The sequence below is a fragment of the Eubalaena glacialis genome, chromosome 13 (genome assembly GCF_028564815.1).
Source record: "Eubalaena glacialis isolate mEubGla1 chromosome 13, mEubGla1.1.hap2.+ XY, whole genome shotgun sequence".
NCBI lineage: Eukaryota > Metazoa > Chordata > Mammalia > Artiodactyla > Balaenidae > Eubalaena > Eubalaena glacialis.
This window is the reverse complement of record NC_083728.1, coordinates 70,815,210-70,876,157: the sequence shown is the minus strand read 5'-3', so window position 1 is coordinate 70,876,157 and position 60,948 is coordinate 70,815,210. Positions and strand designations below refer to the sequence as shown.

General features: G+C 45.8%; 1 protein-coding gene across 1 annotated transcript; it reads left to right on the top strand.

Moving 5' to 3' along the window:
• Positions 1 to 217: 217 nt before the first annotated feature.
• On the top strand, positions 218 to 22,770 carry CLEC19A (C-type lectin domain containing 19A). The gene is made up of 5 exons (XM_061209783.1): positions 218 to 305; positions 11,879 to 12,044; positions 17,849 to 17,942; positions 21,278 to 21,410; positions 22,691 to 22,770. The coding sequence occupies exons 1-5, from the start codon at positions 218 to 220 to the stop codon at positions 22,768 to 22,770; spliced, it is 561 nt and encodes a 186-aa protein (XP_061065766.1).
• The last annotated feature ends 38,178 nt before the right edge of the window (positions 22,771 to 60,948 follow it).

The following is a 60,948-nucleotide window of genomic DNA, read 5'->3' as shown; positions in this document are numbered from 1 at the left end:
CCGAAGGGGGCCGGCCAGGGGCAGCTTTCAGGCTGTCACTCTGAGCTGCCCGCGGCCGTGCAGGGAGGAAACAGGAGTCAGGGGAGGGGCGGGGGAGGAGACTGGGGTCTACCCAGTCCTCCTGAGCTCTGGGCAGGAGAGCCGTCCGGACCCGAGCTCCCACGGCAGGGCCTCTCTCCTCTGCTCAGGCCGTGAGGTGGCTTTCTCGGGGCCCAGGATGCAGAGGTGGGGACTGTGGGCCGCGGCCGTCCTGACCCTCCTCTCCGCACAGGCCTTTCCGCAAACGGACATCAATATCAGCCCAGGTGAGCACGGGGCCAGGGCCGGGAACAGGTGGAGAGGAGGACACCCCGCAAATGCTTGAGCTGTCAGTGAGGCCTCGCCGCCTGGGCTGCAGGCCTGCCTGACCCAAGGAATGTTGGGGGGGCCAAGCTGAGCCTCCTGACAGCCCCTCCAGCTCCTCTCCCTCCAGCTCATGGGCACTGTGCTAGGGCCAGACGCAAAGAGACCTGCTGATAAATCCCAGCTTTGCATCTTAAAAGCTGTATGACCTGGCACAAGTTTCTTAACCTCTCTGAGCCTCAGTTTCCTTCAGAAAACGGTGGTCACAATGGCACCCTCTGGGGCTACTGTGCAAGGGAGATGAGATAATCTGGGGAAAGTGCCTGGCACCACAGGAAGATCTGAAGATGGTATTTTTGTTAGGGATTTGGCATCTGGGCTCCCCACTCCCACCTTGGCTGTGACAGCTGTTCCCAGGGAGCTGGGCATGCAGGAGGACATAGTTGTCCCTCTAGTGACCTCCCTGGCGGCCTGGCCCAGTGACACCCAGCTCTGCGGATATTCTGTGTCCCCAGGGATTGGGGTCCATCAGCCTCGGGCATGTGGCCTCCCAGTGTCCCACTTGGAGGACGCGGGGCTTCAAATGAGCTCAATTTCTTCACCCTTGCAACAGGGAGGCTAGGGTGCTGACTCTGGGGTAGGAAGAGTCGTGAGTCCTTCAGTCCCTTCAAGGTGGAAGATCTTGCCTGTCACCTCTACCAGGAGGGTTCTTTCCAAACATGGTTTAAAAACTATAATAATAATAATACCAATAACAACAATTGATACTTTTGTAGCCCTCACTATATGCCAGGCACTGTTTTAAGCACTTTTTACATATGGATTTATTTAATCCTCACAATAACTCTACGGCAGAGATACTATTTCTATCCCCATTAAAATAAAACTAACACTGTAATAAAACATCCGTAAGATCCCCATAAAGCCATGTTATTGGGCAGTTACAGTGTTGAGGGGAATTTAAATAGTGGGGTGATAAGATTGCAAGATAAAATACCTGATGTCCAGGTAAATTTGAATTTCAGATAAACAATAAACCATTTTTTACTGTAAGTGTCTCAAATATTGCATGGGACATACCTTATGCTAAAAATTATTTCTTGTTTATCTGAAATTCAAATTTAACTGGGAATTCTTTTTTTTTTTAATCTGGTAACCCTAGTGATGGGAGATAACGGGTGGTCAGTTCACTTGGGCAAGCATCAGGGGCTCTGGTCTGCCATAAACTCTCTGAGTGTCTGTATTAGTCAGCTCGGGCTGCCATAACAAAATACTGCAGACTGGGTGGCTTCAACAACAGGAAGAGTACTGGAGGCTACAAGTCCAAGATCAAGATGCCACCTGATCTGTTACCTGGTGAGGGCCCTCTTCCCGGCTTGCAAGTAGCCACATGGTGGAGAGAGAGAGTGCTCTGGTCTCTCTTCCTCTTCTTATAAGGGCACTAATCCCATCATGGGGGCCCCATGACTCCACCTAACCCTAATCACCTCCCAAAGACCCCATGAAAACACCATCACATTGGGTGTTGGGGCTTCAACATGGGAATCTGGGGAGCACACAAACATTCAGTCCATAACAGTGCCTTTGCCTGCTTGCTCTTGTGCCTCAATATCCTCATCCGTGCAATGGGTGAGCAGGAGAGAAGTTGGACAAAATATCCTTGAAAGATATTTGTGTGTTCCAAGATCTTGCCTTTCTGCCCAGCATAAGAGGAAAGTCCTGAGGCTGAGTTTGAGAGTGGGAGCGATGGGGAGTCCTCTCTCTCTCACTAGCTTGTGACCATGGGACCTTTCTCTGAGCTTCAAGTTTCCTCCTGTGGAAAGTGAGGATGATAGTGGTGTCCATCAAACGTTTTGGGGAATCTTCAATGAGATCATGCAAGTGAAGCACTTAGCACATAGAAAGCACTTGAAAAATGGCTTATTACCTTACTACTTCTGCCACTGTGGTTGTTGCTGTTATGATAGAATTGACCAGGAGACACAGTTTTCTGCTGTGACAAAATGCCTTCAAAAAGGAACTTCCAGACATCTAGCCCCATGCCTCAGTCCCACTCTACAGATGAGGAGACTGAGATCCCTTCCATCCCAGCAACTTTGGAGACCTCAGAGTTGGAGTTGGAAGGAAGGGTCCCAGAAATCCACTTGGCCCAATCCTTCCACAATACAGCTGTGGAAACTGAGGCCTACAGAGGCCAAATAATCTGGCCAAGGTCATCATCCATCCAGTCCAGCAGAAAGCCCAGTTCAAGCCTGAGTGGATAAATCTGCTAGAGGAAAGTGATTTCAATGCAGAAGAGAGCGTGTGAGTTAAGTGTGTGTGCGTGTGTCAAGTGGGTGTGTGTGTGCATGTGAGTGTGCGTGTTGATGTGTGACTAGGGAAGCCTTATCTGGGGTCTTGGTGAGCCCTTGCAGACCGTGAAGGTGGGCGCACAACCATAGCCCTCCTTACTGAAAGTGGGCCTGGTTCTTCCTCTCCTGCATCCCGAGCCTTTAGGTACAAAACAGAACAGGGTCATTCCATCCTTCATCCCACTGCTCTGGACCTTTCATGAACATGCAAATATACGCAAATAGTGCAACCCAGCCATACCCTTAGATCTGCTTTGGAAACAAACCTTTAGACACTTCTGAGAGACTAGGAAGGATTTAGCCAGACTAGATCCTTTGCCTAAAACCCTTCTCTGAACCTGGCTTTGATCACTTTGTTTACGTGGATTAACAAATATTAAGTGCTTAAAAGAGGGCCTGGCACCTGGTAAAAGCTACATAAATATTTGCTGTTATCTTCAACCATAACCATAAAAAAGTTTCCTTTTCCTGGCTCCTGAGCCCAAGAACTTTCCACAGCAAAGGAAATTCTAGCAAAGCGTTTTGATGCTCAGGGCCTGCTTCTGCAGGGCTTCAGGGGTGGGAAGGGAGAATCAGTCAAGTTCCGTAGCCTCTTCCTCTCCCCTCCAAGAAACTGGCATTGTGCACTCAGCACCAGGATTATTCCAGGGCCCAGGCTGCTTCTGTTGTAATAGCTCATGTTTACTAGAACACCTACTATAAGCCAGGCACTGGCTTCCCTGTGAAGTAGGCACTATCATCATGCCCATTTTACAGATGAGGAAACTGAGGCACAAAGAGGTGAGTTTCTAACTGGAGTCATCTAACTCCAGAGTCTAAGCTCTGAGGCTGGAGCACAGAGGCTTGGGCAACTGGGTGTCCCTACTTCCTAGAGTACACCCTTCCCCACCCTCCAGTCTGTATCATAGAGTCAGATCCTAGAGTACCCCCACCTGGACACTCTAACCCATTCCCTACCCCTCCTCTATGGTCACAGAGCCCTCTGCATACTTCTAGAATGTCCCTTAGTATATGAGGACTCATTGCCATGTGTGCTATGCGTTCCTCCCTCCAGACTGTGAGCAACTTGAGGGCACAGACCTCAAGCCAAATAAGCACCCAGGAAACATTGAATTATTACTTAATTATGTTGGTCTTAGTTAGCTCAGGCTGCTATCACAAAATACCATAGACTGGGAGGCTTAAACCACAGGAATTTATTTCTCACAGTTCTAAAGCCTGGGAACTCCGAAATTAAGGTGTTGACCAATTCAGTTCCTGGTGAGAGCTCTTTTCCTGGCTTGCAAATGGCCACAGAAAGGAGAGCTCTGGTCTCTCCTCTTCTCCTAATGGCACTAACCCCATCATGGGGGTCCACCCTTATGACATCATGTAGCCCTAATTTCCTGAAGGCCCCAGCTCCAAATACCATCACACTGGAGGGTAGGGCTTCAACATATGAACTGGAGGGGGACACACAAACATTCAGTCCATAATGCTGTTAAATTGGGTGTTTAATATATTTGTCTTGCCAAATGAGAAAACCAAGACCAGAAAAAGATGTTTTCTGGAGGCACTGTAGTGCTTAGGAATTTTCAAGTCCATCAGACTTTAATCTCATCCTGACACTGCCACTTGCTAGCTGTGGGAGCGAGTGACTTAACATCTTTGAGCCTCAGTTTCTGCACCTATAAAATGGGGATGATACAGATACCCCTCCCAGTTTGGTCTCGACGGTTATATTAACCACGCAATGAATGGCCACTGTTATGAGCAATATAAAATATCACCCAGTGCTGTCTCCTTTGTATCATGTGACCACAAGAGCAGCCTGGAAGGACGGAAAGCAAAGCTGAGGCATGAGAGGCCTGGGACCAGCAGTTCTGCACCCCAGAGCCAGGGCTCACTGGGAAGGGCCCACTGAGGGTGGGATGTGTGGACCAGGGAGACAGCAGGCAACGAAGGTGACTGAGCCCTCCCAGTGGCCACCTTCCCAGATACTGGGAGACACTTCCGACCCCCTGGGACATCTGGGGCCCAGTAGTGACGGGGGGTGGGGAGGCCGCCAATGTGGCCCCCAGAGCCTCCCCCTCCACTCCCAGCTGGCTCTCAAGGCTGATCTGGGCAGGAGGCAGCAGGGTAGTGTGTTTGTGGGCGGCTGGACTGGGGCCAGGGGAGCGAGCAGCCAGATCGTGTGGGAAGGTGACAATTTATTCTTTTAAAAAGAGAGAGATTAAAAAAACAAGTCCTGAACTCCGATGGCATGTCCTCTTTCCTTAACAAGCTCAGAGCGTCCAAAGGCTTTGACTCCCACCCCAGCTGGGAGACCCTGGGGGCCTTTGGTGCTGCTAATTGAAGTAAAATACCATGTAGTTTGGCCTCGGTTTCCAGAGCAACAAGCTTCTTTGTGCATCCCTCCCCCGCTTCCACCCCTCCCCTCCGTCACCTCCAGCCTCATCCCTCTCTCAAATTCCCAGCCAGGCTGAACCTTCTGCAATTCTCCAAACGCTCTCTTCTCTCTTATACCTCTGGGCCTTTGCACATGCTGTGCCCGCCACTTGAAACACTCTTCCTCTGACTCTTCCTCATCCTTCAGGTCTCAGTGGGGGTCTCACATCACCCGCTCCAGGAAGCCTCCTGGATCTCCAAATCTGGGTTACGTGCCACTTTTAGGTGCTCCTGTGGCAACACCTTTATTTTCCCCATCCGGAAGGGGACTCACTCTTGTGTCCTGTCATAATCACCAGTGGACACCCTGAAGGCAGGGTTGGGGTGGCCACCAGTTCAACTAGGGAGAGAAAAGGGGCAAACAAATGACCAGTTTCCAAAATAATTTGAGTGCTGCTCCCTCAAGTTTTTGCCTGCATGACACAAATCCATATTAATTGCATATTAATGACATTTTATTTCTGTGCTTATTTTTCTTAATGTCAGCCTCCAGAGAGTGTAAGATCCATGAGGTCAGAGGTCACCTCTGTGTAGTGTGCCACAGTATCTCCAGCACATAGCCAACTACCTGAGACCAAGTAGGTGCTCAAATAAGACTTGTTGAATGAATAAGGGGATGAATAAAGAACCAGACCATCAAGATTGAGACGAAAGGAAATGGGCTTAAATGCAGCAGGAATCTCTAAATTAGGTCTGGAGCCACACAGCCTGGCTTCAAACCCCAGCTCTGCCACTTAGGAGCTGTGTGACCTCAGGCAAGTTACTCAACCTTTCTGTGCTTTGGTTTCTTCATCTATAAAGGGGGATGATCGTGGTACCTACCTTGTAGGATGTATGAAGACTAAATGGATATGTACAAAGCACCTGACACAACGCCTGGCTCAGATGGAAGCTCAGTAGGGTTGGCCCTGGTTATAATGTCACCATCACTACCTGAGTGTCAAGCTATAAAGCTATAGAGATCTCTTTACCAGAGAGACGCAAATTAGCAAAGGCTACTCTGGGTTCCAGGTTGATGAAAGTCCTTTAAGGGACTTCCCTGGTGGTCCAGCGATTAAGACTCCACACTCCCAATGCAGGGGGCCCGGGTTAACTCTCTGGTTAGGGAACCTAGATCCTGTGTGCTGCAACTAAGAGCCTGCATGCCGCAACTAAGACCTAGCACAGACAAATAAATAAATAAATTTTTTTTTTAAAAAGGAAAGAAAAAAAGAAAGTCCTCTAAGATCCTTCTAATCCTTGTTTCTAAAATCCCAGAGGTAAAGGAGGTAGGGGGTTGCCAGGCAGGGTGGAGTTCATTATCATCCCAGTGCAAGCGAGTGGCTCCTTTTTGCCTCCCAGGTCCTCCCAATTAAAGGCCTTTGCCTGCCCGGGTGGAAAGGGGAGTAATTGAGCAGTGACCTGTCACAGCCCCATTTTCTGGTATGTTTCACCCCAGGCATCCATAACCACCACTTGCTCAGTGGAGACAATCAAAGGGACCAGGAGTGGGGAGAAGGGCGGGGAGGTGGGGGCTGAGATTCTCCGTTGCTAACGAGCTCCCTGGTGACGCTGATACAGCTCCTCACAGCAGTCACTGCGCTAAGTAATCCGGAAAACCAGGCTCAGTCAACTGCCTTCGGTGCTGAGTTAGAAAAGTCCAGGCACGCCATCCTAGAGTCAAGATACACCAGGTTGGAGGCATCAGGGCACATGGGCGGTGCCCACACCCTTCTCACCACTGTCCCCCAAAAGGGGCAGTGGACCCAAAGAAGCAGCACTTGATTCCCTAGCATGCATTTAGTCATTCAAAACTAGTTATTGCACACCTACTATGTGCCAGGCACTGGGGAGAGGGATGATCACAGCAGACCTTGTGCAGGGGGAGGCCAGACTGAACAAGAATTCACGGGGATGTGTGAAAGGGGGGGTGAGGGGCTCTAGGAGCTCTTAGAGAGGCTCCTACCTCGTCTTCCCTAAAGAAGCCACCATGTGGCTGAGACTCAAAGAAGAAACTCGAATTGGCCGAAGACAGGCCGAGGGAAGTATCTGCAAAGATCTGGACACGCTTTGAGAAATGGCAGGAGCTGAAGCAAATCTGGAGCATGTTGTGAGCGACAGGGGACAAGCTGCAGGGGCAGGTGGGAGCCCTGTTCCCCAGGGTGATGGGCACTCCTGGAGGGCTTCGGTGAGATGAGATCAGGGTGTTGGAAGGATGCCTCTGGATTTGGAAGGTGAGATAAGGCAGGAAGAACAGCCAGGCGGCAGTTGAGGAGGTCTCTGTGAGAGACGACAGGGGGAGGAAGAATGTGGAAGGAGAGACAGAGACAGAAGTGGGGGAGGGAGAGGGAGGGAGGGAGGAAGACCGGAAGGAAAGAAGAAAAGAAAGAAGGGAGGAGGGAAGAAAAGAAAGAAAGGAATTGGAGAGGTGCTGGGAGATGGAATAAACAAGACTTAAAAATTGACTGGATGTGCGTAGAGGGAAAGAGAGGAGGTAAAGATGATTTGGGGCAAATATCCAACAATGCTAGACAATTCTGGTCAGTTCCAGCCAATTCTTGTCAGTTTTGTCTAATCAAAACCGTGTGTGTATGGGACTTCCCGGGCGGTCCAGTGGTTAAGACTCCACGCTTCCACTGCAGGGGGCACGGGTTTGATCCCTGGTCTGGAACTAAGAGCCTGCATGCTGTGTGTGTGTGTGTGTGTGTGTGTGTGTGTGTGTGTGTGTGTGTACACATCTGTGTGCATTTTTCTGGGGAAAGAAAGGAACAGTAGCTTTAATCAAGACAGCTATACTATAATATTTGATATCAAATAAATCACAAAGGTAGAGCAAATGTAATGGGGTATCCTAGGTTGGATCTTGGGAACAGAAAAAGAAAAAACTGGTGAAATCTGAATAAAGCCTGTAGTTTACTGAAGCGTATGTACCCATATTAATTTCTTAGTTATGACAAATGTACTGTGGGAATGTAAGATGTTAACATCAGGGGAAACTGGATGAAGGTTATTCAGGGACTCCGTATAATATTTTTGCAACTTTTCTGTAAATCTAAATTTATTCGAAAATAAAAAGTTTAATTTTTTTTAAGTGAAGGAAAAGAAAAAGAGATAGAGGACAACGAGGGTGGAAACTTCCAGATCAGACCTTACGGTAAATTAGAGAACAGAAAACGTCTCCACTGTAGACATCCAGAAATACAGATAAACTTTACAAACATCCTTTGAAAATTAAGCTGGGCTTCCAAGAAAGTGAGGAGGGTGACCAGGGGCGGGAAACAAAGTTAGAGATGGAAACCAAAGCAGTGGGCACAGGCGCGGCAGAGCACTGGGTGCGGTATCAGCCTCCCTAATACAGAAGCTCGGGCTTCACATCCACACCGGGGAGGGAGTGATGAGATTCGGACCCTTTCACAGAGAGGAGACCCGTGAAGAGTCCCACCTTACAGGAAAGGATACGCCGAGTGGGGAGGGGGCAATCCTCCCTCTGTCAGAGAGATGACGAAGAAGTTTGTCAGCTACATCCCAAACTCAGGGATGAAATGCAAGACTTCCCCTCTGCAGCATCCTTTGGTGAAGTCTGTACCATTAAATTTAAACACAGTGTTCTAGCAATGCCCCGGGGCTTTTAAGCCATGGGTTTATAATAGTTATATATTTTAACTCCAAAATTAGAAAAATAACACAAAGTCTACTTCTAATCGGTTGTGTGGCTTAATTTTTGTTAAAGAAACTACAGGTAGGCTGAGAAATGTGGACGTTTGCTGTGATGTTTTGTGTTGCTGCCCTGTGGGGTTATTTTACATTTTGGAGTTCTGCCTTCTATCTAGGGAGAGGATTCTATTGACATTTGGGGTCAGAAAACCCTTTGCTGTGGGGATGTCCTGGTCATTGTAGGATGTTTAGCAGCATTTCTGGCTTCTACCCATTGGATGCTAATAGCACCAGCACTTCTATTTTTGACAACCAAGAATGTCTCCAGGCATTGTTTAATTTCCCCTGAGAATCAGAATCACCCCTGGTTGAGAACCAGTGCTCCAGGGTGATCGACTAAGGGGGGCCTGGGATGTGGTACTTTCAGATTTAGAACTGAGACAGTCCTGGGCAAACTGGGGTGGTTACATCCCCTGCTTCCATCTCTAATATGAATAGTTAGGGTGCAAAATCATTATAGGATGGGTGAGAGTGGGGAAAGTGGTTTAGCACCAGCAAATATCATACTCTTGGGCTAACTATTCCAGCCAACACCTGGACAGACGTGGCCACGTTCTCACCAATGAGTGTCCTTGGTTACAAGTGATGGGTGGAAAGCAGATGGAAATGATTTGTTGCTTCTCATCCATGCAAAGGGGGAACTGCTCCAAAAGCAGACCCCTGGGAATGATTCAGCTGAATCTCTCTGTGTGGAAGGAATGGGCAAAAGTCCCCACAGGGAGCTCAGCAACGCCCAGCATCACAAGGGGTCCTTCAGCCCTCTCAGCATCGAGGCAATGTCCTCCTAGACCAATGCTCTCACCTGAGAAAGGAGGAGACCGAAGTCCGGGGAGGGGCAGGGAAGGGCCGAGGCACTGAGCCCCCTAACTCCATAAGCAAGAGTTCTCTCCCTTTGCCAGGTAAGGGAGGGTTAAGAGAGCAAATTCTGAATCAGCTGGCTCCAGTTTGGATACTGGCACACACTGAAAGACAGTTGGCCGGGACTGGTGGGGAGAGGTGGGACAAACCAGGACTGACCAGCGCAGCTGCCTAGGGTGGGGGAAGGGCTGGTTCTGATCAAACAGGGAAGCCCAATGGCTTTCATCAGGTACAGGTAGCCCAGATGGAAGCTGCCTGCTTAGCATAGCTCTATTTTTTTTTTTTAAAGCTTTATTTATTTATTTAAAATGAATTCTATCTATTTATTTATTTGGCTGCGTCGGGTCTTAGTTGCGGTATGCGGGATCTTCATTGCGGCATGCGGGATCTTTCGTTGTGGCACGCGGGCTTAGTTGCCCCGCGGCATGTGGGATCTTAGTTCCCCGACCAGGGATCGAACCCTCATCCCCTGCATTGCAAGGCGGATTCTCAACCACTGGACCACCAGGGAAGTCCCAGCATAGCTCTATTGACTAAAGCAACTGTCCCTTTCCTTCCCCAGAAAAATTCATATAGATGCGTATGTGTGCACATACATGCATACAAACTTTTGATTTTGCATTTAATTTCAAGGGATTCACTGGACCCCTGAAGCCCATTAACCTCAGTGATGAAACCCTGAGCTAATCGTTAATAATCATACTATTATGGAGCATCCATACATGCCAAGCACTCAGCGACTTTATTTGACCCAATTAGTTGGCCTAGCAACCTGATGAAGTAGGGGCTAACACATGATTAACCATCCTCAGCCCTATTGGTTTCCCATGATGAAGTATCATGTGGATTTTAAAATCAAAGACTTTGGTGTCAGGAGGCCTGGGTTCAAATCCCTACTCTGCCTACTACCAGCAGGATGATCTTGGGCAAGTCACTTAACCTGTCTAAGTCTCAGTTTCCCTCTACGTGCCTGACACATCATAAATGCTCAGTAAAGGTGGTCCACTACTTCCTTATTCATGAGCCCAGCCAGCTGTTACAGTGGTTTTGAAGGCAAGATTTCACACCCCTGGGCATTACAAAAAGGACCCCAAAGATCTTCCAGTCGGACAGCTGAGAAGGGAAGGAATGTGTCAGCATCACATGGCATGTCAGGCGCAGAGCTGGAGCTGGGACCCGGGCTTCTGCACCCCAGTCTAACAATTTCACCACTGCCTGGTGCCTGCTCTCACAGAGGAGCCACCCAACTGAGTTCCAGGCAGGTTCTCAGCATGCATTTCTCCCCCCGTCAGTCAGCTTCAGTCGTGGTTTCCAAAAAAAGTATATGCTAAGAGGCCTCCAGAGGGGCTGAGACTTTGGAGAACTTTAGTGTCTCAAACATGGGGTTTTTGTTTGTCCCTTTTCAGAATTAAGAACACATCCTGAACCCCAGTAGTTCCACGGGCTAAAGATATAAATAGTCTTGACTACAGTAGGGAAATATACACCTTGGCCAGAGAGCCCAGAAGTGCAGATTGAAATAAGATACCATTTTTTTGCTTATAAAATTTGCAAAGATTGCCATTAAAGTGGTAACACTCAGCGCAGGCAAGGGCGCTGTGAGATGGGCGCTCTCAGACATCACCGTAGGAGCATAAATTGCTTTCAGGAGGCAATTTAGCAAATTGTATCAAAGCCTTAAAAATCTATCCCCAGAAAATCATCAGAAATGCTGCAAAAGCTTTATGCACAAGGCTTTTCATCTCAGAATTATTTCTAATTGTTTTTTAAAAAGAGAAAACAACCTAATTATCCCAAAATTGGGGAATGATCGAATAAACTCTAGGGGGGGGGGGCACTCGGGAATATTAAAGAGCTATTTGAAACAATGTTTACAAAAATTTATAATGACATGAGGGGAAATGCTTATACTCTTAATTTTTAGAAATCAGAATACTGACAGGGGTGTATGGTCAATATAATCACAATTGCATTTTTAAAAAAATCTTTGCATTCAACATGACAAGAAGAAAAACACTCTAATGTAGTAACGTTTTCCAAGGATTCTATAATGAGCACATATTACTTTTATTATTTTGTAAACTTTAGGTATGCGTTAATCATAAGGCGACACTTTTTACTTTCATGCTTATAAAGATGTCATAAGCTGTAGCATCAACGTTTGCATGGCCAATCTTCTTCCCAATCCGTATTCTCTCTGCCCCCAGCCATGCCAGAGCTGCCCCAGGCTTCCCTGTGCCCACTGTTCTGGATGGAGTTCAAAGGCCACTGCTATAGATTTTTCCCTCTCAATAAGACCTGGGCTGAGGCTGACTTCTACTGCTCTGAGTTCTCCATCGGCAGGAAGTCCGCCAAACTGGCCTCCATCCACAGGTGAGTGGACTCCTCTGTCCTCTGTAGCCCAACCAAGCACCCCCTTTGGAAAGGGGTGTGGAGAATGGTGTGTCCCACTGGCGTTTCTCTTTGGTAATTGCAGCTTTTATTCAGCCCAATTTCTCGTTGAAACTGGCCTTGGCAGTAGAGGACAAAGCATTTAGCAAGGGTAGCAAACAGCAGGCTGGAAGGTCCATTTTTATAAGTGCCGATCTTGTGCTGTGCCCTGTTCTGTATCACAGGGGGTTTGACCCTATGATATAACTCACATAATACGTATGTAAAGCATAACATAAGACGTAATAACTGACATTTATTTGCTAAGAGTTTATAAGCATCAAGTTCCCGCAAACCATATTAGGTAAGTATGCTCATTTCACAGATACGGAACCTGAGGCTCCAAGAAGGTAACTTGCTATAAAGTGGTGGAGCTGGGATTTGAACCTGAGCAGTTGGGTTCCATAGCCCACCCACCAAGGCCTCCTTCAATGTTCCTCCATGCCTCCTAAGCCCCAGCCATGCTCACCATCTTGAAGTTCTCCAAAGTGGTCCAGCCCATTTACGCCTGCATACTTTGCACATTCTTCCCTCCACTGGGAATTCCCGTCCCTATCTTCTCCTCCAGGGAGACACTTCCTTAACCTTCCAGACTCAGCTCTGCCATCTTTCCACCGAAGTCACCCCTGACTCGATGGCACCTGACTGCACTCACCACCCACCTCTCCAGCAGCACTTTCTTCATCACTTTAGTGACTTCTTTTCACATCTGTCTTCCTTGCTGATTTGTGGGTTCTTTGAAGCCAGGTGTGATGTGTTCCATTGCCACTAAACTACAAATTTATAATCTTACCTCATTTTTCAAGAATCTCAGAGATTTGAAGTTAGAATGACGGTTGGTTCTTTATGCCTTAGAGTCACTGAGTTTTGTTAAGAGTGGGGAAGGGGTCCTCAGTCTTAGTTTCCAAAGAAGTCTTGAATCCTTGCATCAACTCATCCAGCAGATTTATTGAGCACCCACTGCATCCTTGGTGGTGCTGAAGAATATAGTGAGGTAGTCAGGGTCTGACCAGGAAAACAGGAACCACTACAAACATTTAACACAGAGAGAATTTCATACATACACAAGTGATGGACTCTGAGAACTTAAAGAAGCAGTAGTGTATCTAGAGACTCACTCCAGCAGGAAGCCAACTCCACCCCTAACTGGAGGGCGGGCCAGTCCTATGGGAGCTAGAGCCACAGAAGGCAGGCAGCCCCTGCCAGCACCTCCCCAGGCAGAGAGGGAAAGAAATACCCTGGCTTCTCTCTCCCTCCCATCCTTCCCATCAGTGCCTCCCATTACATGGAGGGCAGCTGACATGGAAGCCTGGGAAAGGCGATCTTCGGGGGTCAAATCCCCTGTGATACAGAGCACAGCAAGTGACTGGCACTTATAAAGATGGGTAAAATAAGTTCTCAAAAATAACCAACCTATAGAGGAAAATGAAATACATGCAATAAAGAGTAAATGTAAAAGTGATTCCAAATGAAGATTTCCCTTTGGCCAGTCCACAGGAAGGACGGCTCAGCCTGCCTCACGGTGCATGTAATCTATCCCTTGGTTTAATAGGCATTAGAAAGGATTCCAGGCAAATTCAGGGGTTTTCCAACAGCCCCTGACCCAGATCCTGTTCTTTTCTGCCTGAACTTACCTCCTTCCTCTCTTCTCAAGTCCTGACATCCCTCTTTTTCTCTCTTATACTAACGTTTCCCAAATGTTATACCAGCATTTCCTCTCTTATACAGGTAGTTTTCCACTTTGGTATATAATACTTTCCCAAAAACATGTAGAAAAGTTGAATTTGCACAACGCATTCATCTGTTATAAGTTCAGTTCCCATAAAGCTAGACAATATTATAAAATCTCTGATTACATCTTGTCTTTGAGACACAATCCAATTTTCTAATTCTGGCATTTTTTCATGCTTTGTAATTTTGTTCTTTTCCTTCATAATTAAGCACACTATCAACTTATGTTCATGGAGCGTCTGATTAAAGTTTAAGGTTTTCATACTTTCAGCTTACCTAATAATTTCCATCTTTGCTTCAAGTGACAGTTGAATTAAGTTCATTTGATCTCTGCTCCTTACTACTTGCAGTAGCACCTTGGGCCTTTCTATCTCCCAGTTATTTTGACCAGATATGGGGGAAATGCAATAAAATATTGAAATAGTTTCCCGAGCAGATGCCGCTGAACAAAGATGGCACTAGTGCTAAAATGGCTGGGCAGCCACTCCCCCAGATGACCGCTCACCATGCATGTTCAGCAGTTGATGTAGGACACCCCGAATTGTGCATGAGATGGGCACTTGGGGATGCCAGTGCCTAGCTGGGTTGGACCAATGGCAAAGACCCATTGGACTGGAGAGCACTTTGTCCCCAGAAATCTACCACTCTGATATTAGACAGAACACACTGTCTTGGAACATCGGCATTGAATAGAGCCTGGTGATGGTGTGAGATAAGATGTCAAATAGATAAAAGGCATCGTGTGGGTCCGTGTTGATCTCTCTCTTTGGGGAGACCAGCCCATCAGACATAGAAAACTAAACCAACCAGCCTGCCCTGGGGAGCATGGAAACTTTGTGCTACAGGTGGGCAAGAATTGGATAGAGAGTGCTCATGGAAGGTTTCCTGGAAGAACTGGTCCTGGATCAGGATCTTGAAGGCTTGGGAAGCTTAGGGAATGGGGGCAGCAGATGTTCTAAAGGAAGAAACCCGTGCAATGTTATGTGCATTGATTGAGGGCATTAGAGTCAGTCAGCCCTAGGCTAGTCCCCACTCCACCACTCCCTACCTGGGAGACCTCACCCAAGTCCCATAAACTCTCTGAGCCAGAGTCCTCAGCTGGGAAATAGAAGTAGTCACACTGACTTTACGGTTGAGGGGCTTTAGAGGAGATAAAAATGGATCTGAAGTTCTTACACAAGTGCTTGGGTAACTCAGTGCTCCATGGTGGGAGCTGTTATTATTTTTATTAATTATAATTATGGGTGTCTCAAGAGGTCAGTGCTTACTTAGCTTGCGCACGTCAGATCATCTTTCTGAGGGCAAATAAGCCTTGACTCACCCGCCCTCTTTCCTTTCCATTGCCTCTAATAATATCTGTCTTAGTCCATTTAGGCTGCTATAAAAAAATATCACAGACTGAGTGGCTGATAGACAATAGAAATCTATTTCTCACCGTTCTAGAGGCTGGAGTCCAAGATCAGGGCTCCATCATGGTCAGGTTCTGGTGAGGGCTCACTCCCTGGTTTGCAGATGGTCATCTTCATGCTGTGTCCTCACATGGCAGAAGGGGCAAGGGATCTCTCTGGGGCCTCTTTTATAAGGGCACTAGTCCCTTTCACAGGGCTCCACCTTCATGAACTAATCACCCCCAAGGGCCCCACCTCCTAACACCATCACATTAGGGGTTAGGGTTTCAACATATGAATTGTGGGGCAGGGGACTAACATTCAGTTCATAACAATATTTGTTTAGCAATCCCCAGCACGTGACTGCCTAGAGCGCTGTGTTGAGAAGATTCTGAGAGCCAGAATTCTGAGTGCTTCTGGGATGGATTAAGAATGTCTTTCACAAACACAAAATTAAGGAGAGTGGATATGTGTGCTTTGACTTGCCACCAACGCCTCAAGCAAAAGGAAATCTATTGGTGGGTGTTCTAGACAAGGTGGCAGCCTGTGGAGAGCGGTCATTTAGAACAGCAGTCTCCAACCTTTTTGGCACCAGAGACCAGTTTCCTGGAAGACAATTTTTCCACGGACCAGGGCGGGGGTTGCGGGGTGATGGTTCGGGCGGTAATGCGGGCGATGGGGAGCGATGGGGGGCGGCAGATGAAGCTTTGCTCACTGGCCCGCCGCTCACCTCCTGCTGTGCGGCCCGGTTCCTAACAGGCAGCGGACTGCTACTGGCCCACGGCCCAGGGGTTGGAGACCCCTGATTTAGAAGACGCCAATGGGAGCAGATATACACGGTTGTAACGTAAAGGGTACCTCAACATAGTCCTGTTTTGAAGTGAGTTATTGGTTAGGTGTTTGTTAGGTCTGGGGCTGATTATTATTACTTTGTAATGATTTCTTCAACACACCAATGTTCACCTTTTAGTGTCATGTGGAAGCCAAAAATGTGGAATCCCTTGTCCAGTGGGATCTGTCCCTCTGGGTCTGTGAACTGTGCCTGTTATTTGTTCGTTTTCTGTCACATCCCATGCCCACCCTTCTCATCCCTGCAAATGACATTTCCCAGGCTCATGGATATTGGGGCACTAGGTGAGCGGTTACCTTGGCCCCCCTCCAGGGCCTCCAATGCAGCAGCTCCAAGTATCATGTCCACACACAGCTACAACCCCAGGAAGGAAGGCAGTGGTGGAAACTGGGGCCTTTTCCACACACCACTCTCCATTTATACGGGAGGAGAATATTTCCAAGACGTCCTCTACCAATTCCCCCGTACATCCAATTGGCTGAACTTGGTCAGATGGCCAATGTTAGCTGCAAAGGAGGCTGAGAAAGTGAAATCTGGCCTTTCTAAATTTGATTGTAGGCAACGGGCAAAAGGATTAGGAATGACTGTGAGGTAGGTAACCTGTAGCATCTGCCACTGTGCCTGTTTGATGCGAGGATGAAATGAGTTCATGTATATAAAACATTCAGCATAGTACCTGGCATGAAATCAGTGCTCAAGAAACGTTTTAATGACCTGAAGAAAAAAATCTCTGTGTTCCTATCTATCTGTCTATCTATCCATTCATCCATCCCTATTTCTCTGTTGTTTTTGGCAGCAGACTGCCTCCAGGGTCCTCCATCAATTTCTTTTGTTGGGTGAATTACTTCATCAGCTCTTTGAAATAGGAGGTGAGAATCCCCCAAGAAGACAGCAATACCTTCTGCTATGGTTTGAATGTTTGTGTGCCCCCAAGATTCATATGTTGAAATCCTAATGCCCAATGTGATGGTATTAGGAGATGGGGCCTTGGGGAAATGCTTAAGTTCTGAGGGTGAAGCCCTGATGAATAAGATTAGTGCCCTTATAAAAGAGGCCCCACAGAGCTCCCCTGCCCCCTTCTGCCATATGGGGGCACAGCAAGAAGTCTGCACCCAGAAGGGGCCCTCACCTGACCATGCTGGCACCCTGATCTTTCATTTCCCAGACTCCAGAACTGTGAGAAATAAATTCCTGTAGTTCATAAGCCACCCAGTATGTGGTATTTTGTTGTAGCAGCCTGAATGGCCTAAGATACCTGCTGAAGAGGGTGGATTGATAATTGCAGGATTTGGTTTTGCTGAGTCGGCTATGCAGGTTCAAGCCTCGAGCTGAATTTTCCAGCAAAACAAAAGATTTTGAAGATGTTCTGTGAGAAAGGATTAGGAGAGAGGAGGCTATGTAAGGACTGGCGCCGTAAGGAGGGCTTTTGAGAAAGAGCAAAAACATCCAGTGGAGATTTTCATTATTTGATGTGTACAATGCAAAGTCAGCTCCTTTCTTTGTCTCTTCAATATAATCCACCTTGTTTGCTAGTGTTTTTACATTTCTAGGAAGAGTAACAGTGCTGAGTCCTGCTTTGGACCAAATCCAGAGATGCCCCTGAGAGGACAGCCCATATGGGTGCCTTAGTTAAAAAAGGAAAAGGAGAAAGCAGGACTGCATCACATCCTCTATTTACTTTGGTCTGGGAGGGCTAACAAAGACTTCTGTCCATTTTCAACTCAATCCTATGGCAAGAGGCAATGAGTAACAGGCTACCGGGTTTCTTACCTTCGCAGCTGGGAGGAGAATGTCTTTGTGTATGACCTCGTGAACAGCTGTGTTCCTGGGATCCCAGCAGACATCTGGACAGGGCTTCACGATCACAGGCAGGTGAGGAAGTGCTGACCATCAAACCCTTTTGGAAGTTCCAGCCAAGATTCCATTTTGACTTAACCAGCCTTTCACATGGAACCTGTGTGCCAGGTCACTGCTATGTGCCCAGCACACAGAGAGATCAGACATGATGATGCCCCAGTTAGAATATGATAATCGTTGTGAAAGAGGGTATTATGGGAACATATTGGATGGCCAGGGATGGCCTCTGTTTAGGTTTGGGTTCTCCAAAAAGCAGACACAAAAACGTGATTGGATGGGTAAGAGGCTTTTGAGGGAAAACATTTGCGAAGGAAAAAAGAGGGGAGGGTTGAAGAGGCAGGGAAGACCTTCAGGCCATGATGTGGGTCTGAGCCCTGTGAAAGAAGAGGGGGAGGGAACGGCTGAGTGGGGAGAGCCTTAGATCACAGCTCACCCTGGAAAGTCTTGGCTAAGCCAGTGGGGTGTTCCCAGGCAAAGGATGCCCATTCCAGGAGTCCCACATTGGGCAGGGGCAAGCCAGCACTGGTACCCCTGACATGCTAAGTCACTAACTGGGAACAGCATGGAGGAAGCACAGTCTCACTGTGAATTCAGTGCTGGGTCCAAGGGGCTTTCAGTCAGCCATGCTCCCTCAGCTGGTCCTCCTGAAGGAGCTCTGAGCAGTGCACGTCTACAGCTGCCACAGCCTCCCTGGGTAAGAGATATTTAAGCTAACGTCCAGTGGATAAATAGGAATCAGCCAGAGGAAGAGCATTCCAGGTAGAGGGCACAGCATGGGCAAAGGTCCTGAGGTAGGAGAGATCATGGCACACTCAAGGACATTAAAGACTAGTGTGTCTGGGATGCAGAGTGGCGCAGGGGTGAGTGGAATAACGGTGGAGAATAAGGCCAAAGAGGCTGGCTTGGGCCAGATCTCATACCTGGCAGTATCACGGCACACTCCACCTGGAGATTTGGTCTCCACACTTTCCGTGGACAAGTTGTATCCTGAGCATCTCTCCTGCATGTATGCCTCCAGCCCTGCCTCAGATAGGGTTCCAGTTCCAGCTCCTGTTCTGCCACTTACTGGATAGTAGGTGACTGGGACTTATTTTGTGTGTGTGTCTCTGAGCTTCAGTTTCCTCAGCTGTAAAATGGGATGACAATAATAGTGCCTGGTTGTAAAAAGTAAATGGGCCAAGGTATGTAAAGGACTTAGCCTGTGCTCGGCACACTGTGAGAGCTCATTAAGTGTGGTCGAAGTTGCTATCAAAGTAGCAGAAGTGGGACTTCCCTGGTGGTCCAGTGGCTAAGACTCCGCACTCCCAATGCAGGGGGCCTGGGTTTCGATCCCTGGTCAGGGAACTAGATCCCGCATGTATGCTGCAACTAAAAGCCTGCATGCCACAGCTAAAAGATTCTGCATGCCACAACTAAAGATCCTGCATGCTGCAACGAAGATCCCGCATGCCACAACTAAGACCTGGTGCAGCCAAATAAACAAATATTAAAAAAAAAAAAAAGTAGCAGAAGTAGCCAGACTCAGTATAGATATTTTAAAAAATCAATAGAATTCATCTGGCAAAAACTTGTATAGAAGTTGTAACATTAAAAAACCAAAATGTCCCATTATAATAGTAACTTTAAAATTGGCTTATGAATATACTTAGAGTTAAGGAACTTGTATAACAAGACCTAAGAATAATAATAACAAATGATACAGTAAAAGGACTTGTTTTTATATTTTTCTTTTCAAGCCTAGGCACCACGTGCCAGGCACTAGCTAAGTCTCTTAATGCTTTTAATTCATTCAATTCTCTCAATATTCTCAATATTCTCTCAATTATTCTCTCAATAATTCTCTGAGGGAAATATTAGCTCTATTTTATAGTTGTGGAAACTGAGGCTCAGAGAAGTTAAATAACTTGTCCAGATTGCAGAGCTAGGAAGTGGGTGGAGCTGGAATCCCAGGCTCTAGTCTCTCTCCCAGAAGGAACATGCAGTTTCCATTATACGACATGGCCTCCAAAATCATCAGTGCTTTGGGAGACACTTCTCTAAAAACTTGAATAAATGGAGAAATGACTTTTGTTCCAGGACATTGCAAAGAAGTAGTTCTTTCCATAGTTAATTTGCACATTTATTGCAACACCAGTCAAATTCCCAGCAGGACTTATCTTGTAATTGGACAGACTAGTTCCACAGCAGGCAAGAGAAACACACACTATTTGGACAGAAAGAAAAGAGATGAAGGATGACTCCCACCCACTGGTAAAAAAAATTTTCTTTTTAATATGGTAGCTAGGGTCTTGAGTACTGGAGTCAGATAGACCCGGGTTTGAATCCTAGCACTAATGCTTTATTAACTGTGTGAATTTGGGTAGACTAATCTGAGTCTCAGTTTTCTCATCTGTAAAATGGAGATGACAACGCCTGCTTTGCAGGATGGTGAGGATAAAATGAGTAAAGCACACCTGGCATGGTACATAATAAGCCCTCAACAAACGGCAGCTAGTAATGTTACCAGCCAGGGCCAGAACCAAACTCAAGTTTGGCTGCTCGTTGCTCAAAAGACAGTGTTCGAGAGTCAGGGTTGGTAGAACAAGAAAGATGCTTTATTCCAGAAGCCGGCAACCTGGGGAGATGACGGACTAGCATCCCCAAAACCATCTCCCAGTTGCTGGTTAGGAGACAAAGTTTTTAAAGGGGAGTTTCAGGGGGGCACAGGCAGGGGGGCTATGAGCAGAACAGCACAGCCAGCTCCAACAATCACCTTGAAACTGGTCATGCAGTGGTCGGATCAGCACCATCTTGATTGTTTTAAGCATAATCTTCAACTCCAAGGTCAGTTTGTTCTCACTTCCTTGAGGCCAGTTCTTGGCACTGAGCTAGCCATAGATTCAGTACTGCTCAAGATGGAGCAGCTTATGTCATGGCTGCAGTCTGGTCATCATGCAGTTAGCTTTTTCCCTCTGGTGGCAGTCATAATATCTGCAAAACAACTCAGGAATGTGCATAGGACACTGTGATCTATATCTTTCAGGAAGAAACTAAAGATTCTGTGACTCTATTGTCCTAATCATTAACTGTATGAGCCTGCTTTTTTGTGACTCAGGGAAGGTCTGGGAGACTATAGCTCTTCTGCAAACAAGAGGCAGGGGACATGGAGGGGCTTTTGTACCTGGGAGGGCCCTGTAGGGTCCTGCTCAGTTTCAGTAATGGTGGTTAATAATAGTATATCAGATAAAAGTGAGGGCTTCTGCACTGTTAGATATGGAGGTATTAGAATGTTACCCCAAGCTGGAGCTGGCTCAAATGCCTGATCTTTCTCTCCTTGGCTTGCTTCCTTTCCTCTGGGTGCAACCCCCCAGGAAGGGCAGTTTGAATGGACAGACGGCTCATCCTATGACTATAGCTACTGGGATGGGAGCCAGCCAGACGATGGCATCCACGCGGACCCAGAAGAGGAGGATTGCGTGCAAATATGGTACCGACCCACCAGCGGTGGGTGCCCTTGAGACCAGGGCTCTTGCAGGGGTGCTGGGGAGGTGCCAGGGATAGCCAGGAAACTGTGAATTATTCAACACCTTGGAGAGTGACCAGAGGTCACTGGGGGGTGGGGGGGTGTTAGGGGCGTGGCAGTTCCCTATGGTGGATGCATTTTAAACAATGTTTAATGGTTCGTTGTTGACATGCAAACTGTGATTTGGATGAAAAGACATTAGAGATAGAAGCATGAAAAAGAGAAAGAAACTTGTATAGATAGAGACCAAAGGATGGTGCTTTTATGTCATCTCACCAATGCACCAGAGGTGGCTCGTGCTCCTGGACATTAGAACGAAGGGATGCCTGGAGGAGCGCCCAGGTGCAGTAGTGAAAAGAGTACCCAGATGGGTACAAGTACTGGCCCTGTTGCTTTCTAGTTCTGTGTCCTTGCAGGCAATTACTTATTCTCTCTGAGATTCCCTTTTCTCTTCTGTAAAATGGATTTAATAATCGTTGCTACCCACAGGGCTGTTCTGAGCATTGAAGGAGATATAGTTGATACAGCACAGTGGTAGGAGAATGGACTCTGGAGTTGAATGTCCTTGTCTGAACCCCAGCTCAACCACTTATGAATTGTGTGGCCCAAAGTAAGTGCCTTAACCTCTTGGTGCCTCAGATTCTTCATCTGCAAAATGGGGCTAATGACACAACTCACGGGGTTGATGTGAAGGAAAAAGAAGATAAGAGACATAAAGTGACTGCAATGGTTTGCACGTGGTATCAGCCATCACCACCATCATCGTGAACAACAACGTCACTGCTCACACCAATCTGAAGAAGTAAAAACTATTAATATTTCCATTTTGCAGATGAAGAAATCAAGACTCAGAGAAGTTAAGTGATTTATTCAAGTTTGTCCAGCAAGCAGATATGGAGCTGGGTTTCAAACCTATATCTACTCCACATCCAAGTGCTGAACTGCTGCCATTCCTACTTTGCTCCTTTTTCTTTTTCTGATTAGGGGAGGAAGGCATGGAACAGCGACTTGCTATCCTGGGAGCCGGAGCTGAGCCAAGCCTCTGGGTGAGGCTTGTCCTGCTCCTCCACAGTGGCAAGTCAACACTAGCCTTATGAGAGAGTAAGGCTGGACAGCAGCCTCATTAAACATCTGCAAGAAAGGAATGCCAGTGTAGACACCAGGCCTACGGGAGAGGACTTTTACTCTGGTGGGATGGCGGGGTTACTTTTACTGTGGTGGATGGACCTTCACGCAGAGTCTCTGCTTTTTCCCATCACAGCTCTGAGGTCATGGAATGATAACACCTGCAGCCGAAAGTTCCCCTTTGTCTGCAAGATCGCAGCTGTGACCATTCACTGATCCAGTCTCGCCCTCTCGGAGCAAGCCCAACTCCAGCATCGACTTGTAGATGTACCTAATGTAAAGTCGACACTCAATAAATGTAAAACACACAGAGGAGACAAATCTCCCAGGCAGAGATTTTATACAAGCAAATCTTGATACAGAGTGATCACTTGGTGATGAGTGACAGGAAAACCAACTCAGCTGGCTTGATAAATAAAGGATGGGGGATTTATTGGTCCAAGTAATAAAAGTCCAGGGGTTGTTCTAGATTCAGAGTTGAATCTCACTGGCCTGGCTCAGGGCACATGCCCATTCTTGAAGCAATCTCTTTGGCATATGCTGGTCGGCTAGACCCTGCTTAGATGCACATGGCTGGGCAGGAGGGGTGGGGTCAACCACCTGAACCACATGGGCCCAAGGAGGAAGGTGGTTCCCCAAGGAAAAGGAAAATATCACCAAACTCATACATTGCTGGTGGGAATGTAGAATGGTAAAGCCATTCTGGAAAACGGTTTGGCACTTGCTCAAAAAGTTAAACACAGAAATACCATATGGTCCCAGCAATTCCAATTCTGGGTATATACCCAAGAGAACTGAAAACAGGTATTCAAATATGAATGGTCATAGTAGCATTACTCATAATGGCCCCCAAGGTGGAAACATCTTTGGGAGCACCACCCAGATGACCCCATCCCATTGTCAGGATCCCAACCAAGGCCTTGACGGTAGCATATCATGCTGCCTTGGTTGAGAGCTCAACTCCCTTTGAAGTTCGGACACTCTTGAGTCCCAGGCTTGATCTGCCTCTCTGCCACAAGAGATGAGAACTTCTTTGTCTGCAACCAAAGAGACTCTTTGGCTTTCACGTTTGGAGCAAGAACCTGTTACTTGTCCTCGGCTGTTTATTTTATATATATATATATATATATATATATATATATATATATATATATAATTTTTTTTTTTTTTTTTTGGCTGCGTTGGGTCTTCGTTGCTGCCCACGGGCTTTCTCTAGTTGCGGTGAGCGGGGGCTACTCTTCGTTGCGGTGCGCGGGCTTCTCACTGCGGTGGCTTCTCTTGTTGTGGAGCACGGGCTCTAGGCGCACAGGCTTCAGTAGTTGTGGCTCGCGGGCTCTAGAGAGCAGGCTCAGTAGTTATGGCGCACGGACTTTAGTTGCTCCACGGCACGTGGGATCTTCCTGGACCAGGGATTGAACCCGTGTCCCCTGCATTAGCAGGCGGATTCTTAACCACTGCGCCAGCAGGGAAGTCCCTCGGCTGTTTATTATCTTTCTGTAGAACATCAAAGTCTTAGCAGTAGCCACAATCTAGTCATGCTCATAGGTACTCTTCTCTGTTCGTCAGCTGCCTGATACCTCGCTCCTACTAGTGCATCCCCTCCCCGTTCACCCTCCCAGTTCACTCCATGGAAGTCTGAACAGTTGAACACCACCTCGTGCCAGGGGCTGTCTGTTCCACACACCACCACTGATCGCCAGCTTGGAGGTAAGCGATCCAGCTTCTAAGCCCCATCTTGTCACTTGCTTCCTCGACTGCTCCCGACTGGGTTCTCTGGAAGCAGTTGCTGAGACAGGGTTTGAAGTAGAAGATGTTTATTAGGGATAAGTACCTGTGAAGGGAAGGCAGAGGAAGAAGCAGAATTGAGATGCAGCCTGACAAATCATCGGCCCACCTGGCAGGGAGATCTGGGGTAAACAGAGGCGATCAGAGTGGACCACATAGGACTGAAATGGCCAGGCCTTTAGCCGCATACTCCACTCAGTCACTGATGTGGGCTCCCCTGGAAGGGAGTTGACTTTTCTTCCTTCTTTTTTTTTTTTTTTTTTGGCTGTGTTGGGTCTTCATTGCTGCATGGGCTTTCTCTAGTTGTGGCGAGCAGGGTCTATTTGTTGCCGTGCATGGGCTTCTCATTGCAGTGGCTTCTCTTGATGCAGAGCACGGGCTCTAGGTGCGTGGGCTCAGTAATTGCGGCACTCGGGCCCTAGAGCGCGCAGGCTTCAGTAGTTGCGGCTCATGGGCTCAGTAGTTGAGCTGGCTTCAGTAGTTGCAGCATGCAGGCTCAGTAGTTGTGGCTCGCGGGCTTAGTTGCTTTGCAGCATGTGGGAATCTTCCCAGACCAGCGCTCGAACCCGTGTTCCCTGCATCAGGAGGCAGATTCTTAACCACTGCACCCCAGGGATGTCCCAAGTAGTTGACTTTCATTAAGGCAGCTCTCTGCAGCTGAGGCTGACCCTGTAGGAGATGACAGCTGGAAGCCCCTCTGCCCCCTTCCTTGAAGGTGGGGATCTGGGTGGTACATCTCAGTGTTACCACATCTGGAATCAGAAAGACATGGGGTTCAGGCTTCCCTGGTGGTGCAGTGGTTAAAAATCCGCCTGCCAATGCAGGAACACGGGTTCGAGCCCTGGTCCAGGAAGATCCCACATGCCGCGGAGCAACTAAGCCCATGCGCCACAACTACTGAGCCCATGTGCCACAACTACTGAAGCCCGCGTGCCTAGAGACCGTGCTCCACAACAAAGAGAAGCCACCGCAATGAGAAGCCCGTGCACCGCAATGAAGAGTAGCCCCCACTTGTCGCAACTAGAGAAAGCCCGCACATAGCAATGAAGACCCAACACAGCCAAAAATTAAAATTAAAAAAAAAAAAGACATGGGTTCACAATTAAAAAATGGGCAGAAGACCTAAACAGACATTTCTCCAAAGAAGACATACAGATGGCCAAGACGCACATGAAAAGATGCTCAACAGTGCTAATTATCAGAGAAATGCAATCAAAATCACAATGAGGTACCACCTCACACCGATCAGAATGGCCATCATTAAAAAGTCTACAAATAATAAATGCTGGAGAGGGTGTGGAGAAAAGGGAACCCTCCTGCACTGTTGGTGGGAATGTAAATTGGTGCAGCCATTATGGAAAACAGTATGGAGGTTCCTTAAAAAACTAAAAATAGAGCTGCCATATGATCCAGCAATCCCACTCCTGGGCATATATCTGGACAAACTATAATTCAAAAAGATACATGCACCCCAATGTTCATAGCAGCATAATTTCCAATAGTCAACACATGGAAACAATCTAAATGTCCATGGATAGATGAATGGATAAGAAGATGTGCCATATATATATATGCCATATATACATATATATATGTACATATATACATACACAATGGAATACTACTCAGCCATAAAAGACAATGAAATAATGTCATTTGCAGCAGCATGGATGGACCTAGAGATTATCACACTAAGTGAAGTAAGTCAGAAAGAGAAAGATAAATATCATATGATATCACTTATATGTGGAACCTAAACTATTATACAAATGAACTTATTTACAAAACAGAAACAGACTCATAGACATAGAAGAAACAAACTTATGGCTACCAAAGGGGAAAGGTCGGGGGAAGGATAAATTAGGAGTTTGGGATTAGCAGATACAAACTACTATGTATAAAATAGATAAACAACAAGGTCCTACTGTATAGCACAGGGAACTATATTCAATATCCTGTAATAAACGACAATGGAAAGGAATATGAAAAAGAATATATATATTCATATATATATCTGAATCACTTTGCTGTACACCAGAAACTAACACAACATTGTAAATCAACTACACTTCATTAAAAGACTTTTTTCAGAAAGACATTGGGGGGACTTCCCTGGTGGTCCAGTGGTAAAGAATCCGCCTTACAATGCAGGGGACGCAGGTTCGATCCCAGGTCAGGGAACTAAGACCCCACATGCCATGGGGCAACTAAGCCCACGCGCCACAACTACTAAGCTCGCACACCTCAACTAGAGAGCCTGCGTGCTGCAAACTACAGAGCCCACACGCTCTAGAACCTGCGCACCACAACTAGAGAAGAGAAAAACCCGCAGGCCACAACTAGAGAGCAGGCCACGCGCCACAAGGAAAGATCCCACATGCCTCAACGAAGATCCTGGGTGCACAACTAAGACCCGACACAGCCAAAAATAAATAAATTAAATAAATAAATACTAAATAAATCTTAAAAAAAAAAAAAATTGGTTCACATCTCACCATTGCCACTTACCATGTGATCTCATGGAAGTGGTTTAACCTCTCTGAGTTTCAGTTTTCTCCTTTGTAAAATGGAGACACAATCCCTTCCAGCTCTAACTGATTTATCAGGCAGCTTTGGGAAATGAAGAGCTCTGCATAGATGACATTTCCAGAAAACTAAAACTCATTCCTCAAGCATCACAACTATCTCTACTTTTTCCACTTTGGATAGAAATCTTTCTAAACCATATTATACATTTTCCTGCTTCCTTAAACAGAAGATACTCAAGGGGATTAGTCTTTTCTTGATGACTCAGGGTCATGTGGGCTGCATCAACTTCAGGTATTTTTGTCTCCTGTTATCATATCTGGGTGTCACTGTGCCAGTCTCTGACAGCCCACAGAATCCCCCATCTTTTCTAGGTTGCTGCTGCTGAGATGCTGTGGGCTGGGAAGCCAGGCAACCAAGCCTGAGAATAATTTGAGGGAGGAGAGAGAGAGAGAGAGAACTTGCCTTAGACTGCAGGACAGTCTAGGACGCCTCCGCGTTCTCTCCATCACTGGGAGTCAGACTTGCATCCAAGTCTGATGACTTTACCAGCCTTCCCTGGCTCCCTTCCTGTTTTCTTTCACACAGGCATTTCCTCTAATAAAATCTTTGCATATACTTAATTTATCTTGGCACCTGCTTCTCAAAGGACCCAGATTAATACATACAGTATATTCAGATGGCCCTCCCAAAAGTCTGCCCTAATTTACACTCCACCTGCAGTGTACGAGAGCCCCTCTTCACCTGCACTTTTGCCAACACATTGGTCCCACCTTCAAATAGAACCTCCAATAAGCAGGTGGACACTCCTTCCACTCCCTTGGCAGCCCTCAGGGGTATTCTGTTGACAAATGCATCATTGAGACTGATTTAATTGCTGGTGACAGAAAATCCAACCCAAACTGCCTTAAACACAAAAGGGCTTTTATTTACTCATAGACTTGAAAAGTCCAGAGGTATCTACCTTCAGGCTCAGCTTGATCCAGGAGTTTAAGTGATATCGCCAAAGGCATTTGTGTCCATGCTCTGCCTCCATGCTGTTGGCTTGATCCTGAAGCTCCAGTCTCTCCCCTTAGGGAAGCAAAAATGGCCAGTGTAATTCTAAATCTTACACCCTTCAAGAGAATGAGGGGCCTTTCTTTCCCAGAAGCCCTTGCAGTCACCTCCTCTTGTCTCACTGGCTGTACCAGGTTACTTGGCCAACTTTTAACCAATCACTCTGGCCAGAATACGAGCCTGATTGCTTTAGCCAATCAGCCTCCGTGCAATCAAGGCTGAGAGCTGGGGAGAGAGGGCTTCCCAAAAGGAATTGGAGGTGCTATTTTATCAAAAGAGAGCTAATGTTGAAAGCCATGTTGAAAACAAAACAAAATATCTCTATTACAAGAAGGCAATGAGGAGCCAACTTTAAATTTCAAACTGGGGCGGGGGGGAGGGTTGAAAACATGGAAGACTAACTGCAGCCTCAGGAGAGTCTTCTTAGAGAAGGGCAGGACCGCATCTTGCCCCCATCAAGAGTCCTTGGAAGGAATATTTTTCTCCTGTTCTCAGTTTATAAGTAGGGTCTTCTCTGTAGAGCTGTAAAAGAGAATCAGGAGATGTATCAGCTGTCAAAATAAACACATGAGGCATAGTTAAGTGGTTTGCCCAATTTGAGAGATAATCATAATAATAATAAAATTTAAAAAAAAAACCAGAGAAGTCAGCCTGCTGTTATTTGGAAGCAAGTTTCAGAGCCAACAGCCCAGCATCCATCTTTTTAAGGAGGCTCCGACCAGCTGGGGAGTTCTCTTAAGGAAGCCGTATCTTCCCTACCCTGATCCTCGTAAATATGCCATGTGAACAGAAGATTCCAGGGCTTTCCTTTGCAAGCCAGGTTTAGGCACACAGCACTTCCTCCTAACAGCTCCTGAGTGTCAGGGACCTTAGCCACGGAAGCTCATTTATTTCTTTCAACAACCTCCCCGCAGGGGCTCTCCCTGTTGCGGAAAGTTGAGGAGGGTGGGCTCAGAGTCCGATTCCTGGACTTGCAGAGTCCGAATCCCACTTGCAAGGTATAACCTTGGGAAGCTCCTCCCCCTCTCCAAGCTCCCAGTTGGGAAGGCTAATGGGAATGCCAATACTCCCCGTAAGGCTGTGAGGATGGAGTGAGAGACTTCGCGAAAAGGGTTTACGCATAGTAGACACTCAAAAAATGTTCACTCTCATTATTATGGTGATTGATTGGGGTGTCCTGGTTAGAACCGGGAGGGAACATTTAGCATTCAAACTGTGTGACTCCGCCTGAGTCACCTGAGTACTTGACAATGTCTTTGTGGCCACAGCTCCTTCCTTCTGTAATACTCCGAGATCTCTAGGGGATGTTCATTCCAGTTTATTATCTCTTCGAAGAAAGAAGTGCATCAACCCAGGTGAGCAGCCCTGGAGTCCAGATCCTTTTGGCTCCTGTTGATATCACTGCTGCAACACAGGGGGTCCTGAGCTGTCCTCCTTCCCCACTGCCGGACCACCTGTGGGGAGCCAGGCACACAGCTCTGCTGACACCTGGCGTCTAGGCAGCTGTCTGCTCACCTCGGACAGCTCGCCCCGCCCCCTACCCCCGTGCGGGCACTTTCTGCAACGAGTGAGGCCTGAGCGCTTTGCCCACGTGGGTCCTGCTCAGTCGGGCTCTCTTCTCCCTGGCCCTCAGCTACGAGTGGCAGGGACTCAGCTCCACGTTTCAACGTGGGTGGGACACATGCTGGGGTGGTTTGGTCCCGAGGGGTTCCTCGGTGTCGGCCACCCCCTGTGCCTGGAACGCCTCCTCGCCTCTGTCTCAATTTGCAGACCCCCAAGAGCCGAATTACCCTCACACTCTTTCACTCTTAAGACTCACTCTCATAGACTTCCATAAGCTAGGATGGGTCGCTTGGGAAATTTTTTTTCTATACAGCGGGAGCCTGAAGACCCAAATCAGAATGGCCATATAGCCTAGTATGTAAGGAAGCATTCAGTTTCATAGTGGGAGGAGAGGTTTTTCTCTCTCTCCTATTGGATGGGACTAAGGAAGCACATAGAGACCAGTCATGAGATACATTCCAAGATGCTTAACAATAATAGTAATTAAACTGGAAGGTCTGTCTGTGATTTACTTATTTTTTTAAGACTGAGTTCAGTTTTACCCCAATAATAGCAACAGTTACATTCCAATATGCATTCCCAAGAGGGAAGAGAAGGGACAGGGTGAGAGCAGAGGGTCCCAGGCTATTACGTCTAACTCTGCATCTCTAGAGAATGTGTTATGAATGTGAACATCTTCCATTATCGATGGCATAGGGGGATGGGGGATAAACAAGTTTGAGAACCATTGCCCTAAAATAAACGATCAGTTAAATAAAGTATGACACTTGTTCAGTGGAATGCTATGCAGCTTTTATGTACAGATACAAAACATGTCTAAGGCGTATTGTTGAGTGATAAAAGCAAGTTGCAGGAAAAGGCATAAAATATTGTATCATCTATACATCCAAATTCTCCCTCACAGAATTATACTTCACATTTCTGCAGACACATATATCAGCAAATATGAAATAAAAAGTCTGAAAAGATACACAAAACTGACAAAAGTGAGGACTTCAGAGATGGGAGTGATGGTCCCAAGGGAGAACTTTAGTTTTATCCATAATGTTTTATGCTTTATAATGGCCATATATTCATGTATCACTTGTGTAGTTTAAAATATGTAGCTACTTTTAAAATATAATAAATTTCAGCCCATTCTCTCTGTAACCTCTGGGACTAGGTCGGACTTGGTTAAGGACCCAGTACCAGCTGCAGTGATTGGGACAAACACTGATATGTTTAATATATTTATTGCCAAAATGCTTTCAAGAAGGTAATACCAATTTCCACCCTAATCAGTGGAAAGATGCCAAAAATAATAACATTCATTGCTGGTACTGGTTTCAATCAATATTTCTTTGACAACCGCTGAGGATGAGCATTTTTTCAAAGTGTTCTCGGCCATCTTGAATTGGGGGGAGGGGTGCCTTTTTTCCACCCCCTCCTCGCTGGGAAATGCTCACCTCCCACAGCCCAGGGACCATTTCATTAACACCTGCCCCCACAGAACCAAAGAACAACCAGGCGCCCAGTGAACTTGCCCTCTTCAGGAACCTATACTTTTCCCCACAACCACTGGAGTCATTGCTATTTCTCTTACAATAGAAAGACTTCAACAGTAACATTGCCTTGTCAGAGCCAAGTCTTCTAGGGAGCACTGGTCCATATTAATGATACCATATATCCGCAGGGGCGAGTCCCCAGCAGCACTGAAAGCTTGGATGCAGGAGAGAGATGGGGAGAAGCCCTGCAGGAGCCCTCAGAGGCTCCAGGTGCCCTGCTCTCCTCCATGTGGGCCCTGGCAGCTTGAGGTTTGCTGGTACCCAAGCCCTGCTGTGCATCAACACGACCAGTGTCATTAACTCATTACCTTTCATCCATGCAGCCCACCCATGCCATTGGCCTTGTGAAGGAGAATGTTGTTTCAAAAAGAGCTTCATAATAATAGAGTGGGGAAAATCATACGCATCAGGATTTCTCTTAGGAACAGACCTGTGTTTATTTAGGACAACATCTTGATAAAACACTTGGTGGAGGGGAGGGGAGCCAAGGCAACAAAAGAGATGCCCAAACTACTCCACATTCCAAATGAATTGGAAATGTAAGGTGAGCATCTGTCAAAGATGTATTTAATTCATTAATGAAGGAATCAGCAGGATGGCAAAAGGGGTTCCAAGAGGATAAAATAAGCCAACGCGTGCGCGCGCGCGCACACACACACACACACACACACACATACATTTAGTGCAAAAAGAGAATGCTGAAATCAATTTCCAAGTTACATATGAAAGTAGTTAATAACCTACAGGGCAATAAAATCTTTAGGCCAAGAATCAGCAAACTATAACCTGCTAATCAAATCTGACCGACCACCTGTTTTTGTAGGCCTACTAGCTAAGAATGTATTTTACATTTTCAAGTAGTTGGAAAAAAAGCAATAGTTTTTTAACACATGAAAATAACATGAAATTCAAATTTCAATGTCTGTAAATAATGTTTTATTGGGACTCAGCCAAACTTGTTCATAGCAGTCAGCGGCTTTCACACGACGAGGGCAGAGTTCAGTAGTTGCGACAGAGACGGTATAGCCCACAAAGCCTAGAATGTTATCATCTGACCCTTTACAGGAAAAGCTTGCTGATGGGATAATAACATGTCAATACTTGGAGATTATCTTCTCTGCCAGACAAAGATCATTTGCACCTCCACAGGACAAACTTATTTGCACCTTAATCAATTTTCTACAAGTTAACATCTAACTTTATAGAATCTGGGCCTAATCAATAACAAAGTCAAACAAAGTTACATCCCCTAGAGAGTCAGATAACCTTTAATCAGACTGTTTTAATTTGATTCTGAAAGGTTATACAACCATCTTTTTACTTTATTTCAAACTTTTGGGTATTTGTTCTTAATACTTAAAAACAAAGATCCTTAAGTAATACAGACTCAGTGATCTATAAAGATCTACAATTCATGGTCTAGAAGGTCGCTTCCTCCTTGAGAGTTCTCAGAATTGAAGATCTGAAAGCCCCTTCACAGAATGAGGAGGCTTCTCACTCTGAGGGGACAGAGGACAATAGAACCTGCTGGAAATAGGAGGTACTGGCGGGGAAAGGCTGGCTTGCTGATCTACCTTGAAGGTTGATATATGTCAGCCTAGATGATCAGGGAGCGGGGGAGGAGGGTGCAGGGGAGGGGACCGAGAGGGTCAAAGCCCAAAGTTGTAGCCAAGATGGCTTTGGAGTATGTTGGGAATTGGGTGGCATTTTGATTATTATTGGTTAAGGATATTGATTATTATAGGGACTGCCCAAGGCTTAGTAGCTGCTCTCCAATAGCATGGGGACAGTTCACACTCCCCACTATTTACTCCCAGCCACAGACCACATACATTTAGTGGCCCACACTACACACCAGTGTTGCTACCACCACTGGAGTGTGCCAGAAATAAATACGGGTGGGTTTCTTTTCTTGAAAGTTTTATTGAGATATAATTCATACACTGTCTTAATTCAGGCTGCTGTAACAGAGTACCATAGACTGGGTGGCTTATAAACAAAAGAAATTTATTTCTCACAGTTCTGGTGGCTGCGAAATCTAAGATCAAGGTTCTGGCAGATTCAGTGTCTGGTGAGGGTCTGCTTCCTGGTTGGATGACTGACTTCTTGCTGTGTCCTCAAGTGGTAGAAAAGGCAAGGAAGCTCTCTGGGGTCTCTTTTATAAGGGCATTAATTCCATTCATGAGGGCTTCATCCTCATGACCTAATCACCTCCTGAAGACTCTACCTCCAAATACCATCACATTGAGGTATTTGTGAATTAGGTTTCATCATATGAATTTGGGGAGGGAGACACAAACATTTGGTCTATAGAACACACCAGACAATTCATTCATTTAAAGTGTATAATTCAATGGCTTTTAAAACATTCACAGATTTGTGCAACTATCACCATAATCACTTTTAGAATATTTTAATTACCCCCAAAATGAAACCCAAACCACTTAGCCGTCACTCCCCAACCCCACAGCCCTAGGCCAGGTGGGTTGTTTCTTTAACTGTAGGTGAATCAGGAGCTTAAACATGTCAAAATATCACAGAGACATTGCCCACCCACAGATCTCACAATTTGCTCCCAGCATGCTGGACCCAAAGTCCAAATCCCAACATTGGAATTTTATCCCACTGGAATGTTCGTGCATATCATGATATTTCTCTTGCTTCCAGCTTCCACTCCCCCAACCACCCCTCAGTCATGCTCTTAGATGAGTGGTAGGAGGATGAAGTCACCATATGGTGCCATAACCCCTCCCCACTTTGTTTCCCTTTTTTCCTGTATCCTATCAGTATAGAAATATCTAAGGGGCATGAAGATCTGGGGGATTTATGAAATAGACATAGACCTCTGACATAGACATGTTGGAATAAAAAATAAACACCTGTTCATGGAGGGATGGGTAAGAGTTTTTATCACCTACCAACTACTCAGGACCCCAGACCAGCACGGAGGAGGTGCAATTTCCAGGCACCCAAGAATTCGTGCTCTGTTAGGCCACATTCCTAGAAGCAGAGCCTGAGACAAGGATGTATGTGCAAGTGACTTAAGGAGGGAGTGCTCACAGGAGAACTTGGATGGGAGGAAGAGAAGCAAGATAGCGCTGGGAAGAAATTAACCAAGAAGGTGAAGCCTAGCCTCAGCCTGACCTCATGGATAGCTCCAGACCCAAGTTGCACCCCAGAGTTTGTTCTGCTTTGACATAAGGAACTAGGCTCCTATACCCCCGCACCAGCCAGCCATTGGCTATAGCCATGTGGTGAGGGGGACCCTAACTCCTAGGAGCCTCCAGGGGGCTAAGGCAGCTCCAATTATCCACAGCAATCTTTGGACAAGGTTTCCCATGTGAGCCATTAGCAGCAACACCTGCAGCGGCTGGAAGATTGGTCTACGGAACAGGTGAAAAGGATCCTAGGGGATGTGGGGGGAGCGCAAGCAGCCTCTATGTACTGTACCTACCCTGCCAGTTTTCTAATTATTCCCTACACACATTCCCTCCTCCTAAGGGAGCTGAATACTGAAGGAACGATAGCAGAGTGGGAGTCAAAGTACCCCTTGATTATGGGTTGGACTGATAGCCCCCAGCAAAGCTCTCATGGAGCCAGGCTGGGAGCCTTCCATCTCTTCTGAAGTCCAAAGCCAGCCTTCTCAGGCGTTCCTGTTACTATTGCTGCATAACAAACCGCTCGGAAAAGTAATGTTCAAAAAGCGACAATCGAGAGAGCTTCAAGACGGCGGAGAAGTAAGACGTGGAGGTCACCTTCCTCCCCACAAATACATCAAAAACACATCTACATGTGGAACAGCTCCTACAGAACACCTACTGAACGCTGGCAGAAGACCTCAGACCTCCCAAAAGGCAAGAAACTCCCCACGTACCTGGCCATGTGGTTGACAGAGTCTTGGTGCTCCAGCTGGGTGTCAGGCCTGAGCCTCTGAAGTGGCAGAGCCGAGTTCAGGACATTGGTCCACCAGACATCTCCCGGCCCCATGTAATATCAAATGGCAAAAGCTCTCCCAGAGATCTCCATCTCAATGATAAGACCCAGCTCCACTCAACGACCGGCAAGCTACAGTGCTGGACACCCTATGCCAAACAACGAGCAAGACAGGAACACAACCCCACCCATTAGCAGAGAGGCTGCCTAAAATCATAATAAGTTCACAGACACCCCAAAACACACCACCGGACACGGTCCTGCACACCAGAAAGATAAGATCCAGCCTCATCCACCAGAACATAGGCACCAGTCCCCTGTACCAGGAAGCCTACACAACCCACTGAACCAACCTTACCCACTGGGGGCAGACACCAAAAACAACAGGAACTACGAACTTGCAGCCTGCAGAAAGGAGACCCCAAACACAGTAAGTTAAGCAAAATGAGAAGACAGAGAAATACACAGCAGATGAAGGAGCAAGGTAAAAACCCACCAGACCAAACAAATGAAGAGGAAATAGGCAGTCTACCTGAAAAATAATTCAGAGTAATGATAGTAAAGATGATCCAAAATCTTGGAAATAGAATGGAGAAAATACAAGAAACATTTAACAAGGAACTAGAAGAGCTAAAGAGCAAACAAACAATGATGAACAACACAATAAATGAAACTAAAATTTCTCTAGAAGGGATCAATACCAGAATAACTGAGGCAGAAGAACGGATAAGTGACCTGGAAGATAAAATAGTGGAAATAATTACTGCAGAGCACAATGAAGAAAAAAGAATGAAAAGAATTGAGGACAGTCTCAGAGACCTCTGGGACAACATTAAACACACCAATATTCAAATTATAGGGGTCCCAGAAGAAGAAGAGAAAAAGAAAGGGACTGAGAAAATATTTGATGAGATTATAGTTGAAAACTTCCCTAATATGGGAAAGGAAATAGTCAATCAAGTCCAGGAAGCACAGAGTCCCACACAGGATAAATCCAAGGAAAAACATGCCAAGACACATACTAATCAAACTATCAAAAATTAAATACAAAGAAAAAATATTAAAAGCAGCAAGGGAAAAGCAACAAATAACAGACAAGGGAATCTTCATAAGGTTAACAGCTAATCTTTCAGCAGAAACTCTGCAAGCCAGAAGGGAGTAGCAGGACATATTTAAAGTGATGAAAGGGAAAAACCTACAACCAAGATTACTCTACCCAGCAAGGATCTCATTCAGATTCTACGGAGAAATTAAAACTTTTACAGACAAGCAAAAGCTAAAAGAGAATTCAGCACCACCAAACTAGCTTTATAACAAATGCTAAAGGAACTTCTCTAGGCAGGAAACACAAGAGAAGGAAAAGACCTACAATAACAAACCCAAAACAATTAAGAAAATGATAATAGGAACACACATATTGATAACCACCTTAAATGTAAATGGATTAAATGCTCCAACCAAAAGACATAGACTGGCTGAATGGATACAAAAACAAGATCCATATATATGCTGTCTACAAGAGACCCACTTCAGACCTAGGGACACATACAGACTGAAAGTGAGGGGATGGAAAAAGATAGTCCATGCAAATGGAAATCAAAAGAAAGCTGGAGTAGCAATTCTCATATCAGACAAAGTAGACTTTAAAATAAAGACTATTACAAGAGACAAAGGAGGACACTACATAATGATCAAGGGATCAATCCAAGAAGAAGATATAACAATTGTAAATATTTATGCACCGAACATAGGAGCACCTCAATACTTAAGGCAAATGCTAACAGCCATAAAAGGGGAAATCAACAGTAACACAATCATAGTAGGGGACTTTAACACCCCACTTTCACCAATGGACAGATCATCCAAAATGAAAATAAATAAGGAAACACAAGCTTTAAATGGTACATTAAACAAGATGGACTTCATTGATATTTGTAGGACATTCCATCCAAAAACAACAGAATACACTTTCTTCTCAAGTGCTCATGGAACATTCTCCAAGATAGATCATATCTTGGGTCACAAATCAAGCCTTGGTAAATTTAAGAAAATTGAAATCATATCAAGTATCTTTTCCAACCACAACACTATGAGACTAGCTATCAATTACAGGAAAAAAATCTGTAAAAAATACAAACACATGGAGGCTAAACGATACACTACTAAATAACCAAGTGATCACTGAAGAAATCAAAGAGGAAATCAAAAAATACCTAGAAACAAATGACAATGAAAACACAATGACCCAAAACCTATGGGATGCAGCAAAAGCAGTTCTAAGAAGGAAGTTTATAGCAATACAATCCTACCTCAAGAAACAAGAAACATCTCAAATAAACAACCTAACCTTACACCTAAAGCAATTAGAGAAAGAAGAACAAAAAACCCCCAAAGTTAGCAGAAGGAAAGAAATCATAAAGATCAGATCAGAAATAAATGAAAAAGAAATGAAGGAAACAATAGCTAAGATCAATAAAACTAAAAGCTGGTTCTTTGAGAAGGTAAACAAAAATGATAAACCTTTAGCGAGACTCAAAAGGAAAAAAAGGGAGAAGACTCAAATCAATAGAATTAGAAATGAAAAAGGAGAAGTAACAACTGACAGTGCAGAAATACAAAGGATCATGAGAGATTACTACAAGCAACTATATGCCAATAAAATGGACCACCTGGAAGAAATGGACAAATTCTTAGAAAAGCACAACCTCCCGAGACTGAACCAGGAAGAAATAGAAAATATAAACAGACCAAACACAAGTACTGAAATTGAAACTGTGATTAAAAATCTTCCAACAAACAAAAGCCCAGGACCAAATGGATTCACGGGTGAATTCTATCAAACATTTAGAGAAGAGCTGACACCTATCCTTCTCAAACTCTTCCAAAATATAGCAGAAGGAGGAACACTCCCAAACTCATTCTACAAGGCCACCATCACCCGGATACCAAAACCAGACAAAGATGTCACAAAAAAAGGAAACTACAGACCAATATCACTGATGAACAAAAATCCTCAACAAAATACTAGCAAACAGAATCCAACAGCACATTAAAAGGATCATACACCATGATCAAGTGGGGTTTATCCCAGGAATGCAAGGATTCTTCAATATACGCAAATCAATCAATGTGGTAAACCATATTAACAAACTGAAGGAGAAAAACCATATGATCATCTCAATAGATGCAGAAAAAGCTTTTGACAAAATTCAACACCATTTATGATAAAAAATTCTCCAGTAAGTTCCCTCTATGGAGTTCCCTTTCCATAGAGGGAACTTACCTCAACATAATAAAGGCCATATATGACAAACCCACAGCCAACATTGTTCTCAATGGTGAAAAACTGAAACCGTTTCCACTAAGATCAGGAACAAGACAAGGTTACCCACTCTCACCACTATTATTCAATATAGTTTTGGAAATTTTAGCCACAGCAATCATAGAAGAAAAGAAATAAAAGGAATCCAAATCGGAAAAGAAAAAGTAAAACTGTCACTGTTTGCAGATGACATGATACTATACATAGAGAATCCCAAAGATGCTACCAGAAAACTACTAGAGCTAATCAATGAATTTGGTAAAGTAGCAGGATATAAAATTAATGCACAGAAATCTCTTGTATTCCTATACACTAATGATGAAAAATCTGAAAGAGAAATTAAGGAAACACTCCCATTTACCTTTGCAACAAAAAGAATAAAATACCTAGGAATAAACCTACCTAAGGAGACAAAAGACCTGGATGCAGAAAACTATAAGACATGATGAAAGAAATTGAAGATGATACAGATAGATGGAGAGATATGCCATGTTCTTGGATTGGAAGAATCAACATTGTGAAAATGACTATACTACCCAAAGCAATCTACAGATTCAATGCAATCCCTATCAAACTACCAATGGCATTTTTCACAGAACTAGAACAAAAAATTTCACAATTTGTATGGAAACACAAAAGACCCCGAATAGCCAAAGCAATATTGAGAAAGAAAAACAGAGCTGGAGGAATCAGGCTCCCTGACTTCAGACTATACTACAAAGTTACAGTAATCAATTCAATATGGTACTGGCACAAAAACAGAAATATAGATCAATGGAACAGGATAGAAAGCCCAGAGATAAACCCACTCACATATGGTCACCTTGTCTTTGATAAAGGAGGCAAGAATATACAATGGAGAAAAGACAGCCTCTTCAATAAGTGGTGCTGGGAAAACTGGACAGCTACATGTAAAAGAATGAAATTAGAACACTCCCTAACACCATACACAAAAATAAACTCAAAATGCTTAAATACCTAAATGTAAGGCCAGACACTATTAAACTCTTAGAGGAAAACATAAGCAGAACACTCTATGACATACATCACAGCAAGATCCTTTTTGACCCACCTCCTAGAGAAATGGAAAGAAAAACAAAAATAAACCAATGGGACCTAATGAAACTTAAAAGCTTTTGCACAGCAAAGGAAACCATAAACAAGATGAAAAGACAACCCTCAGAATGGGAGAAAGTATTTGCAAAAGAAGCAACTGACAAAGGATTAATCTCCAAAATATACAGGTAGCTCATGCAGCTCAATATCAAAAAAACTAACAACCCAATCCAAAAATGGGCAGAATATCTAAATAGACATTTCTCCAAAGAAGACATACAGATTGCCAACAAACACATGAAAGGAAGTTCAACATCACTAATCATTAGAGAAATGCAAATCAAAACTACAATGAGGTATCACCTCACACCAGTCAGAATGGCCATCATCAAAAAAATCTACAAACAATAAATGCTGGAGAGGGTGTGGAGAAAAGGGAATACTCTTGCACTGTTGGTGGGAATGTAAATTGATACAGCCACTATGGAGAACAGTATGGAGGTTCCTTAAAAACTAAAAACAGAACTACCATATGACCCAGCAATCCCACTACTGGGCATATACCCAGAGAAAACCATAATTCAAAAAGAGTCATGCAAAGTGAGAGAGTGGCATGGACATATATACACTACCAAATGTAAAATAGATAGCTAGTGGGAAGCAGCCGCATAGCACAGGGAGATTAGCTCGGTGCTTTGTGACCACCTAGAGGGGTGGGGTAGGGAGAGTGGGAGGGAGACGCAAGAGGGAGGAGACATGGGGATATATGTATATGTATAGCTGATTCACTTTGTTATAAAGCAGAAACTAACACACCATTGTAAAGCAATTATACTCCAATAAAAATGTTAAAAAAAAAAAAGTAACAATCATTTATTTTGCTAGGTGGGCACAGTTTGTCTCTGCTCCATGTGGCATCAGCAGGAGTGGCTTGACTGGGGCTTGAGGATCTTTCAAGGTGACTCACTCACCTGGCTTGAAAGTTGGTGTCAGCTCTTGGCTGGGCACTCAGCCAGTACTGAGGGCCAGGGGTGTCGGCTCCCCTCGGTGGGAGGGTCTCCGCTGGCTGCTTGGACTTCCTCACAGCATGGTGGCTGGATCCCAAGAACAAGCCTCCTAAGAGGTAGGAAGTAAAAACTTCAAGTTTCTTGAGGCTTAGACCTGGAAACTGGCATTGAGTCATTTCTGCCATATTCTTTGAATCAGGTAGTCACAGAGCCCAGAGCCAAGGGAAGATGACATAGACTCCGCCTCCTGAGGAGTGGCGTGCTAAACTATTCTGGGGCCATTTTTAAATTTGCTACATGAGGTAAGCATGTATAAGGAGTGATGGCTGGGCCCTAAGGGAAGCCTGGCTCAGTTTACCAGTCCCACATGGACTAGAGAGAAAATACACGAGCATCACTTTTCATGATGGTTAATTTTATGCGTCAACTTAGTACCCAGACCTTTGGTCAAACATTAGTCTGGGTATCTCTGGATGAGATTAACATTTGAACTGGTAGACTGAGTAAAGCCAGTTGCCCTCTCTAACGTGGGTGGACCTCAGCCAATCCCTTGAGGGCCTGAATAGAACAAAAAGGCTGACCCTCCCTCAAGTAAGATAGAATTCTTCCTGCCTGACTGCCTTTGAGCGGAGACATCAGCTTTTTCCCTGCCTTCGGACTCTGACTGAAACATCAGCTCTTCCTGGGTCTGCCGCTTGCAACTCACCCTGCAAATCTCAGGACTTGTCAGCCTCCATAATCATGTGAGCCAATTCCTTATAATAGATAGATAGATAGATAGATAGATAGATAGATAGATAGATAGATAGATAGATAGATAGATAGATAGATAGATAGATGATAGATAGATAGATAGATGACAGATAGAAGATAGGTAGATAGATAGATAGATAGATGATAGATAGAAGATAGATAGATACATGATAGATGATAGATGGATAGATAGATGATAGAAGATAGATAAATAGATGATAGATAGATAGATGATAGAAGATAGATAGATAGATGATAGATGATAGATAGATGGATAGATAGATAGATGATAGAAGATAGATAGATAGATAGATGATAGATAGATGATAGATAGATAATAGATAGATAGATAGATAGATAGATGTATAGATAGATATTGGTTCTGTTTCTCTAGAGAACCCTGAATAACACACCTCTACTATGTGGGTGGGCCTCATTCAATCAGTTGGAGACTTCCCCCAAAGAAGACAGAACAGGCTGCCTGTGGACTTGAACTGAAGCATCCGCTGCTCTGCCCTGGGTCCCTTGTCTGCCTGCCTTACCTGCAGGTTTTGGACTTGCCAGCCTCCACAATCAGATAAGCCAATTCCTTAAAACAACAACAGCAACAACAAAACCCCCTCATTCATTCATTTTACACACATCCTGTGGTTCTGTTGCTCTGGAGAAAGAACCCTGATCACCACACCTTTCGATGAACAGTGACTGGCCGCTAGTAGTCGGTGTCTTGTTATCTGGCCAGTCAGAGCAGCAGTTCATCTTTGAGAAGCAGAAACAGGAAGGAAGTCAACAAAGAATCAGGCAAAGGGGTTAAATGTCCACCCTCCTCAAAGGAGAGGGCTGCAGAGGGTCAGGGGGCATGTCAGGCACTTCAGTCATCCTTCCTGGTCCCCACCCGGCCAGCAGGGCTGCACACCATCACTGACCATGGGTTTCTCTTGTTCTCCCATATGAAAGCCCATCCGGCCATTGCAGAGCATGACACAGAAACACAGGAAGAAGTGGATGGATTGGGTTTCCGTAGCCTCAACTTCGGGACTGAGGGCCTGTCAAGGTGAGAGAAAACCCCAGAGCATAGCAGAAGGAAGGCTGGGCTGGGAGTCAGAAAGCCCCTGTCCTCGCCGGGTCCCACCACTTAACTAGCTTTGTGTATTTTGCCTGTTGCTCAAGCCTCTATCTATTCTCCAATAAAATGGAGTAACGACACCTCCCCTGCCTACATCCGGACTTGAGGGTAAACATTAAATGAGCTAACAGAGGTCTGGGAATCTGCACATCAGTCAGGGCTCCGGAGAAGCAAAACCACCAGGGATGTGTATCATAAGGGATTTATACAGGGATCTGGGAGCTAGGCACACAGTCCAGCTATGGGAGGCCATTGTTTGTGTGTCTTGTGCTGGAAGCTGACTCCACAGGGTGAGCAGGTAGGAAAGGACATGGATGTGAAGGGGAGGAGGGCAAGGGCAGACAGGAGCCTGCGAGGCTGAGCTGGAGCCTCGAGGACAGACGGGATCCTGGAGGTCTCTCACGGCCTCCACGTCTCGGGGGGTCCTGAAGGAGCAGCCAGCGCTCTTCATCATGCAGTTTAACACACATGTGAGCCAGGAGGAGGAGAACCGGAAAAAAATGCAGGAATTGCAGGCCCAGCTGCTGCCCAGCCAGGAGAGCCGCAGATGAGCGACAGCTGTGAGGGGTGCCTGCGGGCTCCACCCCCACCCCCAACAGGGAGAAGATGCCCCTCTTCCACCTGCCACGTCTCACACAAATGTCTCCGTGGCTCATGCCAACCGGGACATGCTGGGAAGGGAATTCCGAAAAAGGCAGTCCCATTGTAGCTAAGTTGACACAGTACAAATCCACCACAATTTGTCAGCTCCAAATTACCAGCTCAGTGAAAGGGGGAGAAACCAAATCACTTCTTCCCCGCAGAGCTAATTTAACCGGAAGCATATTAGAGCCACCAAACAGCTTGGTTAGGGACAGCCAGGATGGATATCACCATCCTGAAAATTAGACAATGTGACTTTTATTTTTCCCCATGCAGTTATTGAAGCACTTTGAAAAACCCAGGTCGTACTTCCTTCATTTCTTCTACTAAAAATAATTGAGAATTTTATTCAGCCATGGAGAGGAATGGTACGTGCCGCAACATGGATGAACCGGGGAAACATTACGCTTGCTCCATGTCATATGTCATGAGGGAAATGCAAATTAAAACCATAATGAGATATCACTACATACTTAATAGAATGGCCAAAATCCAGAATTCTGAGAACACTAAATGCTGGTGAGGATGTGAAGCTACAGGAACTCTCATTCACTGCTGGCAGGAATGCAAAATAGTGCAGACACTTTGGAAAGTGGTTTGGCAGTTTCTTACAAAACTAAACATGCTCTTACTGGGTAATTCAGCAATCACTCTCCTTGGTATTTACCCAATGGAGCTGAAAACTTATGCCCACATAAAAAACTGCATATGGATGTTTATAGCAGCTTTATTCATAATTGCCAAATCTCAAAGGCAACCAAGATGACCTTCAGTAGGTGAATGGAAAAATCATCTGTGGTCCATCCAGACAATAGAATATGATTTGGCATTAAAAATCAATGAGCCATCAAACCATGAAAAGACATGGAGGAAACTTAAATGCATATTACTAAGTGAAAAAAGCCAGTCTGAAAAGTCTACATACCCTATGACCCCATCTATATGATATTCTGGAAAAGGCAAAACTATGGAGACAGTAAAAAGATTGCCATGGGTGAGGGCAGGAGATAAGTAGGTGGAGCACAGAGGATTTTTGGGGCAGTGAAAATACTCTGTATGATACCATAATCATGGATACATGTCATTATACGTATGTCCAAACCCATAGCATGTACACCACCAAGAGTGAACCCTAATGTAAACTATAGACTTTGGGTGACAATGTGGCAATGTAGGTTTATCTGTTGTAACAAATGTCCCACTCTCGTCAGGGATGTCGGTAACAGGAGACTACGCATGTGTGAGGGCAGAGGGTACGTGGGAAGTCTCTGTACGCTCCCCTCAATTTTGCTGTGAACCTAAAACTGCTCCAAAAAAAAGTCTTTGAAAAAAAAAAAAAGAACAACAGAGAATAGATAACCAGAGAATCAAGAAGTATTCCTGAGCTAGACTGGGATGTGGGATTCATTGTATTAGTATATTAAAGTTGTAGAATAAAATTAATTTTAGTAAAACACAAGTCTAGACTTTAAAATTTTAAAAGAACATTATGCTAAGTGAAATAATGACATAGAAGGACAAATATTATATGATTCCACTTATATGAGGAACTTAGAATAGGCAGATACATAGGGACAGACAGTGGATTAGAGAGCACCAGGGACTGGGGGTGGGGCTGGGGGTGGAGAGTTAGTGTTTAATGGATGCAGGGTTTCTGTCTGGGGTGATGACAAAGATCTGGAAAGGGACAGTGGTGACGGTGGCACAGCATTGTGAATGTACTTAATACCACTGAATTGTATCCTTAAAAATGGTTAACATGTTAAATATGTTACATATATTTTGCCACAATTTAAAAAGTACAAGATTGATACCTGTTTGTTCTTGGGAAAGCTCCTTTCCCTCCCGGCTCCAGGTGTCTGACTTAAAAGAACTTCTGGAGCCCACATCCAGAGGATTTGCACAGAGTAAAAAGAACTAGTTGCTAGGCATGCATGCTGGGTTTCCCAACCCTGCCTCCTGCTCGCGGATGCCAGTAATTCAGCTGGGCAGATGGAGGGCCATTTTTACCCTGGTCCCAACAAAAGCTTCTCACCAAATAAAAATAGCCCTGCCCAGAGAGCCTCCTCTCAACTGGGCAGGTTTATTCCAGCCGAAAAGAAGGGGATATCCCCACTGGTTGTGATACTTACCATCAATTCCAGGCAGCCCAGGGGAGGCATGAGCCTCTGAGCCTCCACACTGCAGGCCTTTGCCCGCAGCCCCACTGGCTTTCAGAAAGGGTCTGCACAATCCCATCCACCCACCTGCCTCTTATCCATCTTCGTAGGACAGCCCAAATTTTACCTTCTCCAGGAAACCTCTGTAACTGCCTGAGCCTGGCGTTTGCCCAGAACCAGAGGAAATTTCACGGCTCTCCTGCAGCCCAAGTATATCTCCCATTGAGCCATAGTGTTTCCCTGACTCCCTATCAAGAAAAAAAATTCTAGAAAATTCTAATTCTAGTTCTAATGGTGACAATGTCAATAATTGAACACTTGCAATGTACCAGGCATGATGCCACCCAATTTACATGAACCGTCCCCTCATTTACTCTTCGCAACAATCCTATAAGATGGCCTCAATTCTTATCTTCATTTATAAATGAGGAAACTGAGGCTCAGAGAGGTTAAGTAACTTGCCCCAAGTTACACAGTCAGTAAACAGGAGAACTGGGATTTCAATCTATCTCTACCTGATTCCAGAAACTACACACAGAACCAGTATGCCTTGGCTTCCTGTTACCAAGTTAGACCGTGACCCCCAAGAAGAAAGAAATACATTTTACATAGTGACGCAGTACATCTCCACATGCGCACACATGCCCACACAAAACAAAAACAAGATTTCACAAAACAAAACTTACCCTTACTATGTGTGTTATACCTTGATAGTTTCCATTCTCTTTTAATTATTTTGTTGAATGGTTACAACCCACTAAATTTATTTCCCCACCCACTAATGGGTTGCACCCTGAAGTTTGAAAAGTCGCTCTACTAAGCTATGCTACGTCTTCAGCGTTTAAAAATTTACTGAGCACCTACAAGAAGCCAGGTGCCAAACTTGACTGGAGATCTTAAGAGAAATGAGACATCGCTCCAGGCTTCAGAGATTTTACATTCTAGCACAGAGGGGACATGAAGGAAATGACTCATATTATTTCAGCATCTGTAATGAACCAAGCTCTTTGCCAGGCACATGTACACCTGATGTCACTGATTTTCAGGACAAGTCTATAAATTAGGCCAGTGCTTCTCAAACTCGAAGGTGCATATGAATTACCTGGGGATCTTGTTACAATGCACATCCTGCTGCAGCAGGTCTGGAGCAGGGCCTGAGAGTCTGCATTTCTAACAAGCTCCCGGGCTACGCCTATGCCGCGGGTCCAGGGACCATACTTTGAGCGGCAAGGAGTCATTTGTTTTTAAACTATTTATTGAGTTCTCCTGACATGCCAGGCACCGTGCTCAGCATTTGGGATGTGGCAGTGAAGCCGCTACTTGAATGCAGAGCTCTCTGATACCAAATCTTGTGCTCATAGCCAAGGAAGGGGGGGAAATTGTACTCATGACTCAGGAATGGAAACAACAGCAGATGGGGCTGGGAGGGAGGGCAGGGGCCAGACCAGGGCTGATCTCCAGGACCAGGCTGAGGGTCTCCTGGGTAATTTTATGGGCGGTCTGGCTGTCATGGAGGGCATGGCTTGGTGCAGACTGGCTGGTGGTCAGGGTTGGCTTATGTTGGTCCCTCTGGATTCCTTGCAGCTGAGAAGCCTCTGACTCACACAGCAGGTCGCATGCAACACACACGCTGTGAGGCAGCGCTTTCCCCAGTAACCATGGACCATTTGCTCTATAGCTTCCAAATGAGTCTTTAGGGGCAGACTTGCCAAACAGCACAGCGGGACCAGCCCAAAAAGGGCTCCACAGCCTGTGATCTGTCAATCTAGATACTTGCCCCTCAGCAAGACACTTTGCTCAACAATCAAAGCCACCGTGGCTCTGAGATGCTCAAATATTTATTCCACTCACAGTTTGCAATTTGTTTTGTATGATTTCTAGAGCTGGAGGGTTTCCAACCCCCGGTAAGAGCTTAGTTAGACCCTTGCTGACTGCAAAGAGATTCAGTGCCCTTCAACAGACACAAATGAATGCCAGCCTTGTCCCATGCCCTGTGGTTGGCATTGGGAGCACGGTGATTTGAAACCTGAAAACAAGGCCCCAACGTGGTCCTCCAAGCTTCATGTCCCCTCACTGCTCAAAACTGTCTTGAAGAAAACCACATGGCTGGTAACCATAGGAAACGATGCCCAGACTCCATAACAAAGTAAAGGGAATGAAAACATCAGCAAAATTCCATGCTTCATCTTTCACATAAGCAGAAAGGTAAAAGATGGGAAAGATCTGGTGTTGGAGACCTTGTGTGAAATGGATGCCCGCAAATAACTGCTATTGGGTGAGTTCATCCATAAAGCTTTTGTGGAGGCAATTTGTCAGTTTCTATCAAGAGTTGTGATGTGTTCAATGGCCTTGACTCAGCCATTTACTTCCAAGAGCCCATCGCTAAAGAAAGAGGCAAACGGAGGAACTGACATAACAAGTGAGAGGTCTGGGTTCTGAGCACATGTGCCTCGGGATTTGGGTTATAAGTCGTGAAGGAATTGGTAGCCTGGAGTCCTACAGCAGGGGATGGGACAGAGCTAAAGAAATGTTCGCTAACTTTTTTCAACCTGCTCTGGTGCCTGACAGGCTGGTATGGCTCTAAAAACACGGGATTAATTACATCCAGCCTCCACTCTCGAGGGGCTTACAATCCAGTTTACAGAAAAATAATAGACTCACGGCTGAGTGCCATGCATGTCTCAGGGAAGAAACGATCCCAAGAACCGGAGCTCATCGAGGGTCCCTGTGTGCCACGCACTTGATTTGCATTATCTCAGCAGCCTCCCAACGACTCAGTGGACTGTTATTACCCCCATTTTACAGATACAAAAACTGAGCCCTGGACAACTTACATAGCTTGCCCAAAGTCTCATGACTAGTCATTGGCAGATTGAAGATTCTTGCTCGAGGCTGGCTGACCCCAAAACCAGAGCCCTCCCCATCGTAACATCACTGTCCTGGGCTGTTTCACTAAGGTGCCCAAATTCTGATAACTCTCTGGGAGCAGCCATGAGGAGCCACTGCCCAGGAGACAGGGCCATCTCTATTTTGTATGTTTAATAGGCCCCTATAATCGGATTCCTAACTTAATTTGTACATCACTCAAAATGCAAAGCCACCTGAAGAGAGAGCAAGCCTCTGTGTAGAGGGGACACAGAAGGAACAGTCTATTTAGTCAGTCATCTCTCTAGAATGATGAAAAGGTGACATATAGACTCTGGAGCCAGACTGCCAGGGTTTGAATCTCAGCTCTCCCATTTGCTAGCTGGGTGAACTTGGGCAAGTTACTTAACTTCTCTGGGCCTCAGTCACAACCTCTCTGGGCCTCAGTCACCTACAAATAGGATGTTTTGATAAATTAAATGAGTTAATATTTGTGAACAGTGTCTGGCATGTGGGGAATGCTATTTGTTAAAGTCTCAGTAGCTGGTTGGAAAATTCATCTTTATTTTCCTACATTTATATAGGAAATATATCTATTTGGAAAAAAATATATTTATTTAGATAAAATACAGTGATGTTTTGGGATGAGACCACACTATGCCCTTCCCCCAAAAGGACATGCTCAAATAACAAAACCTGTCTCCCTAAGGTACCTTCCAAGGTGAAGGGTCTTATCCACCGAGGAGCCTCTGTTTTGTTTAGTATCATCTTACGTGTTTGGCTGTGGATTTGGATGGAGAAACTGAATTGCTCCCCACACTAAAGGGATGAAGAATTTGAATGGAAATCCAAGAGGAGCAGACACAAAGGCTGGGAGCAGGGCGTGGAAAGTGGAGGGAAAGTGTGTGCTCAGAGGTTTCCCCGCTGAAGAACTTGGGAAAACAGAAGTGCCCACTATGGACGTCTAGGGGGACACGATGTGGCTGGCTTATGTGACCGCTCTTCCCTATCATCCCACAACTCCTTGGTGAAGTCCATCATCTCCATATTCTTGGTGTGATCAGATTTCTATGGAAACTGGTGTAGGGCATGGGTTCTGACTCAGGGCCCGGATGGAGGCAGCACAGTGGGGCTGAGGGGAGCTGACACCTGGGTCCTCGCCAGGTAAGGTGCTTACTCTGTGTCATGCCCCGTGAAAAGGCTGCAGAGGGAGGGAGGTGACATGGCTTCTGTACCCAGGTAGCTCACCGTCCTGCAGGGACAGCTGTGGTGTGTCCCGTCTTCCTGGCCACTGTGGTTGGTTCAAGATAAGGCATGTGACCTTCCCTGGCCAATCAGTTGGTTCTCCAAGACTTTACCAGGAGAGAGAAGCTCTGTCTTGCCTCTGGAATACCAGCTGAGATGATGGCAGCCTGGCATGGCCTGTGGCTCCCTGCCTCATTGAATGGGAGCTGCCCTCTCTTCTCAGGTCCATTCCCTTGGCCCACATTGATGGCCTGGTGGCATCAGCTGACCTAAGCTAAGCCAATCAGGGGCCTTCTCTGGATTTTTCTACTTAGGACAGGAGGGAGCAAGGCTCAGTGCCCCGCAGGGGTGAAGCTGAGATGTGAGTGGAGGCGGGTAACAGGAGTGGCGTTGAGGAGCTCAGCCATGCGAGGAAGATGGTGATCTGGGAAAATGAGCTTACAAGAGAGAAGCAGTGAGGAGGAAAGGAGGGATAGAGGGAGAAAGAGAGACCTGGTGACATACAAGTCCCTGAATCCAGTGTCCGAGACCCAGAGAGACCCTTGCTTTTCCCCACACGTATGTGACAGTTTAGACCAGTCTTTATAGCATGGGTCAGACCTGATGGCTTTATCCTATTATACAAAAACTTTCAATAGCACCCCCACGATCCACCTGATGAAAACATACATTCTTCAGCCTGGTAATCAAAGATCTCTAGAATCTGGCTTCAACCCACCCCACTAGCCTTGTCTCCCCTTCTTGCTTGTTCAACTGGCCAACTGGATGTTCCTTGAAGGTGTCCATTGCTCTCCAGCTTTTGTGCCTTTATTCCTGCCCTTGCTTATCTGGAGTAGTCTCTCTTCCCATCACTCCTGCCAGTGGACACTGGTGGTGCTGGCCCTGGGATGCCTAACTCTTCCTTCATCTGGTACCCCACCACTAATTCCTCTAGGGAAGTCCTTTTCCCCCATTTGTGGGGCCGTCTCCCAGTCACGTGATACAAGTAAAGCCAATCGGATGCTCTCTCCTGAGACTCAGGATCTTGAGAAGAGGAACATACCACCAACCACAGCAAGATGGTTCAAACTGACAGGACTCTTGATCAGTTCCACCTAAAGTTCTACATGTATTCCCCCATCCCCCACTTTTTAAAAATAATTCTTTAGATGTCCTTATAGCTTTCTAACAAATTGCTTTTTTTCTAATTTTAGCTGGAATCCTACAAAGAACCCTAATTGACATTGTATTTGTCAAAATTCTACCCAGTCTCCAAAACCCAGTTCCTAGGACAGATCCCTCCCTTCAGAATTGGACTCAGCAGTTATTTTCTCTCTCCTCCTCTGTTTCTTTCTCTCTCTCTCTTTCTCTCATTCCCCCTTTCCATCACCCCCTCCTCCAGTCACTCACAGACTCCCACCTTGGAAGGTGAAGCAGAAATTCTAGTTGCCTACACAGTATCAATTCACCCCTTGTTCCTTCTAAAAGAACTCTAATTGGGAGTTCTTTGGGAGACGTGACATGCCTAGCTAAAAAACTACATTTCCCAGACTCCTTTTAAGAGAGAATTCCAACCAATGAGATGGAAGTAGAAGTTGTTCGGTAGGGTTTCTGTTACAGCTCCCTAAAAAGGGGCTGACTTAGATGAAGGTCATGCTTTTGCTCCTGTCTCTTTCTTCCTTTCTGCTAATTGGCACATGGAGAGGAGAGGAGCAACCACTTGTGACCATGGGATGACCTTGAGATAGAAAGGCACATGCTAACAATGGTGGGGCAGAAAGCCAGAGGGACCTGGATCTCTGCTGATATTGCCAAGCTGTCATACCAACCCTGGACACCTGTCCCCAGAATTTTTTCATATGAGAGACAATGCTTTATCTTTATAAGCCACCATTAATTGGATTTGCTGTTTTTTGCAGCTGAACCTAATCCTGATATAGAAGGTCAGTCAGGGCAGCATGCAGGAGAATAATCAGCCTAGAACCAACGTCTGCACCGTTGTTACCCAAAGTCACATTGTAATGACAGAGAAGAAAACACTAGCATGGAATTCAGGGACCTAGTCTCAGTTCGGTCTTCTATATAAGAAAGTGTTTATGTCCTTGCTCTTCACCATCTAACCATCACTGGGCTCTTCACTATTCTTTGGTTCCCCATCAAGGAGTGATCACCATCAGCTTCCCTCATCTTGTACAACCTCCCTCATCCTTTCCCACCAGAAAAGGTCACCCGGACTCCTCCACCATCACCCAACAAAACCAGCCTGCACATTATCAGCTAGTATTTTTGAGTGTATATTATGTGATAGGCATCATGCTGAGTACTTGCTATTTATCATCTTATTTTAATGCACCCAGCCCCCAGCCTGTCTTTCCTCATGAGAAAACTGAGGTTCATCGTCTCACAGGTAGAATTTGAATTCAGGTCCACTTGCCTTCTTCGGGTGTGCTCCTAACTACCACCTTCTGCCTGTGAGGAGGAAAGAAATGAAAACTATAGACTAATATGTGGAAGAGATGACTAGCTGCCCCCAGCATCTGCTGTCCCCTTCTTCTATAGCTGTGGCTCTCAAGCAGGGACAAGTTTGTCTCCAAGGAGACACTGGGCAATATCTGATGTTTTGCGTTGTCACAACTTGGAGGAGGGATGCTACTGGCATCTAGTGGGTAGAGGCCAGGGACATTGCTGACCATCCTATAATGCACAGGACAGCCCCCATAACACAGAATTATCTGCCTCAGAATGTCAGTAGTGCTGAGATTGAGAAACCCAATTCTATAGGAACAGAGCCCCGATTTTTAGCTGGGCACGGGGCTGTCTAGAATAATGACCACATGGGACTAAGTTCTGGCCAATGGGATGTGAACAACTTCTGTACTGTGCTCTTAAAAATTAAGAAGTGCACCCTCCCCTTCCTCTTCTCCCGCTTCCTGATGTCTGGACTTCGGATGTGGTGGCCATCTTGGAACTTGCAGGTGGGGACAGTGGGGGTGGCAGACCAACAAGATGGGAAGACCCTGCACTCCTGATGACTTTACAGAATGAGCCGGCACAATAGCTGGGACTTTTTCCTGAGAGAGAAAACCAAACTTTCATCTTGTTAGAGCCACAATTATTTTGAGTCTTGGTTACAGCTGTCAGACCCTTGTGCAACCAACACAATGTGATGTTGCCCTCTTTCTCCTATGTTCAAAGAACTTCTGGTCCTGGAAAATACCCTCTGGAGAGGCTGAGTATCTGTTTTGTTTTGGTAGCAGACCCTGAAGGACGGGAAAGGACTTTTTAACTGCAATGTCATCACAGCCCCATGGCATTTGCTCTGTCAGTCCACGCCCATGAGCCCTCTCCAGCTGAGGACATTCGTTCATCAAATTCCCAGACTTTGACTCAGCTGTATTAGCCTTTGCTTACAGGGCCTCGAGTGGTCTCTTTATGCACAAAAACAATCTTCTGAGTACAGAACAGGTGCACATTTCTGAAATTTAACTGGTCATCCTGGGGAGAAGAGAATGAAGCTGTAGGTACCAAGGCTCTGCTGATGGGCTCACTGGCCTCGCTGAGCACATCACCACTCCTCTGTTCTCCCATCAGGCGGTGATGGGAAGCTGTGATTGATCACCCAGATGCTGTTATGATCTCCACTGAGTCAGGTCATCCACTGTTTCTTGCAACCCAGGGCACACGTGGCATGTATTTCAGACAGAGTTGAGCACTCTCAGAGGTGCTGGAAGAAACACTGGCCTGAATATTAAGACACCTGATTTCTTAGTCCTGAACCAGCCTTTAAGCTATGTGATTCTTTTTTGTTTGCCACCGACAACACTAAAACTAGCTTCAGCAAAAGAGCAGGGAATTTATTGGCTCATGTAAGTGACAAAGACCAAAATCAAGTTACGGTTGGATCCAGGGACTATACGGGCCATGCTTCTAGCTCCAGCAACTTGATGCTTTAACATCTGCCCTGCATGCCTGTGCTGGACACACCTTGTTCTAGACAACCCAATAATCTGCCGAGTCCTGAGTCGCCTTGCCTTGGCCTCCTGCCTTCCTCATCACCCACCCTCCTGGGGAAGTGTCCTCCTCCTTGGACACACTTTTCAAATACAAACCAACCAATCCAGAGTCTACACTTCTAACCACCTCCATTATTGAGCTCTCACACCCTGGACCACTATACACCTGCCCTAATGACCCCAGAGCCAGCTGCCAAACAATCGAGGACAGCTCCTATGCTCCAGAGTCTACTGAAATTATTCAAACTAGCGAAAAATAAGCCTGTTTACCCTGCCTCTCCCCTTCCTTCCTGCAGAAACCACAATAAACGCTCTTACCCACAGCTCCCTGCTCCCTCTGTCTCATGACTGACCCTGGTGCTTCCCCGTGTGTCCCTCCCATCATGTGACATGTACTCCCTCTCTTGGGATCTGTGAGTATAATAAACTATCTTTTTAATGGCAGTCATCTGATCTGTTGGGCTTTCCATACCTGAATAATAATAAAGCTTATTAAAGCACAGACTCAGACAGTGTCATTGGGTAGCAAGCTCTCTCTCTAAGCCCTGCTTTCCTTGGTGCTGGCTTCATTTCCAGACAAGCCTTCCCTATGAGGGGGCCAAGGTCTGCTGGCAGCCGCACTGCCTATCTTCTTGGAGTTTAGTAGCCCCCATGGAAGGAAGGCTTACACTTGATTTCTATCAGCCTGACTTGAGTGACATGCCCATCCTCGAACCAGTCACCGTGATCAGAAAGACAAGGTACTTTGATTGGATGATATAGGAGACTTCCAACCCATGGAGCCTGGGAGTGGAATCTATCCCACCCAATCACATGGACTGAGAGTGTGAGAAGACTGCCTCCCAGAACACAATGGAGATGCTGGGCAGGAGAAAACCATAGATGGCCACTACTTAGTTTGGGTTCCCTAGAAGCAGACCCTGAAGGTGAGGATTTGGTGTAAGTAGTTTATTTGGGAGGTGATCACAGGCAGCACTGGCAGGAAAAACAGGGAAGGAAGACAGTACCAGGTACATTCAGGAGCAGGTTACTGCTGAGGGCAATTGGGACCCAGTCCAGCTGGGCACTCCTGGGAGACTGTGTAGAACTTATCTAAGGGGTGAGGGAGTTGGGGCATTTATCCACCAGCCCCCACCTGTCACTGGTTGAGGTTGCTTCAAGGACGTAAATTCTCAAGCATTTTCAGCCTGGCCTGAGTGTTAGTTGAGCAGGCTCCTGGGCCAGAGAACATCCGAGGCAGAAAATCACAGGTGCTTTGTCCAAGGGACAGAATGGTGAGCACCCAGGGGATATGGCCCAGGACAGTTCCAGCATTACCCCACTCTGTGCCTCCTAAAGTGTTCTCATTTGTGAAAGCAGATCATTAGACCAGAGGCTCTCTCATCTCTCTCTCCAAGGGAGATCCTGAAGCTTCCCATTTGGGTTGAGGCAAGCACCCAGACTTGGGGGATTGGGGTCAGAACCCCTTCCTTGAGTGCTGGTTAAGGGCACTGCCTGAGCACCTACAAGCATTAACTCATTAATCCTTCCTGCAAGGTGTTACTATAGCCCCCATTTTACAGATGAGGAAACTGAGGTTCAGAAGATTCTAGGAATTTTCCCCAGATCATGCAGCTAGTAAGTGGCTGGAGACACTGTCCTCCTAACTCCAAATGTCACTCTCTTTCCAGGACACCTGGATCTAGTTCCAGCTCAAGCATTAACTTACTCAGTAACTTTATTACTCTGTAATCTCAGGGACGTCCCCTCTCTGGATACAGTAGAATGATAGGGCCGGTCTAGGCAAGCTCTCCTTCCAGCTCCAAGTTCAATGTAGGGGCTACTATGTAGGTCCAGCTGAAGCTCTTATACAAACCACAATATGAACTTTGTAAGTCAGAATTTGTTACAGTCAGCAAGGTTTATATGTGCCATTTAAAAAAAAAATTTTGCAGAGCAAATTAAAAGTGTCAACTGGAACTGAAAACAATCCAAACATCTATCAACTGTTGAATGGGTAAATGGTTTTCATAGTCACACAATGGAATTATGATACAGCAGTGCTGCTCAAACTAGCTGTGGTGAAGAAGCAATTTTGTTGCCCCTTGACCTGTCACAGACCAAGTTGTAGTCCTACTGTGTATGACTAGACCTCAGCTCGTGACAAGGCTGGGAGTTCAGCAGCACACAGGCAGATCTATACCCCGCTCAACGAGATGAGTCCACCAACCATACACTTAAATGTCACAGAATGTCAAATCATAATAGAAGTTTTAAAATGCTTACTCCTGATTTCTATACTTACCTTGTCCTTGACCAGAAAGAGTTTGTGGATCAGCACTAGTCAGACCACAGTTTGAGTGGCTCTGCCCTACAGCAAGGGTCCAGAAACATCTTCTGTAAAGGGCTGGGGTAAATAATTGAGGCTTTGTGGGCCATATGGTCTCTGTTGCAATGACTTAACTCTGCTGCTGTAGTGACAGCAGCCACAGGCAATGGGGAAATGAATGGGCAAGGCTGTGTCCTAATAAAACTTTATTTATAAAAATAAGCAGAGGGCCAGATTTGGCCCGTGGGCTGTACGTAGTTTGCCAACTCCTGCTGTACAACAATAAGAATGAACAAACTGAAACTACCCTCAACAACATGAGTGAATCTTGAAAACATATGGTTAAATGAGAAAAGCCAGATACAGAAGAGAATGCTCTGTACGGTTCTGTTTGCATAAAGTTCAAAACCAGGCATGATCTATGGTGGTCAGGGTCAGGACAGTGGTGCCCTTGGAGTGGGGAGTGACTGGAAGGGCCACGAGGGACTTCTGGGGTGTTGGTCAGATGCTGTTCCTTGATCCGGGTGTGAGTTACATGGCGGCCTTCAGTTCAGTTTGTGAAAATCAAGCCACGTGCCTGTGATTTGTTTGTCTTTCTCAGGAAAGTTATGCTTCTATGGTCAACGAAATTTACATTGTAGAAAAAAAAGGTGAAAAAGTGTCAGTTGGAATTCTTCAAAGGGGTTTCAGGAATTGTAGTTTCACATGGAGGAGTCCAGCTCCAGGCCAAAATCCTGTGTGTTATCCTTCAGGCGGGCCATAGGCAATTGCAAAGCTTTGGCTGGCAAGCCTCGTGGAGGAAGCTGCCCTCCCACCACCAGATTTGGTGTAGACCAGCGCACTGCAGTCTCTGGAGGGAGTTTCGTGTCATCTGATCAACCCCTGCCTGCAGGGACAAATGGCACCTTGGCAAGCCGGCTCTTTTCTTTTTCTTTGCCTCTTGCTTTCACTCTTGCACTAAGTGAATAAAGGCTTGTTACTTTCTGTTTGGCTTATTGTCCTAATTGATCACCTCGACACCTGCCAGGTCCACATACCTGTTCCTGAAGAATGGAGAAGGCCTAAATACTCACCCCCACCTCCCTGAGGAAATGCACTCTGCACAGTGGCAACCTGCAGCACCTAGAGCAAAACGCAGGTGTCAATCTAGCCCCTGCCTACCTCATCCCATCCCCTCACCCCATCGCCTTTCATTTCCTCTAATGCACCAAGCCTTTCCCACGCCCAGGGTCCTCTCATAGGCTGTTCCCTCTTCTCATATGCTGTTCCCTCTTCTCATATGCTAGTGCTGCTCTTCACATTGCTGGCTCCTTTGCAAACTTCAGGGCTCAGCTTAAATGTCACATCTTCAAGGAGGTTTTCCGTGACCCCCCAACTCATCTAAAGCTCATCCAGAGGAGGGGCAAGATGGCGGAAGAGTAAGACGCGGAGATCACCTTCCTCCCCACAGATACATGAGAAATACATCTACACGTGGAACTGCTCCTACAGAACACCCACTGAACGCTGGCAGAAGACGTCAGACCTCCCAAAAGGCAAGAAAATCCCCACGTACTTGGGTAGGGCAAAAGAAAAAAGAAATAACAGAGACAAAAGAATAGGGACGGGACCTGCACCAGTGGGAGGGAGCTGTGAAGGAGGAAAGGTTTCCACACACTAGGAAGCCCCTTCGTGGGCAGAGACTGCGGGTAGCAGAGGGGGGAAGCTTCGGAGCCACGGAGGAGAGCGCAGCCACATTGGTGCGGAGGGCAAAGCGGAGATTCCCGCACAGAGGAGCGGTGCCGACCAGCACTCACCAGCCCGAGAGGCTTGTCTGCTCAGCCGCCGGGGCGGGCGGGGCCTGGGAGCTGGGGCTCGGGCTTCGGTGCTAGTCGGGAGGGAGTCCGGGAAAAAGACTGCAGCTGCCAAAGAGGCAAGAGAATTTTTCTTGCCTCTTTGTTTCGCGGCGCGCAAGGAGAGGGGATTCAGAGCGCCGCCTAAACGAGCTCCAGAGACGGGCGCGAGCCGCGGCTATCAGCGCGGATCCCACAGCAACAGGGACGCAGAGGGAAAAACGGAGAGATTCCCGCACAGAGGCTCGGCGCCGAGCAGCACTCACCAGCCCGAGGGGCTTGTCTGCTCACCCGCCGGGGCGGGCGGGGCTGGGAGCTGAGGCGCGGGCTTCGGTCGGATCCCAGGGAGAGGACTGGGGTTGGCTGCGTGAACACAGCCTGAAGGGTCTAGCGCACCACAACTAGCCGGGAGGGTGCACGAGAAAAAGTCTGCAGCTGCCGAAGAGGCAGGAGACTTTTTCTTGCCTCTTTGTTTCGCGGCGTGCAAGGAGAGGGGATTCAGAGCGCCACTTAAACGAACTCCAGAGACGGGCGCGAGCACGCGGCTATCAGCGCGGACCCCAGAGACGGGCATGAGACGCTAAGGCTGCTGCTGCCGCCACCAAACAGCCTGTGGGCGAGCACAGGTCATTCTCCACACCGCCCCTCCCGGGAGCCTGTGCAGCCCCCCACGGCCAGGCTCCCGTAATCCGGGGACAACTTCCCCGGGAGAGCGCACGGCGCGCCTCAGGCTGCTGCAACGTCACGCCGGCTTCTGCCGCCGCAGGCTCGCCCCGCCTCCTCCGTACCGCTCCCTCCCCCCGGCCTGACTGAGCCGGAGCCCCCGAATCATCTGCTCCTTTAACCCCGTTCTGTCTGGGCGGGGAACAGACGCCCTCAGGTGACCTACACGCAGAGGCGGGTCCAAATCCAAAGCTGAACCCCGGGAGCTGTACGAACAAAGAAGAGAAAGGGAAATCTCTCCCAGCAGCCTCAGAAGCAGCGGATTAAAGCTCCACAAACAACTTGATGTGCCTGCATCTGTTGAATACCTGAATAGACAACGAATCATCCCAAATTTAGGAGATGGACTTTGGGAGCAGGATATATTAACTTTTCCCCTTTTCCTTTTTTTTTGTGAGTGTAGATGTGTATGCTTCTGGGTGAGATTTTGTCTGTATAGCTTTGCTCTCACCGTTAGTCCTAGGGTTAGGTCCGTCCGTTTTTTTTTTGTTTTTTTTTTTTGGCTTAAAAAATTTTTTTTTCCCTAATAAATGTTTTCTTAATAATTTTTTCCTTATTTTCTATTTTTAAAAAAAATTTTTAATAAGTTTTTTCATATTTTTTATTTTAAAAAATTAAAAAATTTTTTTTCTTAATAAATTTTTTCTAAATAGCTTTTTTCTTATTTTTAGTATAAAAAATTAATAAATCTATTTTTAAAAATTAAAAAAAATTTTTTTTCTTAATAAATTTACTCTTAATAATTTTTTTTCTTATTTTTTATTATAATTGCTTTATTTTATTTTATTTTATCCTCTTTTTTTCTTTCTTTCCATTTTTTCTCCCTTTTATTCTGAGCCGTGTGGATGAAAGGCTCTTGGTGCTCCAGCCAGGCATCAGGGCTGTGCCTCTGAGGTGGGAGAGCCAACTTCAGGACACTGGTCCACAAGAGACCTCCCAGCTCCACGTAATACCAAACGGCAAAAATCTCTCACAGATCTCCATCTCAACATCAAGACCCAGCTTCACTCAACGACCAGCAAGCTACAGTGCTGGACACCCTATGCCAAACAACTAGCAAGAGAGGAACACAGCCCCATCCATTAACAGAGAGGCTGCCTAAAATCATAATAAGGCCACAGACACCCCAAAACACACCACCAGACGTGGACGAACCCACCAGAAAGACAACATCCAGCCTCATCCACCAGAACACAGGCACTAGTTCCCTCCACCAGGAAACCTACACAACCCACTGAACCAACCTTAGCCACTGGGGACAGATACCAAAAACAACGGGAACTACGAACCTGCAGCCTGTGAAAAGGAGACCCCAAACACAGTAAGATAAGCAAAATGAGAAGACAGAAAAACACACAGCAGATGAAGGAGCAGGGTCAAAACACACCAGACCTAACAAATGAAGAGGAAATAGGTAGTCTACCTGAAAAAGAATTCAGAATAATGATAGTAAGGATGATCCAAAGTCTTGGAAATAGAATAGACAAAATGCAAGAAACATTTAACAAGGACGTAGAAGAACTAAAGAGGAACCAAGAAACGATGACAAGCACAATAAATGAAATTAAAAATACTCTAGATGGGATCAATAGCAGAATAACTGAGGCAGAAGAACGGATAAGTGACCTGGAAGATAAAATGGTGGAAATAACTACTGCAGACCAGAATAAAGAAAAAAGAATGAAAAGAACTGAGGACAGTCTCAGAGACCTCTGGGACAACATTAAACGCACCAACATTCAAATTATAGGGGTCCCAGAAGAAGAAGAGAAAAAGAAAGGGACTGAGAAAATATTTGAAGAGATTATAGTTGAAAACTTCCCTAATATGGGAAAGGAAATAGTTAATCAAGTCCTGGAAGCACAGAGAGTCCCATACAGGATAAATCCAAGGAGAAACACACCAAGACACATATTAATCAAACTATCAAAAATTAAATATAAAGAAAACATATTAAAAGCAGCAAGGGAAAAACAACAGATAACACACAAGGGCATCCCCATAAGGTTAACAGCTGATCTTTCAGCAGAAACGCTGCAAGCCAGAAGGGAGTGGCAGGATATACTTAAAGTGATGAAGGAGAAAAACCTACAACCAAGATTACTCTACCCAGCAAGGATCTCATTCAGATTTGATGGAGAAATTAAAACCTTTACAGACAAGCAAAAGCTGAGAGAGTTCAGCACCACCAAACCAGCTTTACAACAAATGCTAAAGGAACTTCTCTAGGCAAGAAACACAAGAGAAGGAAAACACCTACAATAACAAACCCAAAACATTTAAGAAAATGGGAATAGGAACATACATATCGATAATTACCTTAAATGTAAATGGATTAAATGCTCCCACCAAAAGACACAGACTGGCTGAATGGATACAAAAACAAGACCCATATATATGCTGTCTACAAGAGACCCACTTCAGACCTAGAGACACATACAGACTGAAAGTGAGGGGATGGAAAAAGATATTCCATGCAAATGGAAATCAAAAGAAAGCTGGAGTAGCAATTCTCATATCAGACAAAATAGACTTTAAAATAAAGACAATTACAAGAGACAAAGACGGACACTATATAATGATCAAGGGATCGATCCAAGAGGAAGGTATAACAATTGTAAATATTTATGCACCCAACATAGGAGCACCTCAATACATAAGGCAAATACTAACAGCCATAAAAGGGGAAATCGACAGTAACACAATCATAGTAGGGGACTTTAACACCCCACTTTCACCAATGGACAGATCATCCAAAATGAAAATAAATAAGGAAACACAAGCTTTAAATGATACATTAAACAAGATGGACTTAATTGATATTTATAGGACATTCCACCCAAAAACAACAGAATACACATTTTTCTCAAGTGCTCATGGAACATTCTCCAGGATAGATCATATCTTGGGTCACAAATCAAGCCTTGGTAAATTTAAAAAAATTGAAATCGTATCAA

Coding starts and splice junctions, on each gene's coding strand:
- CLEC19A (XM_061209783.1), top strand. CDS start 218: ATGCAGAGGTGGGGACTGTGGGCCGCGGCCGTCCTGACCCTCCTCTCC. Junction 306..11,878: donor GGACATCAATATCAGCCCAG/GTGAGCACGGGG, acceptor CTCTGCCCCCAG/CCATGCCAGAGCTGCCCCAG. Junction 17,943..21,277: donor GGCTTCACGATCACAGGCAG/GTGAGGAAGTGC, acceptor GCAACCCCCCAG/GAAGGGCAGTTTGAATGGAC.